We start from the raw sequence: 72,089 nt of genomic DNA, 5'->3' as shown, positions 1-72,089 counted from the left end.
GGGAGAAACATAAAACTGCCTAAGAATTAATTACAAGAAAGTAGTTCTTGGGAGTGACACACGGATAGACTCCAGAGCAGCCACAAGGTATGAGAGAATTTGGAGAGAAAAGGAAAAGGGATTTACACAGTGTTTCAGTGGATAAAATGGACCCTCCCCACCATGTTCCATGAGGAAGTCAAATAAAGAATGATTATGATTTACTTTTTTCATAGTTTTTGCTTTGGATATTTTTGTTACTGGGATGGTGTGTCCATTCATACAAGCTGGACCATCTGAGTCCCTGAAATAATGAGGGTTACAATTGATAATATACTGTATCCTCCACTGTTGACACCTGTAATGTGCCCTGTCAGCTCTCAGGACAAATCACAGCTCTTCCATTCAATTAACTAACCTTTCCTGAACATTTACTGGGTATCAGAGATCTACTGAATCACAATCCCTGAAGGCAGAGGTGCCAGAACACACTGGTGTCCTCACGGAGGCATCCAAACTTCCGTTCCAGGGATCCATAAATTGATGCTGCTGTTTTCAAATAGAGACTTAAAGGCTTTGGGGATCAGGAGAAAGTGTAAGTGTTATTTATTTAGCAGCTGATGTGGCAAAACATCCACTTTCATTCTTTATGACTCAAACTCCTTCCCCTGGACACCTCCCCTTTCCTTGTAAAAAAAGATTCTGAGCGGAGCCTGCAGTGACAGCCCATCACATCGTCTGTACTTAAGCCTTGTCAGATGCCAGAAACAATCAGCACCTGTCACTCAGCGGCTCAGGGACTCACATCCTGAACACCAGCAGGACCCCACACGTCGCTCTTGTCCATTTGTAACCAATGGGGATCAACACTGAGAAACAAGGATTGCATAGAAATAAGTGCCAGAAAAATACTGCATCCGGCTCCCCAGGGTGGCCATCCTGGTTCACGCTCTGCAAAGAGACCCACTGGGACTGCCCAGTGACTCTGATGGGCATGTGAATATCAGAGAAAGCCTTTCACAAGCTCCCAAGTATTAGATATTATGGATAGAGAAGCTAAAGTTGTGCACAGGCACGACTTTGGAAGGAGCAGAATAAAATAAAATCCATGAAATGAATGGGAGGGAAGAGAACAGCTTTGGACTTGGTTCAGCTTAACCCCTACATTTTTCATGATGCTGGCATGTTTAGGGCCCCAGTCCCTCCAAGATATTTGCTACTTTGTCCAAGATGAGGAAGTCATTTGACCAATAGGAGTCTCAGCGATGCTAACTATAAAATGAGAATGTTATCACCTTCGCAAGATTATTTAGAAAATTTTAAATTACATATATATTTTGCCCAAAATAGTGTGTGGTACTAGGATCATATAAATAAGGGTTCTTTTCCCTCTGTAGCATTGCTGAATGTTACCCTGCCTGCCACAGTGGGCATTTACTTTCCTAAAGGAGGCCTGGAGACAAGCACAAGACTGAGTGGCCTTTGGAACTGAGCCTTTGTTTCAACAAGTCATTCAAATTCAAGTGCAGCTCCGTGATCTGGAAAGGCTGGAGCTTAGGAGAGCCGGACTCTGGTTCTCCCTTAGCCACTCACTCATCCTTTTCACCCTAGCATGTCCCTATGATCTCTATGTGACTTAGCTTCCTTATCTGCAAGCCAGAGATCTCATAGCCCATTCTAACGCACGGTGCTACTGTTAGGATCAAAATCAAAGAGCAGAGTAGGTGCGACAGCACCCAGGAAATCCTAAGTTATTAAATGTAGGGTAATTATTATTGTTGTCAGTAAAATGAATCACTGGGACTAGATAATCTTCAAAGTCATTTCAAGCTCTAACAAGTTATGACCTCAGTGCCTTTAGCGCACTCCAGGATCCTGAGCTGGCCTCTTTGCCTTTTTAATTCCAGCCTTCCCTCCTTCCACCTTACCTGGTACATACACACAATAATAAGGATATTTTGAATGTGTGGAACATTATCTCCCAGAACAGTAAAAGCCCATTGTTCTTGAGCCATTCGAGTGTAGGCAGCAACTACATCACACGACAGAACTAAGTCAGAACCCCAAGTGCGCTGCATTAGGTCAGCCTGGCCTGCCTGCCCATGACTGATTCAGCGCAAGTCACAACTTCAGGCCTGGGTAAACTCTTCCAAGGGAAAGCTCCAAATCACATTAGAATCCCGGCTTTACACTCTCTGTAGAGGAATGAGAATCTGAAATTGAGTAGCTGTGAGAGATTAAAGATGTCTGCAATATTATTCAGCATCAAAACAAAGAGGAAATCTGACATGCTACCCACGAATGAACCTTGAAGATACCAGGTTAAGTGAAGTAAGCCAGTCTCAAAAGGACTTTTACCATATGATTTCACTCACCTAAGGTACTTAACATAGTCAGATTTGTAGAGACAGAAAGCAGGATGGTGGCTGGGGGCAGGGAGAAAGGAGAATTATCATTTAATGGGCATGGGGCTTCTGTTTGAGAAGATGACAAATGTTCTGGAGATGGATGTTGGCGATGGTTAGAAAGCAATGTGAATGCGCTTAATGCCACCAACCTGCACACTTCCATGTGACTGAAGCGGTAAGGTTTATTTTAGGTAAACTTCATCAAGTTTTTTTTAAAGTTGCAAATTCTTTGCCGCTCCTCCCATTGTAAAGTGGAGTCTAGTTCCCTTCCCCTTGGCACTGGCCTAGCTTTGGCAACTTCCGTGACCAACAGAAAGTGGCAGAAGTGAGGTTTTGAAACTCCCAAGACTAGGTTGGCAGAGGCTGTGTACCTTTCCTAAGGGCCTCTTTGAACACCTGCTCTGAGGCAGTGGTTCTCAACGTGCGGAGGGCGGAGTTCTCCCACCCCTCCAGCCCTTTGACTTTCCCCTCTGCTCCCTCTTCCTCATCTCACCGCTGAAATGAAGGCATCCCCAAAGCTGCCACCCTCTGCCAGCTCTCATCCCTCTGCCACACTGCCCTGTGTGCTGGAGCCAGGCCTGGGATGACAGACGTCATGAAGATGCCTGGGTGGCAGCAGGGAACGCTCTCACTGGGCGCCGGGCCTTTCCCTGCACCTGTTATTTGCCTTATGCTGTTTGCCCTCGCTCTGCCCCTAAAGAGGTATTAGTATCCCATTTTACAGATGAAGAAACTGGTTCGGGGGGGTCCCTGGCCCACGGCCACACAGCTCATAAACTGCCAGGACTGAAACACAGATCTGCACAACTCCAGAGCCGGTGCTCTCACTAGACTGCAGGTCCCTGAGGTCAGAAACATGTTTTACGATGTCTTCTATCCCCAGGGCACCCCACATAGCTAGCTGGGCACGCAGTAGGTGCTTTGCAACTGCCAAGTGCCTGAAGGAGTCCTACCCTGGCCCACACCTGCCTACAGGGCCCCCGTGAGCCAGGAAGGGTTAACAGCTCCGGCAGAGGGAGCCTGGGTCTGGGCAGCCTGTTCTAAATAATGGGCCTCCAGTATTTCTGCTAATGACATTCTCCTCTCACTGCTTCAGGTTTTACTCACAGGAGTAATGAATTAATTAGTGAATGCGGGTGAGAAGCTCTTTGAAGTTGTAAAAAGCCCCCAGTACAAATGCTAAGAAAAGGGACCAGACAGACTAAATGAGACACCCTGTGAGTGCAGAGCAGCTCCCGGTGGCGGGGCCACCTGCCCTCTGAGGACAGGTGCAGACAGAACAAAGGGAAGGAAGCAGGGACATCCACTGGCACCGTGAACAAACCCAACACCCAGGGCAGCCTTCAGAGGCTCCCCGTCACCTCCTGGGAGTCTGGCGAATGATCCACCTGGTCTGCTCACGCCCATGGATTAGCAGTGGAAGAATCGGAGGCACCCAGAGGCTCAGCGGGAACCAGTGCCATGTCATCAGTGTCCTGGTTTGAGTACCGCTGCAAAACCAATGCCTGACCATCCACCCCAAACCTGGGGGCTCACAGCAGTCATCACTTTCCTAATCTGCAGGTCAGCTGAGGGCAGCTGACAGATGATGGGTTTGGACGGTGTGGTCCAGCCAGGTTCCCCATCCTCTCACTCCTCTCCTGGGACCAGCAGCTGGCTCAGGCATGGTCTCCTCGTGGTGATGGCAGAGGTACAAGGGGACAAACCTACGCACTCAAGCCTCCACTTGTGCCTCAGCTGCTAACATATCACTGAGCCAAAGCAAGTCACGGTAATGTATATTTATTTATTTTTATTTACTTATTTTAAATACAGAAAAATTAAATAACTTGTAGGCCCTACAGCACCAGGCATGGGTCACAGAGCTGGGAGCCTCATCCAGTCCCTGCATTTCCAGAGCTTAAACTCCTTCCTCTGTGCCTTGTTTACTGCTCTGAGGACATCAGCTCTCTGGTTCTACTTAGTGACCCACAGCAAAACCCAAAAGCCCTGCACTTTGTCCGAGTACGGAGCAATAAAGTGCAGGTTGCTATGACCATAGCAGGCTCCTCAGCTGGGCTTGAGAGGAGAAGGTGCCCAGGGACAGGGGGTCTGGTGGATGGGGCAGCTCCTGGAGGAGAGGGAGGCTGATGGTCCCAGGGACCTGAGCCCAGAAAGACAGACATGCCGGGGAGCCCGTCCCTCCTCAGAAGCACACCCGGATTTCATCACAGCTGTTCACAAGCCCTGGTCCTGGCAGGACGGCTCGGGCTCCATCCCTATTCACAGTCCGTGTCAGAGAGAGTGACGCTGGCTGCTGTCGGCAACAGCTGGCCTGTACCACGTAGGGCTCAATCCTCTCGTTGCTGGGACAGGACACCAAGTCTACCTCCTGGGCTTCGCCTCTGGGTGCACACAGTTGAGAGAGAAGAGTGCTTTCCTCAGTGACACCCAAACCATCAACCCCACCAGAATCCAGGTGGTGTGAGGACGCTTGGGCCCAGCATGAAGCCTGATGCTTCCAGCTGGACCTGGAGAGCCTGACCTGAGAGTTCAAATAACGAGGAGCAGCTCCCACAGGCAGCAGGGGAACGGGGCTGGGGGACGTGACTCTGAGGTGAGGGGTGAGGAATGGTCCTGTGAGTCCTGGTCACACCCAGCTCTCTTTCTGCCGAGCCCTCAGCCAGTCCGATCTCAGGTGTCACCTGCACCAGCCATAGTCCTGGGGACCAGCCTTGGGACCTCTGTCATCCCCACACCCTGGAGTGGTCCAGAGGCCCCCAGCCTCTCTTCTGTGACCCTGAACTGAGGCCAACGGTCCTGGGACAGCACAGACCAGTGACTTGAGACTTGAAAAGAGCTGAACCAGATGGCATCCCGGGTCAGCAGGGCTGGGAAGGGGGCCAGAGAGTAGCCAGGACCTACAAAGAGACTCCCTGCAACCAAAAGCTCATATCCAAAGCATCCAAGGGAGGCCAACTTGGGTCTCCCGGAACTGGAAGCAAATGGAGAGCTCTTTGTGATAGTAAAGAACTCAATACCACCACCAACTGGCAGGAAGAAGAACTACAAGCAGCAAAATCTAACGTGAATAGAAGCAATTGAGCAACCCAAATCAGCAGGACCTTCAGAAGTTGTTCTCTAAGCCAAGCCCCATTTTACAAAGGGGGAAACTGAGGCCCTGAGGTGAGAGGAGACTCACACGAGATCAGACTGATGGTGGCAGGGCTGAAGCTTGAACCTGAGAGTCCAAGCTTGTCACTGAAGAAGTTCCACATTAAGGCTGCAGAAACCAAATCCGTTTCTTTACTTTGAAACCAGGAGGAGTTGGGTCGTAAGGTGCCCATGATCACTGTGCAGAGCAGCGTCTAATGTAGATCCCCACTGTCCACACTCCACAAGGGAGGCCCCCGCTCCTGGGCTCAGGGCTCGGAACTCCTGTTCAGGCACGTTGCCCCCGCAGCTGGGTTCTCTGACTGCGACCTTGCACTGCCTCCTGGAGACTCAAAACTGAATCCCGGAAGGTTTCTACTGCAGCCACCTCCTCCCGCCCAATCAAGTCATCAAACTCCTGCTCTCCATCAAGAAGTGAAGGAGGCAGGGGCGCTCCATAAAGAAAGAACACGGGCACCACCATCATCTGCTCACACTTAGCAGTTACAGAGAAAACCAATATTCCCAAAGGCAGGTGTGGAACTTGTTACGTTTCATGGTTCTTCTGAGACTCTTAGAGATGACGTGGGGGAGCTTTCGGACTGTTTAATTAAGAGTCAAGCAGTGTCTGATTTTTCCCACATGAAACCCAGTGCAGGAGTCCACGAGGACCCTCCACGTAGATCCCTGCCCACTGGTTCATTCAGTAATGGGCCAGGTCCTCTCCCCTACACACGGAAATGCCAGGTGGGGACCCCAGAAATCAGAGAACCCCATTCCCAAGAGGACTGCTTTCTAAACTGCCACTAGCCCACAGCCTTATGTACGACCTATGTCGAGCAATGAGTGGCCCCTCTGTAAACAAGCGCTGAATGAATGAGCAGGTTGATCCCCAGAGGGAGGGCATCATGGCACCTACCATGCTACCTGAGACAGACTGCACACCTGGCCTCCTCGGCCGCTTTGTCCCAGGCTGCTGGCTCTGAAAGGTCAGTCATCCCTGGATTCTCCTCACTGGCCACTCTACACAGAACCCCACCCACGACTTCCACACTGATGGCACCCCAACCCCCATCTTCAGCCCTGTCCTCTCTGGAGGACCCGATTTAATGGTGTCATGGCCTTCCTGTATCACTCAGGAGGGCAGTCACTCAATTTATCAGAAAGCCGATGTGCACCCTTCAATTAAACAAACAGGGCTTTATCTTGCTCACATATCAAGTAATCTGGAGGGAAGTGGTGCTGGCATTCATTCAATAGCTCGATAACATCAAACTAGCGTCAAGGCCGCTCTCCTGGCTCCTTGAGGAGGTCCGGTAATAAAACTCTCTTCCCTGCCCAGTTCTGAGTTAACTGAGAAATAAGACAGAAGAGTCAACTTATAGAAAACGAACACATCATTTTTTCCTGATAACTGGGACTGGAGATTGTGTATTACAAATCTGAGCAAATGGGATCCCTCTTCTTCAAGCCCAGGATGGGACAAATTTACCCATTCAGCTTCACGGGACTGAGGCAGGTCCTGGGACAGAGCTGGGCTCCTGCCAGGGGGCTTCTGTCAGGCAGCCTCCTCCAGGTAGAAGGGAACACCAGGCGTGGACAGCAGCGCTCCCCTCCCCCCCCCACAGCTTTACCTCCCCACACCCTCCTCCAGCTGTGCACCCCACCACCACACATCCCATGCATCTGTCTCTGTGGTGTTTCCAGAGGGACCACCCTGATATGACCCTCCCCGCTTTACTCGTCCTCTGCACTGCAATCAGCGTGGTCTTCCTGAAGACCACACCTGATCACGTCACTCCCCTCTCCTCGTCACCTAGAGGAAGTGCCTTCCAGCTTGGCATGGCATGTGGGTCTGACCCCCATCTTGCCCAGCGTGCCTCACCTCCACCCACTCCAGCCCTCAGCTCCTGTGTCCCAGCCGCGCCAGGCTCCCCAGCCTTCCCTAGAAATAGATGCCCTTTCTTGCCTCTTCCTCTTTGCACCTGCTGCTCCCTTAGCCTGAACTAAATGGCCCCATTTTTCTGCTTTCCGCATACAATCCTCTCCATTCTTTAAACCAAGCAAACTTTCTCTCCTCCTTCCCCAGAGCAAGAATTATATATTTGACTCTCCAATAATTATCTGGAATACAAGAGTTGCTCAATAAAAACTAGAGAAATAGAAGCATTATTGAATGAAGATATAACTGGATGAAAAAATGAACTTTTCTACCCAACTAGATTGTAAATTTCTTAGAGACAGAAGCCACGACGTACGCTTTTCCATACCTTGCCATAAACAAAAATGACGACGACCACCACGACGACAATGATGATGATGACAATGATGATGACGATGACAATGATGATGACGATGACAATGACGATGACGATGACAACGATGATGACAACAATGATGATGACGATGATGATGACGGACAATGAGCTTCTAAATCCGCAGCCGCTGTGGCCCTCCCATTTCTCCCAGACAGACAGTACCTCCAGGAAAGCTCTCCAGTCTCACTGATCTGTTGAGAGAAATAAATGATAACACGTCAGAGCTACATCTTGCACACACAAAATGCCCTCCAAATGGCTTCATCCCCAGAGGCAGTCCCTGGCTTTGAAGCGGAGTGGCTGCTTAACCACTTCAGCAAAGATGTGTGTTCTGGAACACACCCAGGGCAGCGCCTTGTCATCGCTAAAAAGTCTCAGAGCAAGAAAACATCCCGGCCAAAAGAAACATGGGTAAGTTCAAAATTGCTGGCAGTGGCTAAGCTCTGAGTGACACTGTCTCCCTGGACACCACGTCTGGCTGAACCTGATTCTCCCTTTTGATCAGAACAGGACGTAAGGACGTGGTTTTGGAAGACACAGAAGTCCTTTGTCTCTGAGACAGGGGGCTGGGCTCTCTGTGGGCCTGTGCCCACCAGGAGGGGATGGTGCAGCGTCCCCTGTGGCAAAGACTAGAGTCTGGCCCCAGGGACCCGGATCCAACGCTGACCGGCTTGACTGTATGATCCTGCAAAAATCACTCACTCCCTTTTCGTCTCCAAGCCTCTAGGAGGCATCTCTGTTCTCTTCATCTTTCAAATCAGTGCAGTAAAACTCCCACCTTCCCCTTGCTTACTCAGCTCTGGCCATACTGGCCTTTGTGCTGTTTCCAGGACATTCCAGACACACACCCACCTCAAGACTTTTATACTTGCCTTCCTTCTCCCAGAAAATGCTTCTCGCGGATAGCAACGTGGCTCTCTCCTCACAGCCTTTCAGTCTCTGCTGATCATCCTATTTATAATCACAACCCCACTCCCACTCGCTGGCACTCCCTGCCTCTTTTTCCTGCTTTACTTTTCTTCACTGTCCTCACCGCCCTCTGACACACTATACGTTCACTTATTCACTTTCTCTATCTCCCCCCTCCTACCCTATGCCCACGGAAGCGCTAAGAGACAGGGATTTCTGGTTTTTTCATTGCTCAGAACAGTGCCTGGCACATAGTAGGGGCTCAAAAACATCTGTTGACTGAGCAAATGACTTCAACTCAAGTTTACTGAGTACCTACTATGCATCAGGTTGGGATATAGCAATATAAGAGACAGTCTTTCGAGATGCTAAGTGTCTAGCAGAGTAGACAAATAAGACATATATATGTGTGTGTGTGTGTGTGTGTGTGTGTGTGTGTGTGTGTGTGTGTGTGTGTGTGTGTGTGTGTGTGTGTTTATCAATCAATAAAACAACGGCAGAAATGGAAAGATGATGGGTTCAGAGGTAACTCGGGAAGAAATAACTCATTCTCTCGGGAGGAGGAGGGAAAACCTCAGAGGCTTCCTTGGGTACCAATTCTTGCTCTGAGCCTAAAAGCTTTTCCAGGGTCAGAGGAGCTGAGAAGGCTGTTTCAAGGTGGAAGGTTTGTTTCAAAAAACACCAAAGGCAAGACTCTGTCATTTGCTAAAAATTTTCTATTATAGGCAAGGATATATACCTCCTAGATTGTTTAGTGGATTTTGAGTGGATGAATAAATAAATGATTTAACAAAAAGAGATCATCTAAGGCATCTTCTGGCTCTACTCCTTTGTATTTTCACGATTCTACGGTATGTTACTAATCCCTCTTCCAGACAAAAGAACTTCCCAACACCCCAGAAGGAAACTCTACCATTATATCCTTCCTTGAGGAAGAAATTCTCCCCAGAAGCCTCAGTTAACACACACATTATAAGAAGCTGATGTCCTGAGCTACAGGAGCAGATTGTTTTATTAAATATTTTGGTGGGCACCTGGATATAATTCTTTTGGTGAAAGAATGAGAGACAGTACAGGTGAATTTTCATGGAAGCAGCAATGGTACACAGCAGGGGTGGCGAACTACAGATTTGTATGGCCTGAGAGCTAAGATGCTTTTCACATGTTTAGATGGTTGAGGGGGGAAAGCAAGGGGGAGGAATCAAAATACTACTACTTCACGACACGTGAAAATTACATAAAATTCAAGTTTCCACTTCCATCAGTAAGGTTTTATTAGAACGGAGCAGGCTAATTTGTTTCCATGTAACCTGAAGCTACTTTCACATCAACGGCGGCGTTGAGTAGTTGCATCACAGACGGTGTGGACTGCAGGGCCTGACACATTTATTATCTGACAGCTTGGAAATGCACAACTGTTAGGTTCTTTGGGGGGAAACAACAGTATCTTAGAGGCTAAAGTTCAGGGTGGATAAGCTTCACAGAGCTTTCAATGGCTAATGTTATATGTTGACTTGGCTAAGCCATGGTACCCAGGTATTTGGTCAAATACCAGTCTGAATGTTGCTATGGAGGTATTTTTTTTTAGATGAGATAAGCATCTAAATTGGTAGACTGAGCAAAGCACATCACCCTCCATAATGTGGGTGAGCCTCATTCAATCAGTTGAAGGCCTTAAGAGACAACAGAACTGGGGTCCCCCAAAGGGGGAAGGAATTCTACCTGCAGATGGCCTTCAGGCTGGAGCCAAAACATCACCTCTTGCCTGTGTACCCAGCCTGCCGGCCTAACCTGCAGACTTGGACTTGCCATCTTGTCTCGCTCTCTCTTCCCATATACTTATCTTACTTACTCGAGTCTTAGATCCTACCCTTGCAAGTGCTGGGATTTTTTTTCTAAAATATTTAAACCAATCCACATACTGTCATTAGCACTAATTTTGTCAGCAAAAGCCCCTTTCAAACGTTCACCATACTAATTAATATTCTGCATATGTAACCAGTGAAACACACTTCTAAAATCACTGTGATAACTAGCAAAGTCGCTGGTATTGATCAAAGGGAAAAGGTAACAAAAGAGACTGTCACAGCCATTTCTGGGCCCAGGGTTTTCCGATTAGACGACTAGCTGTCCGTTCCTCAGAGGCGAATTTCTGATTTATGGAACTGACTGCACCGAGGGTGTGGTTTAAACTAATTAGCACATACATGAAGTTACAATGAGATGCTGAAGTATCTGAAAGTAAATTACAGACATTCTAACAATGGGATATGAGAAATGTCACGTTTTGAAGTCAACTTTTAATCTGCTTTAAGCCACCATCCCACCAAGATGGCAGGAAATTCAATCCCAGCGGGACCTCCACCCACAACCTTCCTCTTAAGTCTCATGAGGGGCTCAGGAATCTTAGACGGTCTCTAGCATCCCAGAAGGACCTTCTGGTCTCTCCTCCATGTGGCTCTTCTGATGTGCTCACCATCCAAGATATTTGCCAAGGTTGGAAGCCCAGGGCCTCAGTCCAATTCTAGATGCCCCACACAGCCATGGCCCCCTAAACGACTGGGGCACAGAGCCCACCTGACATGAAGCCTCCATGCTACCCCAGGCTCTCTCCTCTTTCCATTTGCAGGGAGATGCTCTGCACCTTGAACCTCCATCCATCTTTAGGGTGAGAAGATCCCAAAGGACTACTAGGGTGTGGCAGACATGGAGCAAGAGGAAAACAGGTTGAATCCTTGAGTCTTGGAGCAGGAAAAAGAGAAGGAAAAAGAGGGAAGGTCTGGACCTAAGCAAACATTTAGGGCCACGTGGGATTTCCCAGAAAGTGTGACTCAAAGAAGGCTTCTTCTCAGAAGAGGTAAATCTAGAGTGGGCATGTGCAAACATCTGGAAGGGAAGCAGTAATTTTATGTTGATGAGGGCAGGGATCAGAGACACATCCGGGCGTGGCAGGGGTAGTGGTGAGTGAAGGTGTCCAGGACTTCACCAGCCCCCTGGCCTTCAACATCACCTCCCTCCTCCCTACTTGTGGCCCACTGCACACCAACACTGGGTGGGATGGTCTCAGCCCTCATCATAAGAGTTTACTCAATTAACAGTGAAAAGCCTACTGGCATCTGAAGCTTCAGTGCTCCTTGTCCCTGCCCATCCATGATGTGAAAATGCTGCCCTCACCACAGCCACAAAGAGAGGCAACACTGGCCCCACAGGGAGTCAAGCCAAGGAAAACAGCCGAATCAGGCTGCAGACAGCATCTCACTTTCCCCGACCTCCCAGCCCTCACCCCACTCCACCCAGGGGTCCCTGGGGGTACCCTTGAGCGTCTCTCCCCCTGCATCTCTGCCTCTCACTCCATAAAGCCCACTGTGCACCTGCTCTATGTGAGACTGGCAGGGCCGGAAGCCAGGAATGGCCTGCCCCACACTGCTTCCTTCTGAGATAGCAAAGCTTCTGTGATAGTTAATTTTGTGTGTCAACTTGTCTAGGCCATGGTACCCAGCTATCTGGTCAAACCCAAGTCCAGATGTTGCTGTGAAGGTATTTTTAAGATGGGATTAACATTTAGATCAGTAGACTTTGAGTAAAGCAAACTACCCTCCACGATGGGGCTGAGCCTCACCCGTTCAGTTGACGGTCTTAAGAAAGAAGACTGAGGTCCTGCGGAGGAGGCAGGAGTTCTGTCCCTGCATTGCCTTTGCCTTTGAGCTGCCACAGCATCTCTTCCCTGAGGCTCCACTGCAGCTTCTGGACTCGTCGGCCTCCATAACTGCATGATGCAATTCCTCAAGACAAATGTGTGTATCTCTATAATCCTACACAGGATGTGTATGTGTGTATATACATGAACACACACACACACTCACACACCCCACATCCTATCTATTCTGTTTCTCTAAAGAACACCAATACAGCTTCCAAGAGGAAATTTTTTAGTATACCTCTCTCTTCTCACAAGATCAATTACTCCATTTTATGTTGAGAGGTAGAAGAGGAAGGAGAACAGAGTAAGAAAATGAGGGAAAGGAAAGGGTTTTTCAACAGATAAAGGAAGAAAAGGGAAAGGAAGAAAGTATCTGGTGGCCAGGAAAGGCCCCAGGTCAGTTCGGGTCCCCCAGGAAGCAGACGCCAACACAGTCCACGGTGTGAGAGATTTCTTTTAGAAAAAGATAGTAAACGAGGATATCAGTCTTTTTAAAAAGCAAGCAAATTTAAATCAGCATTTACAGTCAATAATAAGTTGATTATTCAAAAAAGCCCTGGTGATTAATTTGGGATAAAAACAAGGCTGAATGCAAACAACGGACAGTAACATGAGAGATCAAAGGAGGGAAACCAGAGTTACGGGAATCCAAGATCCTTGCATTGCTCAGGAGTCTAGAGACACAATTTAACTTAGACTTGTTTAATGAAGATGCACGTTAAAATTAAGGGTAAGCACTAAAAGATTAGAAATATATAAAACATAATTTACAAATAGGAAGAAGAGAAAGAGGAGACCAAAAAAAAAATCTCAACTAAATTAAAACACAGGAAAGGGCTACAGGGAAGAAGCATAAAAAATGTCAAATAGAAAACACATACTAAAGTGGTTGGACTAAGTCCAAATACATTACTAACCAAAATAAAATGTAACCAAAGTCCTCCAGTAAGTCAAAATGGCTATGAGGTCTGGGGCAGGAAATGTATAAGGTAAGCCTGGAACACCTTGTTACACCAGAGAGCAAAGAAGTTATCAAAGATGACAGGGGTCTTTACAATAGCCAAGACATGGAGACATCCTAAATGTCCATCAACGGGTGACTGGATAAAGAAGAGGTGGCATATTTATAAATGGAATACTACTCAGCCATAAAAACCGACAACATAACGCCATTTGCAGCAACATGGATGCTCCTGGAGAATGTCATTCTAAGTGAAGTAAGCCAGAAAGAGAAAGAAAAATACCATTAAGAGATCGCTCATATGTGGAATCTAAAAAAGAAAAGCAAACAAACAAAGCACAAAACAGAAACAGACTCACAGACATAGAATACAAACTTGTGGTTGCCAAGGGGGCGGAGGGTGGGAAGGGATAGACGGGATTTCAAAATTGTAGAATAGATAAACAAGATTATACCATATAGCACAGGGAAATATACACAAGATCTTCTGGTAGCTCACAGAGAAAAAAATGTGACAATGAATATATATATGTTCATGTATAACTGAAAAATTGTGCTCTACACTGGAATTTGACACAACATTGTGAAATGATTATAAATAAATAAAAAATGTTATATTGTTAGAAAAAAATAAAAAGATGACAGGGGCCACATAAAAAGATTCAGGACCTCACTCCAAGAGGTCCCCGTTGTCCAAAGATGGGACAATTTGAGCAACAGTAAGAAAACTAACTGCAATGGAGGAAAACACAGAAAAATACACACAATATCCAGACACATAAAACATAATAGCAAATACATTAGCAAAGAGCTGCAATACATTACAGTGGTAACTGTTAAATAGTCATAGTTAAGGGAATAAATTCATTTTTTAAAAACTAGTAAATAAAAGGGGGAAATCAAGCATTCATTCTGCCTCTCCTGTATAAAGAATACCTCAAGGCATCAAATAATTGAGTGGAGGAAATTTCTCCTTATAGAAGAATCCCAGCTATTAAATGAAAAATAGTTATAAAATTAGACTTATTTTAAAAGCAATATAGAATGACCATTTTGCAACCCTAAGAAAGTAACGGATCCAGTGCAAAGGCTGGCAAACCATTTTTTAGAAGGCCAACTAAGTCAATATTTCAGGCTTCACAGGTCAGACCATCTTCGTCAGGGTTACTTAACTCTGCTGTCCCAGCTCAAAAGCAGACACAGACAGTATATAAATGAACAGGCATGACTGCATTCTAATAAAACTTTATTTACAAAACCAGGAGTGATCAGGATTCAGCTCACAGTGGCCACTGTAGTTTGCTGATCCCTGTCCTGGCCGTGATCATCAGTTTTTGCTAACATCACAGAGACAGCCATACTGACTATGTTTCCAAGTACAGTGCAACTAACTTGAAAAAAACAATAGCAAAAGAAAATTATAATCAGAAAATATAAAATATACTTCTAAAAACCTCAAAGATCAAAGGAGGAATCAAGATGGAAATTAGAAAATATTCACAACACAATGATAACAAAAACACTAGGCAGCAAACGTGTGGAATTTACCTACCACAGCACTTAGAGAGACACGACAGCCTTACATGCTACATTAGAAAAGAAGAAAGATGGGACATTAATGAGCTAAGCTTGCAAACATTTAGGCAAAGGACAACAGAATAAATCCAGGGCCAAGAGAAGAAAATATTAATAAAGACAAGAGGAAAAGTTAATAAACTGGAAACAAAAATACACAAGGAAAGCCAAAAGCTGATTATTTGAAAAGAACAGTACAACAGACACAGCAGGAAAACCAGTTAACAACTCACATTTCAAGCAGGCTGGATAGAGAAGAACCAAGAAATTTCACATTAAAAATGCTACAAATGACAGATTAGAAAGACCAGAAAGCAAGCCAGTGTTTTGTCAACTAATGACTGCAAACAATTAGGACTTTTTTCTAGAAGTTCTCAATCTTCTACATAGGTATTTATAATTCTTTCTTTTGTTCAGAATCCACTATTTTCTACCCGATTCTTTCTCTTCAATTCTCCCCCTCCAGGGAGCCTACCCAGACTCTCAGTGGAGATCTCACCTCCAATGCCACTGGGGGAACAGAAACCATTGGATGCAGCCCCCTCGCTCACTTCCCTGAATTCACTAACCCACCCGGCCTGTACCTGTTTCATTACAAGCTCAAACCCTTGCAACCATGTTTAAATATGCCTTTTCCTAGCCGCCTTCTTGGTAACTAGCCTTTTCAGTTATTTCTTCCCAATGTTTCTCCCAGCAGGTCTTTTTCACTCCACAACAACTTCATTATCACACAGTTCAACTAGTGCAGCAACCTCTCATCCTGGCTCTTTGACTCATCTTTTTCCCCAATTCACCATGGTAACCATGGACGATTTAATTTCCCTTCAAAAAATTAAAGACAAAAAAAAAAAAAGGCTTACTGTTCTCAAGTTCCAAAGTCATCCACCGCACCCTCCTGCCGGTCAGGTGAAGACCAAGCCTTGGCAGTGGCCATTCAAGCCTTCACCTTCCCACCCACATGCTGCCCCTCTTCTCACTCCTTCCCTTCCAGGCCCTTCTATGGACTCACTCATTATGGAACCTCCTCTTTTGTTCCTTAAGGACTTCCCTCCCAGGAATCCTCTTACACACCCAACTTCTCCCCCAAACTCCCATGAACTTCTCTCCATATAATGGATTTAGCGGCTTCACTTCTAGCATACTTTGAGTGATTTCTCACGCAGCCAATAATTATTATTTCATCAAATATTTACTGAGCATTTTCACCTTAAGACCTATATCCAAATATTTATACCAGCCCCATTTATGATAACCCAAAACTAGAAACAACCTAATGGCTTTCAACACTAGAAGAGACAAATCGTGCTATATTCATAGAATGGAATACTATACAGCAGTGAGAATGAACACTCATGATATAGGCTGTGTATATGATTTCATCCACATAAAGTTCAGAAAAAGGCAAAACTAAGTGACAGTATTAGAATCAGGGTGGTGGTTACCTTTGATGGGGATCAGAGGAGGGGTTGGTAACTGGCAAAGGGCACTAGGGAGGCTTCTGGGATAACAGTAGTTTTGTTTCTTGATCCTGGTCACAGGGTGTGTTCCCTTTGTGATAATTCATCAAGCTATATAGTTATGATTTGTGCACTTTTCCATATATGTTAAACTTCAACAAAAAGTCAACTGAAAAAAAACAACGATCACTTACTATGCGCCAGGCACAGGGTTATAGGCACTGGAAACACAAAGAGATAGTAAGTTCCTTAAGGACTGGAAGCCGAGTGCAGAAGGCAGGTGAGGAGACAGGACAGGCATTAGGACACGGTGAAGGAGCAATGATGGAAGTAAGCACAGAATGCAGCATTCAATTCTGGGAGCCTCAGTTTCCTCAACTGTAAAATGGGGACCATATTTCCTACTTCACTGAATTACATAAGGACCCCAAAAATAACATAGATGGGCATGCTCCCCAGAGTGCCTGGGACATAGTAGGTGCTCATTAAGTGGTTCTCCATTCTGAGTCTGACTCTCAGCGTGAATATTCCAGGAAAGCTCTACAGACAGCAGTTTCTTACTCTCTGCCTCCGTCCCCACTCACACACACTCACACACACACATCAACATCACATGCATGCACACGCACTACCAGTCATGGCTTCCTGGATTAAGGCAGCACTATAGGATATCACCTATACGTGGAATCTGAAAAAACAGTACAAATGAACTTATTTACAAAACATAAACAGACTCGGAGATAAAACAAACTTGTGGTTACCAGGGTGAGAAGGGGAGAATTGAGGGATAAATTGGGAATCGGCAATTTGCAGATACAAAACGCTATATATAAAACAGATAAACAACAAGGTCCTACTGTATAGCACAGGGAACTATATCCAGTACCTTGTAGTAACTTACAGTGAATATACATGTATAACTGAATCACTATGCTGTACACCAGAAACTAACACAACAGTGTAAATCAAATATACTTCAATTAAAAAAAAAACCCAAAAAACAAAAACTTTCTTCTTCATACCAAAAAGAAAAAGAAAAAAGACAGCAGTAGAAAATATGCATCAAACTTCAAAGGTGTCTGTGGTCACTTACTCTTATTTCTAAAAGTGCAGAGGTTCCCATGCACACCCCTCTGCAAAGTCCTGAGCTGCTCCCGGCCAGGTGTCCTCCTCTGCTGGAGCCGGTGGCCCCAGGAAAGCCGGTGAGAGGTCCGCCCTGACGAACCTGGACAAGAAATGCGTGGCGTCATCTCCGGGCACTGTCTTTCTCTCACCGGGATTGAAGAGCTTTCCTGTCTGAATGAAAACAGTTTTTGAAATCTGCCTGTGTTCGGAAATGAACAGGCCCTTCCAGAGGAGGTGAGTATGCGCGAGGCCAGCGCCATCCTTGCCGTAGGATCCCATCCGGCGCCATCCAGGGCCATCCGGCTCCGTCTGATCCCATCCCGCCCCCTCCGTCCCCATCCGGCCCTATCCGGTCCAGTCCCGCCCCCTCCGCAGCCTCCGGGGCCCGCCCTTCGTCGGCGTAGGGCCGTGGCCCCGGCTCTGTGCGCACGCAGCACTCCGCCATCCAGCGCCGGGCCCTGACGCGCCCCGGGCCCGTGGGCCGCAGTCAAGGCGCCCAGTCTGGAAAGCCATGACCTCGAAGCCCCGCTTCGCAAGGACCGGGAGCGGCGCGTGGCCTGTGCACAGGATCCGCAGACGCGAGGCCCCGGGGGCCCAGCGCGCCGCCTCCCCACAGCGCCCTGCATCCCGCCCGCTGCGGCCCGCGGGGAGATGCCCCATGGTGGGTACCACACCAAGGTGTGCGCGCACGCGCGCAGGAGCTTCACCCTGGAGGAGCTGAGGATGGCCAGCATCCACAAAAAGGTGGCCCTGCTGCTTGGGATGTCGCTGGATCCAAAGCGGCGGAACAAGTGTACCGAGTTGCTGCAGGCCAACTTGCAGGGGCTGAAAGAGAACCGCTCCAAGCTCATCCTCTTCCCCCGGGAAGCCCTCGGCCCCCGAGAAGGGAGACAGCTCTGCTGAAGAGCTCAAAGTGGCCATCCAGCTGACTGGACCAGCCGTGCCCGTGCGCATACGGAACGTCTACAAGAAGGAGGAAGCCAGTCATTGCAAAGGAGGAGAACTTAAGGACGTTTACCAGCCTCTGCATGGCGTGTGCCAACGCACGGCTCTTCGGCGTCCAGGCAAAAGGGGCCAAGGAAGCTGCAGAGCAAGATTTTGAAAAGAAAAAATAAAATGCTGTTGGCAACTTATGAAAACAAACAAAAAGGAAGTGAATGGGAAATGTGTCTGGGCTCTGCAGGGTTTGGAGGCTGTGGTCCTGGTTGGTTTCATTTGACAGCAGTCTCATGAGGACTGACAGCTAAAACAGACAGTGACCTCCGTCGGCAGATTGCAGAGTTGCTGCATGATCGTGAACAAGTCCCAAGGGTGTGCTCGGGGCACGGGTCGCTCCTTCCTGATGCCATCTGCCATGTCTCACTGGAGAGGCAAATATGAGCGAGTGAGCCATGGAAGGGGAAGGAAATTCACTACAGCAGGGCCAAGCCCAGGTATCTCTGCCAAGAGCCAGGGAGGCACCTTAATCTCTTTGGTGCCCCTCCAACATCTTTCTCAAACCCCACGCCTTCTTCCCATCTCCCTCCCAAAACCTCAGCCCCCATCTTCTCTCTGCCATACTTATAAAATCACCTCCTCACCCGTCTCCCCAATCCCCTTCCTGCCCTGCCAGCTACTCCTCTTCCCCACACCCCCTCAAGCCCACCATGCTCCCTCCGAATTTGGCAGGTTGCCCTGCCTGGAATATTCCACACCACTCTTCACCTGGCTAAATCCTGCTCATGCTTCAGATCTCCATTTCCGTGTCACCTTCCCAGACCTCTTGCTGACCTCCATGCCAATCTAAGGTGTCCCTACTCCATCATTTTCTCCCCTAGTAGCCATCACAGTGTGTAAGTGTCTATTCATCTGTGTATTTGTGTATCTGTCTCACTCGCAGCTAGAATATAGACTTCCATTCACCGCTCTGTCCTCGGGGCCCAGCACATTGCTTCAGACACAGTAGGTGCTCAGTATTATTTGACTGATTGGATTATTGATGCATTGATGAGTCTCTGGAACGGGAGCATTGCCGAACAACTTTAAGCTGAAAAAAAGAAAAAGGCTTTTTCCTTCGTTAGTGAAAGAGGTTTAAGGAAGCAGTAGGAGAATTATGCTGCTTTGTACAGTGAAAAGTTATGGCAGCTGTGTGAAAAGAGCTCAGAATAAGACAGACCTGTTTCTGCCAGGCATCAGCTGTGTGAGCTTCAGAAAGTGACTTAACCTCTCTGAGCCTTCGTTTCTTTCTGACAATGGGGAAAAAATAATGCATTTTAGGGTTATTGATAGGATCAGATGAAATGAAGAATATGAAACTGTTTTATAAAATCAGAAAGCACTGGAAAATTCATGGGGTCTGAGTTAAGACAGTATCAGGGGAGGCAGAAAGTAAAAGAAGTGTGCAAAGCCTGTCTGAGATGCAATCCACACACATAGACGAACACGGGCACTGCACTCTGTTGAGTAGTGTTCCTCAGAAGTTCACATCCACCTGAAACCTTATTTGGAGACAGGATCTTTGCAGATGTAATCAAGTTAAAATGGATTAGACTGGGCGTAATCCAGTGATTGGAGTATTTATAAAAAGAAGGAAATGTAGACACAGGGACACAGAGGAGACCAGGTGAAGGCGGAGGCAGAGAGTGGAATGGTGCATCTACCAGCCAAAGAATGCCAAGGATTGCTGAAAAGCCACCAGAGCCAGGAAGAGGCAAGGAAGGATCCTCCCCTAGAGCCTTCAGAGGGAGGATGGCCCTGCCTACACCTTAATTTTGGACTTCCAGCCTCCAGAACTGAGAGAATGGGTTTCTCCTGTTTTAGTTTGTGGCGCGTTATTACAACAGCCCTAAGATACTAATACACACACACTTAGGACTTGCCATTTTGAACGCCTGCAGATGGGACAGATACTCCACCTTTGCCTGAGTGAGTGAGTCTTTGTAACCAAGGAAACAGCCCTAGTGCTTAGCCTAAAAAAGCTCTCAGGAAGATTTCTCTTCAAAAGATAAAGAACAGAGATGAATCGTTCCTCTTGAACGGCCTGTTCTTGGATGATCCTTGTCAATCTTAATGCCCCAATTCCCTGCCTGCATTTAATGCCAACCCAGACTGTAACAGCAGCCAACCTGGCTTTCCCTGTTGCTCGAGGTTCAGCAAACATCTAGCTTTTCCCTCCTTGCTTTGAACCACTTGGGGAACAATTCCATCACAGGTTCAAACTGACCGAGGAACAAGTGGCCAGGAACGATTTTTATTTGCAGCCCTAAGCAAGCAGATTCTGTACCAAGGACCATAAACTGGCCAGATGTCTTGGATCAGGTGTGCACACGTCATCTTCCCAGCAGGACACTAGACTGTGGGTTTCCCTTCTTGATTGCACGTCACAGATCAGAGCCTAGAAGTGCACTCAGCACGTAGCCAGGATGGGAAGGAAGCCCCCACTCACCCACTACGCCCACAGCTGGGTGTTAGATTGGAATGCCCCTTCCCTTCACCCGCTGGCCGTGAGGAACACTTCTCCAAACCCTTCAGAAGCCCTTTGCTCCTCGCATCTCCGCTAAGAGGTGGAATGAGTTTCCTGAACTCATTTGTGAACAACAGCCATTGGTCCATATTTCTCACTAGGGAGGAGTTAATCCTTTAAAAGTGTGGGTCCTAGCCTCTTTCTCCTTCCATCTTCACTCAGACCTTTGGGTCGAAGGGACCTGAGCAAGTGTGTCTGCTCTGCAGGTACAGAATTTGCCTTGGGGAGATGAGGGTGTGGATGGGCAATGAGCAAGCCCACTTTGGCTCTCTTTGTAACCTCAACTAATCTTCATCAATAATGACGGTGGCTTTTTAGTTTCCACACCTTAGTCATTTAATGATTTATCAACTGGTTCAGTACATGTGTGGTGAAGACAAGCGCTATTTGGCGGGGCCTTCCGCGACCCTGAGATACAGTTGATTCTCATTATTAGAAATAGTTACGTTCTGTAAAGTCACTGCAAACACTGAATTAGCAAATACTAAACTATTGCTTCTAGGGGGAACACACACACACACACACACACACACACACACACCTCACATAGATTATAACCTTAAATCCTAAAAATAACTCATGTTGGTTTGTTCAGTTTGATTTTTTATTTTACAGAAATGAAAGCAAAGTTCAGAAGTGTTAAGTGACTTGCCCAAGGCCACCCCACTCACAGGGCCCAGAGCTGGGTTCACACCGGTCCGACAGGCCAGTGTCAGAGCGTCTTGCCCAGCCCTGCCCATCCTGGGTTCACCCTCTGCTCTTCTCTACACAAGAGCTGAAACGCAGGCAGAGCGTTGCTTTTCTCCACCTCAGCTGAGCAGGTGCGCATCAGGCAACTACGGGTTGTTTTTTTGCTGCCCTGCACGGGTCAGCAAATAACTGCAAAGTGCCAGGAGGAGGGGTGGATATAGCTCAGTGATGAAGTGTATACTTAGCATGCACGAGGTCCTGGGTTCAATCCCCAGTACCACTACTAAAAAATTAAAAATTAAAAAAATTAACCACTCTCCTAGCAGGAAAAAAGTGCCGGGAGTATTGACTTGAGGGTTACAAATAAATTTTAGCTAATAGGTGAATTCACAAGTACGGAATTTGTGAATAACAAGCATCAACCAGATACTGTCTTATTGCTCCTAATTACTCACTGTTCTCATGATAGAGGGATTCTGCATCCTCACCCCTATCATCTGACTTTGCAGTGCCTCCCTAGGGGGAGGGAGGGCTATATGCCCCTGTCCATTGCCCTCAGGCTTGGCCATGCGACTTGCTTTGGCCAATGAAATGCCTGTGGCAGTGAGCTTCCTTATGGTTTTATTCACTTTTCTTGCACTTTTTCCTCTTCCAAGAGCATGCTGTGTCCCAAATGAGGCTGCTCCTGCCTGGATTCTGGAATGAAGAAGACACATACGTCACAGCCAACATGTAATATAAGTGAGAACAGTCCCTTTGGGCTTGGAACCCATTGAGATTTTGAGGTTTGAAACTTCAGTCTAACCAAGCAAAATCTAAGATAGACCCCTGAAGTGGTGAGTAAACAGTCTTGCTATTACCTTATCCTGTTGGTTAAAGACAATAATTCTCTTCTGTTTAAATAGTGGTTGGTTACAATTTTACTCTTCACTGTCTGAAAATCCATAAAGAGGAAAAGTCAACTCCATGGCCTGGAGGACAGAGGCCAGGACTTACTCCCACAGTAGCCTGGTATACCAGGTCAGGTCCAGCAGGAAGCAGACACCGCGAGGGGATCAGGTGTACAAGAGATTCATCACCAGTGACAGCTAAAGAGGAAGGAAGTGGAGAAGACTAGGAGAGTCTTCCGACAGCGATGCGGGTCTGACAGCTGGGAAAGGAGGCAGCTGAGCAAGGACTGGGGAAGAAGAGCCTCAGACTGCAACCCAGTTCTGGGAAAATGTGAACCAGGATGATGGGGAGCCCCAAAGCCACAGCTGTTCATTAGGGGAACCTAATGGCGGTGAGCAGGTGCTCCGGACAGGCTCGGTCACTGTCAGCCTGGAGGAAGAGGGCCTCGGGGTTCGTGGGTCGGCAGCTGGAGGTGGTCGGTCAACTGTGTTCTGCGAGGCAGCTTCTCTCGAGGGAGATCTGGGCAGTGGGTCTCTGTGGCTTCCATGCCTGGTCCGAAGCAAAGGCCTGCGCTCTGTGGAGCCCAAATACAAACGGTCTCCGACTTATGATGGTTTGACTTAGGATTTTGCAGCTTTATGATGGTGTGAAAGTGGTACTCATTCAGTAGAAACCATACTTTGAGTTTTGTCTTTTGACCTTTTCCGAGGCACGATGGTCTCTCGTGATGCTGGGCGGCAGCTCCCGGCAGCCACGGGGTCGCCAGGGTAAATGGCGGTACACTCACAACCATTCTGTACCCAGACAACCATTCAGTTTCTCACTTTCAGTACAGAGTTAATAAATTACACACGATACTCAATACTTCGTTGTAAAATAGGCTTCGTATTAGATGATTTAGCCCAAGTATAGGCTAATGGAAGTGTTCTGAGCATGTCTAGGGTAGGCTAGGCTAAGCTATGATGTTCAGTATTAAATGCATTTTTGACTTAGGATATTTTCAACCAATGATGGTTTTATCTGGACGTAACCCCATCATAAGTTGATAAAGACCTGTAGATATGGAAAATGGGCCAGATGAGGGATATATCCGAGATTAAGTCCAAATGACATGTCCCCCATAACTCTTCACTGGCCACCCTAACACATGTAGTAAACTCAGCATCTGGAATATATTTCTATTTCTACAAAGCACTCAAGGACTATGTCATTCCATTACCCTCAGAAGCAAATATCAAGGGACTACTGATCCTTCAAAGAGTGGGGAACGCTCTCATTCACAGTGATGCGGCAGATACAGGCAGAACCTGAATTCAGGCGATGCTCATGGCCCTATGCCACCGCCACTTCCTTCCGTGAGGTGTATGCACTCTCCAACCAAAGCCGGGTGAACTTGACTGCCCCGCCCACGCTTACCCATTTCCTCCTGACTTGGAAGATGTATGCACATAGAATCCGTAAAAGGTCACAATATCTCCTTCCACCTCCTTATTTCGCATAGAAGGCAAATGACGCCCAGGCAAGGGGGAGGGGGGAGGGGCGAGGGGGAGCACACCGTCCAGTGGAGATAAGACCCCAGAATTTCGTAGTCTACCCAGGACGACCACGAGGAAACAGAGGCTTGGATTTCGAGACTCTGCGTGGGGTGTGGCGTTCATGTTTATTGAGCATCTGCTGAGTGCCCATCATTGCCGTGGGTCCTGGGAACATGGATGAGAACAGGGGCTGGAGACCCCGATCTCTCGGAATTTATGGCTTCAAAGCTTTCCCAGGTGTGGCTCGAAAGCGCAGCTCCAGGATTCCCTGGTGTGGCTCTAAATCCGCAGAAGTAAGAACACAGCCTTTCCCTGCTGTGTGTGAGCTCCCAATTTTTTTCTTACCTCGGTGAGGTCAATTACTCTCCCGCAGTTCTGCAGGAAAGCTTTTCAAGACTCTCAAGTCACCGCTCCTATTAATTACTGTATCAGCTGTTTTACATACCCTAATCATCTCCCCATGGCACAGACAATGGCCTTTTTTGAGGTTTTTTTTTTTCTTCCTTACTCTTCCTGGTAAAAATAGAAAATATGAATATGAATGTATTTTAAAGCTTTTTCAGACTTTAAACACAATACGAGTGCCATCTGCTGGTGAAAAATGAGAACTCGCCGTATTGACTTCGACAGTTTCAACTTTAAAAATCCTACTAATGAAACTAATGATGATAAAAGTAATGACATATCTCAACATTACGTGTAAGATGCCATTTAAGCACTTAGTGCATTCCTCTGCTAAGTGAGTCAATTCCCATAACGTAATTATTCTAAAATATTCATCACGAATACCATAGCTAACACTTGGTAAGAACTCGTTGCATATATTATCTCATAAAATCTTCACAACAACTATATTTGTTGGGCTCCGTTACTATTCGTATTTTAAAGATTAGGAAATAAAAGCACAGAGAGAGGAAGTGACTTGCCAAGGAAGTAGATGGCATAGCCTGTATTTGAGCTCCCACGGACCTGCCTTCCATTCTGCACCAGGGTTCTACAGTACACTTAGTGAAGGAGACAGAGAAGTATTTGAGGACATAGAATGAGTCGCAGTTTGCGAAGCACACATAGGTGCATCACCTTGGGCAGCCTCCTCAGCCACCTCGTCAGAGAAGCTGTTATCATCCCCCTGTTACAGATGAGGAAACAGAGAGGTTAAGGGTCCCACCCAGATGTCACACTCGGAAGGGAAACAGCACTTGAACCTGGGTCTGCTGACTCTGGATTCCAGGTTATACCCCCCACGTGGTGCTGCTCATCAACCCCTCACCAGTGACGGAGAAGGAAGTCTTCTTAATCAGATTTCATCCTCTCTGGGGTCCAACAGGACCAGGCACCTTCTCAGAGGACAAATATGAAAATGCTTTGCTTTCTGAAGGTTCCCCACAACAGGAGCTCCAACAACAGGACCTGACCTCCTCCAGAAAGAAGATCCCTCCCCGATCTTCCCTGCACCCTCGCCTGCTGGGTAGGAACTGCTCAGACTCTCAGCCTATAGGCAGACCACCCTCTACAGACACACACAGGTACACACAGACACACAAACTCACACACATTCCCTAACGCTGGCTGGTTCAGCAGTTAGCTTTTCCTGTGTCTCCAAGAACAGCAGGTATCACACCGCTAATCCTTGGTGTCTCCCAAGCAGCACTTTACATGCATTGTTGGTGATTCATTGATGGCTAAGGAATGAATAGGATGGAGAAATCCCGATAACCGTGTATGGTGACAGGTGATAATTAGACTTACCGATCATTTATAATGCATAGAAATATCGAACCTCTGTGCTGTGAACCTGGAACTAACATAGAGTTATAGGTCAGTTATATTTCAATTTTTTAAATGTTTTCAACAGTAAACCATTAATAAGCAAAAAAAAAAAAAAAAAAAAGATGGAGGACTCCCAAGACCACAGCCATTTGGAGTCAAGCAGGTAGGGTCAAAGAACACCTTCGCCCTTTACAGAAAGTTTTAAGCCTTCTTATTTTTTTATTGAAGTCTAGTTGATTTAGAATATTGTGTTAATTTCTGGTGTACAGCATAGTGATTCAGATATATAGATATAGATATAGATTCTTTTTCATATTTTTCACTATAGGTTCTTGCAAATTATTGAATATAGTTCTCTGTGCCATACAGTAGGACCTTGTTGTTGATCTATTCTGTATATAGTAGTTTGTATCTGCTAAGCCCAAACCTCATCTCTAAAATAAGGATAATAAACCCAAGCTCTGGAAAATTCAGTGAGGATTAAAGGGACATCACACTTGAAAACGCTTCATCAAGTATTAAACCCTGTGTATGTGCCAAAGAAAGCGGTTCTTGAACGATCCGGCTTTGTGAATTGCAGATTCCTCCATGAACTATAAAGCTAGCTGAAAACTACAGAGACGTGAAGACCCGCTGTGACTGTGTTATAAGAACAGATGTTGTCACCATTAGACCAGAAGAGCTGGGGTTCCACAGTGAGGCATCAGTTCCACAATTTACTGAGTACTTCTGTGTTCCAGGCACCATGCTGGGGGGGGGGGGGGCGGCGGGCAGTCAAAATACCCCCGGCTCTGGGCTTAAGGCTCTCACTGCCCAGCAGGAAGACTGCACGCCTTCCGCTGCTCTCACGCTGACACCAGGAGGACCGATGGGTGTTTGCAGAGAGGCCAGCTCCAGCTCCCGCTCAGTGTGGGAAGCAGCTCAGTGCATCAGCAAGGGGGCCGCATCAAACACCTCTGGGCTCCTCTGACTCTGCCTCTTACATGCTGTATGTCCTTGAACAAGCTACTTATCCTGTCTACTATATGAGTATCGACCCAGATGATGGATTTAAAAATATCTAAACAGTGAAGTGCTGAGCAAATATTGTGGCCAAGACCACGAAGATTCCCTAGTATCATCTTCCCCTTCTTCTGTAGCTGGAAACATGGCTTTTCAGCATGAAACTACATCTCCCAGACATCCTTGCAGTCCAGGGTCGTCCTGTGACTGAGTTCTTGCCATTGTGATGTCACCAAAGTATCACGTGGTAACTTTTGGTAGTTTCCAGGGAGCTTCTTTAGAGATAGCTTGTCCAGCCCCTCTGCCCCTTCTTCCCACCTTCCTCCATGCTGTTTGGAATGTGGCTGTGACTACTGCAACTCACTCCTTCTTGGGCCATTAGGACAGTGGCTCAACCCCAGGAAGAGTGGAGCAGAAGCTAAGAATGGCCACAGTCCCAAGGACTTTGTGGAGACAGCCACCGTGGCTGTCCTGGATCAGACTGCCTGTGGATGTGCACAGGAGACAGAAATAAATACCTATTTAATCCACTGTCATTTTGAGTTTTCTGTTATGCACAGCTGAACTTAATTCTAGTTAATGTAAATACAGTTTGCTATCCTGACTTGCCATGCCAGAATGGCCTAACAACAGACATTGTGCAATAGAGTGGGATGGATGAATAAGAAAGTCAATTTCTACTACAAACAAGACTCAAGGAAGTTCTGTACAAACTTCTGTTAAGGTTATTTTGTTTTCTTACCAGAATTCCTGTGTCTCTGCCCTCTCATGTTCCCACGGCACCTCAAACACCACTTCTGTTATATAGCACAGACCCCACAGCGTTGTCAACATCTGTCTGCCACCTGTGGGCAGGGAGCACGTCTCGGCTCTCTTGCAGCCTTCTGAGCATTGTGGGGGCTTTGGGAATATAATTTACTTGCATTATTCATGATATGGTTGTTTTCTCTCATGAATCCTACTACGTACATGAGTCTCGTGCCCATTGGATTGCTAGTCCTTGGAATCCAGCTGATGGAAGATTCTTTTTTGCTGAAGAGACCGTCTATAGTCCATTGTATATTCTTGCCTCTTTTGTCAAAGATTAGTTGGCCAAAAGTTCGTGGGTTCATTTCTGGGCTCTCTATTCTGTTCCATTGGTCCATATGCCTGTTTTTGTAACAATACCATGCTGTCTTGATGACTGTAGAGGAAAGTTTTCTTAAAGGAGACATTGGAGCTTGGTCTTAATGGATAAGTGGAAGTTATCCAGGAGAAGAGTGGTGAAGGCATCTCAGGCAGAGCACAAAGTGCAGAGGGAAGATGCTGGTGGGAACCCAGGGCAGGCACCCAGCAGGCCCTCCTGCCGCAGACCGCAGAGCAGCTCCTGGGAGGGGAAGCCCCCCCACCCCCGCCAGGTGACCCTCACCAGCCTTCAGAACACGGCTGTACCTCCGGGTTTCACTTTCCAGGGTGACTGAGGATGACGTGGAGCTGCTGTGGGCTCCCCAGTGGTTTTTCCCAGGGACCGCTTCTGCATCTGGGGTCATTGCCGGTGAGTAACAAGACAGACAGGCTTCATAGATGAAAAGTGAAAAGATATCAAAGTGCTCAAAGCAGGAAGAGGGGCATGTGGATAAAGCAAAAGAGAAGTGAGTGTTAGTGATTCCCTTTTTGGAGACAAAAGAAGGGTCGGGCCTGTGGCCTCCTTGCCTGCCCTCCTCAGCAAAAGGAGAATCTCAATCTCACAGCTGTGTCTACCCCAGAAGCCCAGTGGAAGGTCCTTAGAGCTCCCCCCTTGGTGTTCCTGCTCTTTCTTCTGTGTCAGAACTGAAGCATCCCTTTCCACAGAGTGTGGGGACACAGCTTTGCAGGCTCTGAGAGCCACTCCCTGCCCTGATCTGCCTTCCAGAAATCCAGGACCCACTCACATCTTCTCAAGCCTGCCCACACACTCAACCCCTGGCCTGGCTGCAACTCCACTGAGCCCCCAGGTAGAAACGGTCTAAGTAAAAAGAAGGATAATGCTTGGAAGATTAAAACGCGCCTGTCACGTGTATACTCTTTCGTGAGGATTCTCCCAGAAGCCCTTGTGGAAGGCATGTTGATCCACCCTGCTCAGACAAGAAATTGAGGGTTGAACTAATTGTGCTGAGGCTCCTAGCGAGCCCTGGACCACTGCTACTAGGAAGAGGAGGTGTCCATTCCTGACCCAGAAAGTCCCATCTTTGCATGACGTGTACGACTAAAGATACTCGTTGTCAGCCTCCCAGCTGACACCAGCCTGTGCCCGGGGCCAGGGGAGGCACCAAGAAAGAGGAGGCATTGCCTTTGCCCTCGAGGGCGAGGACATCTGAGAACGCCTGCTGTGTGCCAGGCACTGTGCTGGGCACCTAACATGAACTGTCTTAAACAGAGAGTCCCTTACAACAACTACAGTGAGGTCCAGATTATCACACTATTCTGCAGACAAGGAAACAGAGACTCAGGGAACTAAAGTGATTCATCAAAGATCCAAAAACAAGCAAGTAGAAGATTCAGCCCCAAAACCTGTGTTCTTTCAGCTATACAGGCGAGCACCACTGGGAACAGTGCCGATTCCCGGGCCCTGCCCCAGACTGGCTGAATCGGAGTCTCTGAGGCTGGGACCCCAGTCATGGGCTTTTAAAACCATTTCTCTCCATGATTTTTGTGATCGGTGGAGTATGAGAACTCGGACCTTGACAAGGGCCCCCGAGTTAGGGACTCACGGCCTCTGTGCCTCAAAGATCCAGGAATACTAGGACAGTAAGCCAGGATTTGTCACCAGGAGGCTGTGACAGGAGAGGCTGATGGCACAGCTGTTAGAACATAGTCTCGGGGACCAAATGGCTTGAGTCTGAATCCTGGCTCTGCCAACTATGAGCTGTGTCACCTCGGGCAAGCCACATGCCTCACCTTAAAAACTGGGGTCAAAACAGGAAGGTTGTTTGGGGGATTGGATGAGTTAAATGTGTAGAGTTTAGAACAGTGCCTGCGCAGAATGACCATCCAAAATGCTGCCGTCATTGTTACATAATCAGTTGCCCCAAATGGCATAAGAAAGAGGCGAGTATTTGACACCGTGGTTCCTGCAGAAGGAAGTCAAAGGGCAGCGTTCCAAAGGATCTGGACGGATAAATACGGAAGGGATTAAAGAACTGCATTTTCTTTCGTTTCTGGGAGGGTCTGACGTCACTGTGTGTTACTCCTCAGGAAATGTCACCCAGAGCAAGTCACTGCAGTCGAGACAGATCGTGAACCAGTCTGCGGGCCTGAATCACAGCTTCTCCAGAGTCTTCAGGTGAGGAAGATGACGGCTAGTTCTCCTTTAAGATGCAGACGACTGTCCCCAAGAAGGGAGCTGTGTGTGCTCTTGATGGCCACCAGGGGGCGATAAAGGGGGGCTTAATCGACCTTAGAAAATGTGAAATGTATTCTTAGATTCCTTGAAGATTTGGGTTGTTTCCTACTGATTTGTTTTCACTCATGCTATCTTCTCTACTTAGAGTGGCCCCCCCTTGGCCCCTTAACCTGTTGTCAACCTCCCAGCCAGCTTCTTCATATTCAATCTAAGCTCGGAACCGCCACTGTGCTAGGGGCCCTGGGAAACACAAAGAAATATAAGGCATTGCCCTCACCCTTGAGGACAAGGGCATTTAAGGAGTGATTGCTGTGTATTAAACACTCTGTTGGAATCCTTACAACTATAATAAAGTAGATTTTGTATAATCGTTTTCAAGACTTAGTCCAACAGGAATAAGATTCTGGGCACTATTACTAAAGTGCCAGGCACTGTGCTAAGCACTTTATGTGATGATTTAGCTCATCCAATTCCCAGAACTACCCAATAAGTAAGTACGGCTATTATACCCGTCTTACAGCAGAAGAGACTGAGGCTTAATGAAATTAAATAACATCCTTGCCCAAGAACATAGAACTAGTAAGGGGGAGGGAAGTCAGATATGAGCACATGGAATCCAGTTACAGAGACCAAAGCCACACTCTGGCCTCCCCACAAGTCCTTCCACAAAGCCTTTGATTCGTGCCCACACAGTACTCTCTCTTCTCTGAATTCTGATCTTATTTATAGCCAGTCCAACAGGAATTTGTACTTATTTCTTCTCTCACACACACAGGTAAATTCCACTCTCCCATCCTATCCCCACCCCATGCCTGCCAGGTAAAGAGTAAGTTCCTTGAAGCCAATGACCCTGTCTCATCCTTCTTTCTACGTAGCTATCATTTATTGAGCACCTCTGTGTCTGAAATTGTCATGCGCACATTTATTCTTTAGATTTGTGGTTTATTAGTCTCCACATAACCTTGAGAAGTAAGTAGTATTTTCCGCACTTCATAGCTGGAAGATTAAGTTTTGGAAGACACAAGACTCTAGATCACTGTCACCTATGCTGGCAAGCAGAATATGCAGGGCCCCAAAGCCTGTGAGTGACCCTAAGCTGCTTCTGCCCCCGACCCACCCACCATCCCCTCCCCTACCCCCCACCCTTCATAGAGCTGACCCAGGCTGAAGGAAGGCCTCGGAACATGAGCTTGCACACTTCAGTTAAAGTCCCTGGTCAATGGTTGACAAGTTGAGCAGGTTGCTTCACCTCCCTGGGATGCAGATCAAAGGCATCATCCATCAGTTCCTGTCCGGGTACAGTTCCCAGATTCAGGCTCACTTCTGTTCTCAGTCTTGCTCCTTCCTCTTGGGATTCCATGTTGAGATGTCCCTAGTTTAAGAACCATGTCATATTTACCATCAGGTCCCTGGTCCCAGCACAGAGCCTCACACATTGTGAACCCAATATATGCTTAGTGAATAAATGGACAAATCAATAAATTAATACATCTAGTCCCTTGGATACTCTGTACCCAGGTCTTCTCTGTGAACTAGCTTGACCCCTTCCTGTCAATTTGCTGCGTTCAATTCCATTGTGCAAATTTGGACCACAAAAAAATCTCTCTGTCTTACTCTCTTTTCTTCTCAAAACTCAGTCCTGCCTTTTGAGAAGAATTCCACAGAACTAGGACGTCTCACAGTCATTCCCACTTTGGAAGCCTATTAAGAGAAGTAATACCTGATCTATCCCTTGAGTCTAAGACACTGGTAAGGGCCTAAGGGACAGTCTGTCTGTCTACAGCACTGGTTCTAGAACACAGATGCAGGAAGGGTTTAGACAATTTTCCAAAGTGGTGGTGGTGGCAAGAGTCCAACGACAGCATGGAGTCAAAGGGGTTATCTCAGCGGCAACGTTCCGGCAGCACTGCCCAGGGCTGACCTTCGCTATGGTTGCTGCTGCCCAGCCTCCCTGGGTCCCCAGCCTGGTTCTCCAGCCCTCTCCCATCAATTCTGTGAACTACTTACTCAGTGTACTCCAGTGAATTCTAAACTTAGGCAGGGTTTCCATCTGTAGCTTGAAAACCAGGGCAGAAGCTGCCCAGACGCTCACCATCCACATGTCCTGTATATAGCTGTATAACTGAATCACTGTGCTGTACGCCGGAGACTAACACAACATTGTAAATCAATCATACTTCAAATAAAAACCCCACGGACCCAGGTCTGACTCCTGGCCCCACTACTTACAAAGTCACTTCACCTCTGTCATCCTCGGTTTCCATATCTGTAAAATGGGTATATTCCTACTGCACAGTAAGCTCTGAGGATTAGCTACAAATCCAGCACAGGCGTAAACACAGTGGATGTTCCCTAAACAGTAGCTCTCTGTCCTCTCATTTTTGTCCTTGCCCAACTTTGGGCCAAAAGATTGACAGCCCAGTGGAGTTTGTTGTTATTGTCATTTTCGTTATTATTGTTTTTGTTATAATTGTTGTTTTTTCTGAGCCTGGGTAGGGATTGGGGGGTGTAGGCAAGAGGTGTGTCACAGCCTTATGAGACATAGAAACACCTATGTGGAATTTGTTATAAATAGAGAACCTTGGGCTCCACCCATAGAGATCCTGATTCACTAAATCTGGATTTTCCACCAGCCTATAGGCCGTGCTGACCCAAGTGGTCACCAGACTGCCGTCTGAGGAACTCTGCCCTTCGGTCATTCGATTCCAGCATCAGACTGTCCACCATAATCTTGAATCGTCTCAGTATTTTTAACAAGTTTTAATTCATTTTTATTCCCATCAACATGCCTTTGTAGCTTTAAGTAAATCTATTGTTAAAACATATTTTTTATCCGTACCTGCAACACAAATATATCACAAGGAGAAGTGACAGGTGGTTAACAGGTACACGGGCCCCGGAGCCAAAATTGCCTGATTGAAATCCCGTCTCTGCTGCTCACCAGCTGTGTTGGTTTGGACCGGCTCCTTAAAGCCTCTGTATCGATACGCCGTGGGTCCAGAGGGGTAGTAAGAGCAGCTGCATCATGAGACTGTTGTGATGATTGAATGTTTTACTATAAAGCACTTAAAACGGTGCCCACACGAAGTAAGCACTCACAAAATGTGGTTATTCTTATTAGGAGAAATTTAAAAATATAGTATCACTTGCTATAAATAGAAAATAAACACCAAATTCATGCACCACCCAGAAGTTAGTAAAAGGTCATCCATAAACCATCTAAAACCATCTGTGTGTCGCCAGGGGTGCATTCCAGACTTAGGCAAACGCTACCCCCAGGAAGTGCCAAGTAGCATGTCGAGTGGGCTATTATGGGACAGACTGACTTGGGGGCTGTTTGGGTTCTGTTTCAGACCTACGTTTGAGTTTCCAGCTTACCTGAGAGCTGAACATGTCTAGGAAAAACTTCCTTTGGAATCCGCAGTTGTGGTTCATCCGGACGCAGCCGGAAGACAGCCGTCTGCCCCGGGATTAGGAGCTGATCCCTGCTCTGTGGGAAACAAAGCTGCCTCTCAAAGCAGGTTGCCCCACACCGGGCTCATTAGGACGTGGTACTTCGTGAGGCTGGTTTATCTGCAGATCTCGACATGCCTCAAAACATTCATTAACACTCATACCACCACCCTGTCTGCCCAGAAGCGCAGTCCCCATTCTGCAGATGGGAAAACTGATAGAAAGCGCTATTAGGTGACTGCACCCTTAAGTGACTGAGTGATTAAGTGCCGATTGAGCAACCAAGGATCTGTGGCAAGAAGGAAAGTGATGACTGGAAGACCCAGACCGGTGCCTCCCCACAAGCCGGGATGGATGGAGACACACACACCGCACAAAGCTACACGGTTCCTTCTGTTGTTCCCATGACAGGTGGGAATGGGACAGGGAGCACCGCCAGACCTGGCCATGCCGTGGATATTTCCTGAAGTTTTATTGCATTAAAGGGTGGAGGGGGTTTTCCAAAAGGAGTCTCATGTCTCCTTCTCATCTGATTCCCCACCAGAGGAGTGAAGATAAACTCAGCAGGCTGCAGAGAGTAGGATGGATTGGGCTGGGGGATTGAGGACCCAGAGTGATGAAGAGGTGTGTAGATGTAACCAGGAAGGAGACCAAGAGCATGGCAGGCATCAGATCCAGGGAGCGAGATGACGGCTCCAAAAAGGAGCTATACACATGGTTCAAAACTTACCCTGGGAAGATGTGTAAAGAATCTTCAAAATGTTCGCTTCAGGAATTTATCCAAAGCAAGTAATAGGACAATGATATAAAGATTTCTGTAAAGCTATATAAAGATATCTCTAAGGGACATTGTTTGCAACAGTGTAATTTATATTAACAAAACTTATGAATAATCTAAATATTCAAAATTGGGAATCACTGTAAAGACATTAAGGTACACCTATACTAAGCAACCATTAAAAATATACTTAAGGCTATTTAATTATATGAAGAAAAGTTTGTAAATAAGCGAAATTTCAGGAAACAAAATAGTAAACATATTCATAACGATGTTAAAGAAGTCTATGCTTAAGAAAAATTAGAAGGAGATACTATAAAAGTATGTGGCTAATCTGGGTGGTGAAATTTAATGTGATTTGAATTTTGTGTATGCGCTTCTGTATTTACTGAAATTTCAACAATAAGCGTGTATCATTGTAATTTTAAAATGTGGCTAATCTGGGTGGTGAAATTTAATGTGATTTGAATTTTGTGTATGCGCTTCTGTATTTACTGAAATTTCAACAATAAGCGTGTATCACTGTAATTTTAAAATGTGGCTAATCTGGGTGGTGAAATTTAATGTGATTTGAATTTTGTGTATGCGCTTCTGTATTTACTGAAATTTCAACAATAAGCGTGTATCACTGTAATTTTAAAATGTTATTTTTTTTAACTTTTACTGTGAATGTTGGTGGGGCCTTCATTTGGGACTTTCTCCACTGGGAAACAGCCATGCGGTTCTAAAACAGAGCCACAGACTTACAGGAACCTGTACTTGTTGGCTGGGTACTTCGTGGCGTCGAAATGGCCAAGATGCTCCCGGCCCTCTGCATCTATGAAAGGCGTAAGTGAGAAAGAGCCTTGGATCAGGAGTCAAGGGATCCTCCTGGGAGTCCCGGATGAGCTGCTCCCCCACCCCACGCCCTTGAGCAAAGCACTTCACCTCCGATTCCTCATCAAAAATGGGAATAACAGTGCAAGCCCTGACAACCTCCAGGTGGCGTCGTCTGTAAAAAGCTTGCTCAAGTGGCTGTTGTCATCCCAACGGCGATGTGATAAACAGCACCCTAAACCCTGACCCAGAGCATCCCTTCAGAGCTCGCCGTTCACGTGCACCCTCTCCCTCTAGCAGCCAGCTGCGGAGAGCTGGTGTTCACAGTCGTGACCTTGGAGGCACGTTCAGCTCCTGAAGGGCCTTCTGAATGAATCATCCCAGAATGACGAAGTCAGGAGTGGGATCTTCGGGAATTTATAAGCACCCGTGTTCACCATGGTGACTCTCAGTGAGTCAGGATGTCTTAATTTAGCTGAAACATCCCATCCCAGACTCATCTGGACTAATATGAGAGAGCCGTTGGTAGCGGGTCCAGGAGCACACAGGTTATTTGAAGAACATGACCTGCATTCAGCTGTTAACACACATTTGTGCAGAACTAGGAGCGTCATCTTCCTGTGGAGCCCTCCCTCGGAGGAGTTCCATGGTTTCTTCTCAGAAAGTGGCTAGTGCATTTCTAACTTCATAGAATACAAACAAATGTTATCAGTGTTGCCAGATAGCCTTCATGTCCCAATGCCTCTAGGCTAACAGTTCCTTAAAGATAACAGTGGAACAGTAGCTACAAAGAATGATAATTACAAGAAAGTTTGTCCTCAAGTCACTTTTGGAAACATACATTTAACGGGCAATGTACAATTATAAATCTCCTAGAGAGCACTGTGATGACCACAGATCCTTTCTTCACAGCCAATCGTGTAGGACTGTTGGTCCACAGAACACTTGTTAGTCAACGCTGCTTTGAAGCCCTGTGCTGTCTAATAGTACCCAAGTTCACTTTGTCTTTGAAAAATGTCTGTATACTCTAACTGCCTGGTAAATATTCTTCAAAGAGATGGCTTCACAATTGCTCTGCATAAAACATGGATACGGTCAAGCCCTAGAGAACACCCAGGGTGGGTTGGTGGGGGGTTCCCTGTCCACCTTTGTCCCCACAAAGCCTTGCATCTGAAGCATCTTCAGTAATTAATGTGTGGACAACCCACTGTTACTACCATCACCACACATGGGCACAGCATGCTTGTTCATGGACTTATGCTTTTTACCTTTTCTACTTTGTACAATTGTCTTGCTCACAAATGCCTATGCAATAGTGGCTTGTATAGTCTCAGCAAAATCATCAAACCACGAAACAATTGCTCGACAAAAGTCAAGCCCTCAGTGCCACAGTGTTGGGAAAAATGACTTAACTTCTCTGGCCTCAGTTTCCCCATTTACAAAAGGAGGAGGTTGACCTGCTTAACTTTTCCTTAACTCTCTTCAAACTTAAACTCTATTCGGTTTCACCGAGCAGGATAAAACAAATTCTCAGATCTAAAAGGAAAGGAAAGAGGGTGCCTGCCAATACCTAATAGCATGTTATCCAGAAGAGAGGGGTTGAGAATCTTTGGATAAATTTTATAACTTCTCTAGGTCCCAGTTTCTTAACCTGTAAATGGTACAGTTATACCTACCTCACATAATTGTTGTGAGGATTAAATGAGTCAATGCGTGTGTTACTGCCTAAAACTGAACAACTTAACATGCCCCTCATGAATATCCTCCAAACTGCAAGAAAGAAGGAGAGACTGGACGTTGGCAATGGAAAGATAGTAAAACATAACTGGATCAAATCACATGACTCCCTCTCTCAAATGTCACCCATGGCTCCCCATTGCCTGAAATTCATACCCTGAGGCATGACAGTCAGGGCTCCTCACCTTTTAACCCCAAACCACCTTCCACCCTCACTTCCCACAATTGTATATTTTTCCTTTACTCCATTTAGATTAGTGTAGATTCATTTCCTACCTGTTCTTACAACTGGCACCTCTGTCTTCAAGATTCACCATTCATTGCCAACTTTGAAGGACCGGAGTTCAACTTTATCAAAAGAGTTGGAAATTTTCCCAACTGAATCCCAGACCATCTATACTTTCTCTTGTCTCTCCCTAGCCTACCTGCTCCCAGCCTCCTAACTAGGTCTTTAGGTACCAGGATTATTGAGGAGGAAAAGATGATTAGAGCTGTAGAGGACAGTTGGTCTCTGGCCCTGGTTACTGGCCTACTTACAGTTATTTTAAATAAAATAATAGTAATAATAATAATAATAGCAATAATATTGGCGTACTTACAGCTATTGTCAATGCTCTTGAACCTCATCCCTCCTCTCCTGTGATTCTGGAGGTCAAATTTACATGTCACATGTTCCTATGTGATGCTTTTTGCCCATCTTATCTAGTAAGCCCACAGAGTTTGTGTTCTGACTCTCTCTGTCAAGGCACTCACTGTCTTCCTTCTCTGTGGCAAACACGTAAACTTAAAAAGCAGAAGATCTCTGTCTTCAAAGATCAAAAGTGGGCATTGATCAAACTGTTGAACAATACATAGCAGGGAGTGTGGTCCTAAGGCTTATGTTGATTTGCTCATGAGTACGTTTAGGGTAAATGGTTATTCAAGTAACTTAGAATTCATGCAGCTCTTTTATCATTCAGTTCTTATGACCCCAACTTACCCATAAAAGATTCTGTTGAAGGCCGTGGGTGAAACCCAGACACAATGCTCATGAGGATATCAGGAGACAGCTAGTCCAATCACCATATTCAAATTAAGGCTCTTGGCCTTAAATGGTTGGCATATCAGTCAGGATGGAGCAGACTCTGCTGCAATAACAGATAAGTCGGGACATCCCTGTGGATTATCAGAATAATTTATTCTTCAGGCCCAAGAAATCGAGTAGGGGGTCAAATAGTTCTCCATCTGGTTATTTTGCATCTGGGGCATTGGCTTCTGAGGCTGCCACAGCAGAAAAAGAGAAGGCCACCAGAGCCACACCAGCAACTTCCCCTGCTCACCATCCATGAGCCGGAAATAGTCATGTGGCTCCAACCTGAGTCCAGGGGCACCTGGGAAATGCTGGGGAGAAAATGACTGCTTGGTGGCATGAGCCACCTCTGCTACAGCTGGGTATGTTTCTTGTGCCTGATCCCACGATCACGTATTCCCTCTTCTGTGCTGGGAAACCTTGATCATCTGGTTTAGTGTATTTAACAGTTCTAGAATCCTCCACACCAATGTCTTTGGACAGAGTCCATTAGCATCAAGCACCAGAGTCATAAATGCCAGTACAATAACCTAGATGTTCCAAAATATTGCTTAAGAAGTCCCTTTCATGTCACTGAAATAAAAAATAGACACAACCATCTAATCCTCTGGCCCCTGGCGGATAAGAACTCTCAGTTCCGAACAGTGTGTTTGACTAAGTCTGATTAATGAATTTCTAAAGTTATTTTTGTTGATCCTCCCACCCTTGACGCCATCATTTGCCTGTGGTAACATGTGTGTAGATTAATGAGGCTTTCAGCAGCTAGTGGAAAAGTGTTCATTAGCTTAATTATCCACACCTTCAGAGTGAGGGCAACCCGGGGCGGTCAGGACACAGCAAAGCGTCTGTGCTACAGAAGAAGGCCAGCTCTGTGCTGCTCCACCAGGACGGTCCTCACTAGAGAGCGAGGTAAGGAACTAGGGAAATAAGGACGAGAAGGCACAGAAGATGGCAAGACAAGACTCAGCGTGATTTCTCAATCTCATGCTGGATGTGCACGCATGCGTTAAGCACCTCGTGTGGGTAATCCTTTGTACACAGGCACCTCCTATGCTTCTAGCCTGCTTGATCCTCATCTGTAGGATGGGCCCCCAACTCAGACACCAATCTCTCCTAAGTCAACAGGAATGGAAAGTATGGATTCCCGCCAAGATCAAGTGTTAAAACACCAAGTCCTCCTGCTCCTGGACCCATCTGATTTTATTCTCAGTTGTGGTCCACTCCCACCTTGGACCGAGGACTTAATGACTCAGAGCTGGCCCAGTGTACCTGAGTGCCATGTTCTGCCTCCAGAGTTACCCACTCTACCCACCAAGGACCTAGTCCTACTTGGGAGTCCCAGGCCGAGGAGGACATTTCTCCTGCTTCTCATGCTGTCCCTCTCCTGCTGAGATCTCAGCTTATTGCCTCTCCCGGGCTCCCTGTTGCTGTGCTCTGCCTGCTAGGACCCATGTTTTGCTTATCATCCCAGATGTGGAACTTTCACCTTGGCCTTCACACCCAGGGGCTTATAGTGCTCCCTGCTAGCTCCTGGGCAGGACAGAGATGGTCCTATGGGAGTTCATGGCTCTTAGGAGATAAGACTGACGCATGGAGACTGATCATTAAAGGAGAGAACTTCAGCACCTCGTAAATCAGTCTTTCTCAAATTTGGCATGATCATAAAAATCATCTTCTAAAGATTCAACTTCCAAGGCCCCATCCATGAAGATTCTACTTTAGAAGATCTGAGGTGAGACCCAAACATTTTTAACAAGCACCCGGGAGATCCTTACTATGAAGCAGGTTTGGAAAACACTAGTAAACAACTGAATGACAGTAGTAGTGACTACTGATTAAACCTCCACCAGCCAGTCAAGGTGCTAGGGAATTTACAATATTGACTCATTTAAATCATCCCAGGAAACTTTTCCATGTTGGTATTAAATTCCTATTCTGCTAATGAGAAAACCCAGATCCGGATACTAATTGACTGATTGCTCAAAATCGTATATTTAGTAAGTGGCAGCGCTAAGATTCAAAACTTCACCTCCCTGGTCTCTGACCCATATCAACTAAAATAATCTGTTTCTAAAGGCTAAATGCTGGTGTAGACCAGTGGCCTCTGAGCATTTGGGGATCTAGTACCATATCAGTTACAAAATTTTGAGCATATTTCAGATTCTTTTCCATTATATGTTATTACAAGATATGTTATTCCATTATATGTTATTATATAGTTCCCTGTGCTATACAGTTGGTCCTGTTTGTTTATCTATTTTATATATAGTAATGTGTATCTGTTAATCCCAAACTCCTAATTTATTCTTCCTAGCACCTTTCCCCTTTGGTAACCATAGTTTGTTATCTATGACCATGAGTCTAGTTTTGGTTTGTAAATAAAATTCATTCTCCTAACTTTCGGATTAATTTTGATGTTTTTTTTTTTAACCTCACATAAGTGGAATCTATCAGAGGCACCCTTTTGTGCACCTGGCTCCTTTTGCTTAAAATCTCATTTGTGAGATTCATCCACGTGACTGAGGCTGTCTTGGATTATTCATTCTTGTTGCGTGGAGTACTGTCTTGTGTGAATACACAACAATGAGTTTATCCATTTCACTTCTGGTGGGCATTTGGGAACATTGCAGTGTTTGAGTATTAGGAATAGTGCTGTTATGCAATATTTACAATAGCCAAGACATGGAAACAGCCTACATGTCCATCAACAGATGACTGGATAAAGAAGAGGTGGTGTATTTATACAATGGAATACTATTCAGCCATAAAAACTGACAACATAACACCATTTGCAGCAACATGGATGCTCCTGAAGAATGTCATTCTAAGTAAAGTAAGCCAGAAAGAGAAAGAAAGATACTATATGAGATTGCTCATATGTGGAATCTAAAAAATACCCCACAAAACAAACAAAAAAAAAATACAAAACAGAAACAGACTCATAGACATAGAATACAAACTTGTGGTTGCCAAGGGGGTGGGGGGTGGGAAGGGATAGACTGGGATTTCAAAATTGTAGAATAGATAAACAAGATTATACTGTATAGCACAGGGAAATATATACAAGATCTTGTGGTGGCTCACAGCGAAAAAAAATGTGACAATGAATATATGTATGTTCATGTATAACTGAAAAATTGTGCTCTACAGTGGAATTTGACACATTGTAAAATGACTATAACTCAATAAAAAAATGTTTAAAAAAAAAAAAGGCATAGTGCCGTTACATGCATTCACTGCCATCTTTCAGTGAGCAGATGTTTGCACTGCTGTTGGGTACATCCCTAGAGTGGAACTGCTGGGTCACTGGGTTTGCTATGTCCCGCTTTTGTAGATATTGCCAAACAGTGGCCAGAACAGGTTCCATGAATATACACTCCCTCGACTGTGGGAGTTCTGGGTGTTCCACATTCTTGCCTGCCCTTGGGATTGTCTCTTTTTTGCTTTAGCCATTTTGGTGCATGTGTGACGGTATCTTACTGTGGGGTTTTAGTTTTGTTTTGTTTTGTTTTGTTTTTGAAAATCAGTTATTGTCTTGTTCATTGTTAAATCATGACACTTACCTTGAAGGGACTATTTAAGTGCATGCTTGTGTTTTTTTCAAATGTATCTATTATAGCTTACTCCCAACAGTCCCTTGTCATCCTTGAAAAGATCAAACAATTTGGAAACCTTGATTTTTGTTCATTCACTGTTTCAAATATTTTGCTAAAAGAAAATGAGAGAATTCTCTGCTTGAACAAAATATTTTCAGGTGCACTCCCTAATTGTATTATAAAAATTCTGCTATATTTTAAACTTCTTGTATAATGATTCGTATCAGTGCAATTCTTTTGTGCTCTGTGCTTTTGTGGCTTTAACCTCCTGGCTTCACTAACTTGCTGTGGACAATACGGCAGATAAATTTCATATTAGGTACTCAGTTGAAAATTTACCTATTTTTTTCATTCCAGTCAATACAAATACCAAAAACATTGCTTTTGTTAAGAAACTCATTTACTATTGAGAATTTTTTTTTCTGGTACATCTTTCTTTAAGAGCTCACAGGGAAGAGTTCTCCAATGTAATTCATTACAGAAATGAAGAACCTAGAAATAATATAAGCTGAACTATGTTGGAGTCATCTAGACTTTCCAGTAATTGTATGGCAGACCTCTCACACTGAATTATTTAAGTTGTCTTCAACTCTTCAGCAACAAGCTCTGTGCATCTTCCAACAATATTTAACGACGACCAAGGAGTCCATGTTAAGATGTCGCTATGAAGTGTTCAGATATTTCTCCAGCCATTTCAACATAGCAAGAGGAATAAGTGTTTGACCAATAGATTATGACCTTTCACTTTGAAGTAATAAATTTAAAATAATCAAATTTAATCAATATTTGTAAGGGGCTGGGTTAAATATATCATGACTTTAACCAGTTGAAAAAAGTTTCTAAATGTCTTGCTAATTGCCGTGGCTTCACGCTTTCATTAGCTGTGTCAATGTACAGTGATCACTCAAAGAGAGTCATTATTAAGGACAGTGGACGAGAGACCATATTTCAAACATTATTCTTCATAGTATTTCAAGTCTTTTGACCAACTCTGTGATTGATGCAATCGGACTGCCATTATTTTTATCCAGTCATTAGCTGAGAAGCAGCGAGCACTAGGAGTTGGGGAGGGACGGAGTCAGCTATTCTGCTGTGCCCTCAGGCAGCAGCATTAGTCCTTTCTGCAGCTTGCAGTTTCTTCACGGGAATCATTTACATCACTTGGCCATTTTGTGAGGATTAGTTCAATTGAAATGAGACATCCTAAGCTGTAAATCCACTTCCCGGGGCACACAGACACAAACAGGTGGTGCTTATAGGAGGCATACAAATTTCCATGTCAGGAAGTCTCCTCACACTGAAGGGTTGCTTTGAATAAGGAGTGTTCCCCTGCCCTTCATGATGGGAGTTTCCAAGGGCAGTGCTCTCAGGGTTTCTAGAAAGCATCTTGTCAGCCTCCTGACTTGATATACTAGGAACTGGAGGTGCCCAGAGGAAGCTTAGAGACTGTGGAGACTGATGCAAGCCCTGGTAAGAGAAAGCATAGGTTCAAATCCCGTCCGCTGCCTCCTCCTCCTCTCTGTGTACGCTGGAGGCAGGCATTTTACCTCTCTAAGGCTGCTTCCCCAGCTGTATACCAATGCAGGGCAAAGGTTACTGTTTGTAAATTATATATCCATAAGTTCCTCTTTAAAAGGAAGGACAGAAGGAAGGAAGAAAGAAAGGGAAGGGAGGGAAGAAGGGAAGAAAGCATCAATGCAAATGCCTGAAATTAAGTAGAAATTGTCAAATGAGCCTAGAGGTTCTCAGGGAGTTGCAGTTTTGTCTTGATTATCTCTGTATCCCTGGGATGCTTAGCATGTGGTAGATGCTTACAAGTCATCACTGATTGTAGTGGGTTGAATGGTGGTCTCTAAAAAGATATGTTCATGTCCTAACCGCCTGGAACCTCTGAGCATAACCTTATTTGGGTCTTTGCAGATGTAAGTTAAGGATTCTGAGTTGAGGACATCCTGGATTATCCAGGTGGATTCGAAATCCAATGGCAAGTGTCTTTGTAAGAGACAGAAGACATAGAACACAGAGGAGGAGGCCATGTAAAGACGGAAGCAGAGACTGGAGTGATAAAGTCCCAAACCAGGGAAAGCCAAGGATGGCCAGAGCCCCCAGAAGTTTAGGAAGAGGCCAGGAAGGAGTCTCCCCGAGAGCCCATGGACTGTCTACAATTCTGCCGACACTTTGATTTTGAACTTCTGGTCTCCAGAACTATAAAAGAATATATTTCTGTCATTATAAGCCACCAAATTTATGGTAGTTTATTCCTGCTGTTCTAGGAAGCTGACACACCAGTTCACGTTGTCATGCAAAGTCTGGTATCACCTGATCCAGTGATTTCCAGTCTTGAGCTCTGCAGAGTCCTTCACGGCCCCCATGATACCATTTTGGACATATCTGGAGTTTTTGGAGGTACTTCTAAGATTCCTTATAATTTAAATATTCTGCAGCTTAAAAAACACTAAATTCAAAAATCTAATCAACCAGCCCTAAGTCTTGTCCAACTCGACATCAACACTGAAGCTCGGACAAGTTACGTAACCTGGCCAAGTTCCCCTGCAAGCAAGAGGCAGAGCCACTGTCAGCACCACCGTCCTCTTCCTCCTCCTGCAGGGCTCTGCCTATTCCCCCAAGGAGCCAGGAGTACATCACCAACGTCCTTGGAAAACAGTGTGAATGACAAGACAAAGATGCCTTTGGTCATCAGCACCACCATCCAACATTCAACTACAGGTTCCAAACCAACTGTGAGAAGTGGGGATAAAGAAAGAAAATGAAAAAGAGAAAGAAGGAGAATTCGAGTCGTGGGAGCTCCTGACCATCCACAGGAGCTGTGAGGGAAGAGCCCTTGGTGTCGACGCCTCTCAAGGTAGAACATCGTTCCTCCGTGGGCGGAGCAGTTAGCTCAGCCTACTGTCCCTTTGGCGTCAGACAAAAGCAAATGCCCACTGCAGCCCTGCCACCTAAGTCTGTGTGACCTTGAGCAAAGTTAACATCTTGGAGCCGCGGTGTCCTCTGAGGAAATGGGAGTAAGAGCTACCTTGCGGGTGGTTGCAGACCTAAATGAAGGTTGCAGGACTTAAACTGAGATAACACAGCCTCAGGATCTGACCCAGATTCTGGAGCCAAGCTAGGAGACGCTCGCCTCTGTGATACTAGCTGTGGGCCTTGGACAATTGCCACTCTGCGCCTCGGTTTTTCTTACCTATAAAATGGGATAATGCTACCTGCCTCAAAGAGTCATCTTGAAGGTTAGAATCAGCTAATTGTTATGAAGTCCTGCAACTGCCTGCAGACTAGTGCTGCATGAGCATTTGTTAAATTAAAACTTAATATGATATTTTTGTACACTTTATTTTTTCCAAAAAATTGCTAATGCCGAAGCTTTGTATTAAAATAAATAAATACTAAAATTTTTTTAAAACTTAATATGCAAATGTCCGAAGGGAAGGGTTTTTCTCACCTCCTCACAAGAAGGGACTCCTAAGCGACTTAGAATGTGGTAAAAAGAGAATTTCGATTGCCTAAAATGGGTCAGTGTCAGTTTTAGCAAGAGAAAAATTTGCTCTTCTGACAGATGCTCCCCTCCGAAGATTCTGAAAGCTTCCTCTCTGCCCGACTCAGTGTGGACAGAAGGAGACTTTGATGAGAGAAATAAAATTCTGAGGCTTCAGTGATTGGCAGACCGTGAGAATGTTTTCTTCCCGGTGGTGAGTTGTCACCTGCCCATCTCTCCAACATCATGGGCCTAAGGGAGGGGCGCGCACACGCCCAGCCCCAGGCACAGCGCAGGCGGTGAGTAACTTGAGTAATTCTGCCCCACTGACACGATGAGGGTTGCTCCTGGCCTGGGACCTGGCATTCCTCGACCATGGCTGCAGGTCTTGCTGACCGGAGTCCAATTCCTGTAACACTGGTCTGCAGGTGTCCAGCTCCTGTTCACTAACCACCGAGCTCTCTCATTCCTCCTGACAAAAACAATGATAATAATAAACACCAAGTATGTATCCAGCTCTCTGCTGCTAGGCACCCAGAACACAGATGAGCTCATGGGGAAATGAGATTAACAGAGAACATTGCAAGCCCCATTAGGTGGGAGCACAAAGGAGACATTTCAGCTCATTGGGGAAGGAGTGTAGAGCTGTTTCAGAGCCCTTGCAAGATGCTGAATGTGACTCCAAGCATTTATTAATTCATTCCTCCCTTACTGTCACTCAAGGGGGTAGATGGTATGGCCTTACAGTCAAGGAAAATTAAAAACAGAGAGGTTAAACCACTTGCCTAAAGTCACACAGCTAGTAAAGGTAGAATCAATGTGCATCCAGGCAGCGGGGCCCCTGTGTTCTCTGCCTCTCGGATGGGGCTAAGGTGTCCCTGGTTGGTGGCCCATTGCATTTCACCTTTGGGTCCCCAATTCTCTCAGCACTAGAAAAGAGAGTAGGACCCAGCTGGAAAGCCAATAGTGGTCTCCTGTCAGGAGAGAGGAACTCTTCTCTCCCTCAGCGGCCCCGTTGCTCAAGGTTATTGCAATGCGTAGGGTGAAATTTCAAGGACGAGGATTTGATGGTGTACCCACGACTCACATTCTAACAAGCTCAGCCCATTTCAGCCTATTCAGGCCCGGAATGATCAGGCCTGACATCACAGCCTGCATTCTCCGCAACTCTGGGGATGAGTGTTCATGTCCCCATTTCACAGATAAGGAACACAGAGGATGAGAGAGGCCAAGTGCTCTGCTTAAATCACACAACAAACAAGAGAACTCCAAGTCTCACGCCATTTTCACTGTGCCACAGTGGCCTCATAATCCAACAGAGAAAAATCCGAGAGCCAGAAAATTCAGAGCTTCTGTTGCATAAAGGGTCCAAAAGACTGAGGATGAGGAATAATAAGTAACAATGACAATAGTGGCAGGTAACATTTACTGAGCTCTTAACATGTTGCAAGCACTAGTGCTAAACACGTTATTTCATTTAATCTTCCTAACCGTGACATCAGTTCTTGTTTTACAAATAAGGAAAATGAAGCTCAGATGATAAATGACTTGCCCAGCTTGTACGAGGTGCTGCAGGAATCAAGTCCCACACAAGCCTGAATCCAGAGCCCATACTTTCAGTTCCTCTTGCCTTTGCAGCAGCCTCAGCCTCCGCGTGGCGGTGCCCTTGGACGCCATGCTTAACCTCTCCGAGATTTGGCTTCTTCAGTTGCAGATGTAGGACCAGTAAAACCTACCTTCCGGGTAGCAGTGAGGAGCCATTGAATCAGGATCCCTGAGGCCTGGGGGGCTGCACATTTCCGCTGTAAAAACTCCCCCGGTGATTCTGATACGCAGTCAAAGTGAGGCCCCATCCACTGGGCCCTTGTAGGTCGTGGGGGTGTCTCAGGCTTTAATGAGATATGGATGCTGCTTCTGATTCAGCGTGTCTGGAGTGGGACCTGAGACTCCGTCTCTAACAAGGCCCCCTGCCCTACCCCCCACCCCTAGGCTGGTGGAGAGCACTTTGGCTGATAGTCATGGTGATGATATGAATTTTATCTCACATGCCAGCGAAGCCCCTGTAGAGTTTTAAACAGGGGGGTGTTGGGATCTGTCCTACCATGGGGAAGGATCACTCCGGCTGCTGTGTGGAAGAACACAGCTGTGGATGACAGGGAGGTGGTGAGCTCCGACCTGGAAATGGGAGGGAGACCCAGTGTTTGTTGTGGTCCAGAAATGCCATCAAAGGACTCCCCAGCTCTCTTCCAAGCCGGGCAGGATGGGGAACCAAGCACAGCACCCACGCCCGGCCTGGGAGGCCAACAGCATATAGGGGTGATGTCATCAGGCCTGGGAGGGGGCAGACTGGGCATGCGCCAATGGCCCCCCTCCTGCTTCTCGCCTTGCCTGCCTCCGGAGGAGGATGCTTCTGTGGGTACTGAGCGGAGAGCTTTCTCTCCTCGGCTACTGAAGGGCCCAGTCCAACACTGTGGAGAATGACAGACTCTCTGGGAAGACCCAGAGGTAGGTCGGGGAGTGGGAGCGAGAATTTCCCAGAATCCCATGAGGCTGCTAGACCCACCCCAGAGCCGGGCACCCTGACCAGCAGCCCTTCTGAAAGATCCAAAAACCTCCTCGGACTTGCTTGTCCCTTCATTCCGGTGCTCAGATGAGAATTCAAAGGGAAAGGATTTCATTTCCAAAGGAGTGGCTGTGAGGGCTGGATAACAGACTCACCTCTCCAGGCTCTCCGGTTCCCTCTGGGCCGGGTGAGTCATGCTGCTCGAAAATGACAAACACGAGTAAATAAGATAATAGGAACAACACAGGTGACTCAGCCGACACGGACACCCATCCGGCAGGGCTCAGAGGCCCCGCAGAGGGCAGGAGGCTGCATTCCGGAAAGGAGGACAATTGTGAATAAGAGATCCACTCAAGACATTTTTTTTTCGTCCTGATTACAGACAGCATTTCACAATGTGTTTTTTATCCGCTAGGAGCTGCCCGAGTCTGGAAGGCCCTGGCATCACTCACAAGGGAGGGAGGCCACAGCCCGGAATCAAGGACCAGAGCTGGATAGGTGTGTGCAGACCTTCCCTTGACATTGCAGAGAACAGCAGCCCCCTTCCCCCAGAGGGCTGATCGAGGCTTCATTTTCTCCCCCAAATCCTCCAACAAAATGAATTCGGACCCTGGGGTGTTTATGGGTAAAATAATAGGATTCTGGGATTTATTTTAAAAATTCTATTCTCTACTCTGAAATCATTGGGAGGTGACAGATGAAATGAGATTAGCAAATGTCTATCATTGTTAAACTGAGTGAAGGTTGCATGGGTCCTTTCTACTTTGGGGTATGTTTTAAAATTTCCATAATTAAACAATTTTTGGAAGTTATCATTTTTAAAGAGCTTTGGTCCGATCACCTCTCCCTAGCCTTTTACCTTCTGGAGCCCCAAGATCTTTCTGGGAGAGTTTGACCTCCCTTCCCCTTGTGGGCCTCAGTCTTCCCAGGAGTCTGGCCATCTCCTACAAAGGAGGGGGCATTGGTTCTGGTGCTGTCTGAGCCCTCTTCCAGCTCTGCTTCCCTGGGAGCTGATGATTTCTGTGGATTCCAAACTCTCACCGCCCCCTGGCATCTCAAGTCTGTTTCCATAGCAAGCTTGTGTGACATGCATAGTGTAGTGGTCAGAGCAAGTATTCTGGAAACCCAATGCCCAGATTTGAATCTTGGATCAGCCACACCCTAATTATGCGACCTCAGACAACTCACTGAATGTCTTTAGATGTGAATTTTCTGATCTGAAAGTGGAGATGATATGATCCACCTCATGGGGTTATCCTAGGAGCCGATGACCTTATATTTGCAGAACATTTAAAACAGCGCTTGGCATATAGTGTTACAGAAGTCAGTTTAAATGAAGAAAAGGAAGAGACGTCAGAAGCCAGCTGGTTCTCTATGTCAGGGTTAGCAAACTTTCTGCAAAGGGCCGAATAGTAAGTGTTTTTGGTCTCACTGGTCATATATCTTCGGCACATCCAGACTGAGGCAACTTGAAGTGGCCATACCTCTCCCATCTCTCTCTCCCCCTGGCAGTAGCTGCCCACGGGCCATATATTCCAGATGGTGTCACAGCTATTTACAAAATTAAAGAGAATGCACAATCTGCCTTGCGCTTCAGCAGTGTGAGAGAGAAACCAACACCGTATTAAGCCGCTGTGGTCTCTGTGGCTGGTTTTGTTACTGCAGCACAGCCTGGCCCAGCCTGATGCACAGTGTGCTGCTCTTGGGGCCATAAAGAATATACCTGTTGTTCTTTCCTAAGCCCAGGTCTCCAGACTGTCTTAGTTTTATTTCTTTTCATTTTGATAAACCATTTCAAATCTCCCTATGACAGCTGCCATCTTCTAAAGACTTTCCAGTCTGTGCATGCTCTCCCCTAAGCCAATGCCCAGAATTGACCATGATCCCCCAGATGGGCCTGACTTTCAACAGAACGGGACCACTCGCAGGAATATAGCCTAGGGTCACATCAGGTGTGCGCAGAGTGGGGACGTCAGATCGTACTGTTGATGCATATGCAGTTTCCGGTGAATCAAAACCCTAAGTAGAGAGCATCGTGCTTCTGGGAAGCCCATCTTCTTGTACAGTTTGTGTAAAATTGGCATTTAATGGAGACCAAGAGGCCCTGTCACCTTTCCTCCCAGGCTGCCACACCAGCCTCGTGACAGCTCTCACCCAGCTGAGGAGAACAGGATGAACTGGCAGGAAGAGTCAGAAAGTGTTACAAAGTGTCCACAGTTCTGTGTTGCTTACACTCAATCGTCCCAGGTTCTTGGAGGAATTCTGAGAAATGAGTTCCGTGGGAGCTATAGTTACAGGGACTTTTTTCCCAGCCGAAAATTAGGATACAGATCAGATGGAAAATGTTATGCCACTACTTTGAGGCACAGGCTGAGGGATGCTGGTGGTGGGGAATTCTAGGAATCTTGGGTGGTCCTTTGGGTTAAGAGGAAAGGACCCTCGGGCACTAGGGTTGCCAGGGAAATCCGGAGGGTTCGATTACAACAGAGCCTGTCGTCCAGAGGCCTGGGAGAAGAAAGGGCTCCAAACTGCCCCCACGGGGGCTGTAAGAGGGCTGAAGGGGCCCCAGGGTGTGGTCCGCAGGTAGGTGCTAGAGTACTCCTCTCACTAAGTACGAGGTACTTCTCTTAATAGGTGCTTGTTTCCACTAGATAATAGATAGAAAGAACTCTCAGTAGAGAGGGAAGAAAATCACTTTATTTAAATGTAATAATCTTTTGAAATGGAGGCTGCCTGGGAGCAGAGGTTCATATTGCATATTAGAATATGGACATGCCATCCATATCCACATTCTAGGTAGGAGGAGATTCGGTTTTAAATTCCCCATGGCTGGGCCATCTCCAGGGGATTCTGACTCAAGCGGCCAGGATGACTGTGATGTGCAGTTTGAGAACCCCGCCCCAGAGCCTCCTACCTCCCACCAAACCGAGCCCACCCACATGGTGCTCACAGGTCAGGCAGCAAAGTCTCTCCAGCAGACAGCGGAGAAGGCGGTGCAGGTAACACCTAATATATCCCAATATTATCTTGAGTAGAAAATAGAAAGGGTCTAGATGAAAAAATCCATCTGCTGATGTATGTCTCCTAGAATTCTAAACCTTTCATACCCTACCTGATTGAAGTGTTTTTTTTTTTAATTAATTAAGAGGCTGACAAAAAAAAAAAAAAAATCATCTCTGTTCTTTGGCCAAAATTTTTCCTAAAATACCTGCAGGGAGAGGGAGGGTAGTTTAAAGCATGAAGAGTAAAATGCAAGGAACGTGTCAGAACCCAGGCAGGTCCAGAAGGAAGAAAGAGACGGGAAGACTCAAATATTAACCCTGCTCCGCAGACAAACGCGACCCAGTGAACATCAGCCTTTCCCAGTATCCTCAAAATGACAGCATGTCTGCTCTTCCCATGAGGACATAAGAGTAAAGCAGCAGAGGGAGAAGGCCTGTCTCGGGCACTTTCCTCGGTGACAGGCGATGGCTGTGCTCATGGGATCTGACATGTCTGTGAGCCAGGCAGGAAGGTCAGAAGCACCTGTGGAACATTCCAGAAATCACACCAGCCCCATAAACCCTTATCTCCTTTTTAGTCTTCATGGGCTCCTTCAGTCTTTATTCAAACAGCCAGCACTTATAGGTCCCAGGCACACAGTGAGTTTTCCAAGTGCCAAAAGGAGGTAGAAAAAGGAACTGGCTTCCACTGGTGCTTAAAAAAATTCCTCAGACACCATAGTGACATTATATCGGCAGGGCTGGCAACTGAGAAACAAGGCTGTCTTCTCTTTCAAACAACCTTCTTCAGGCTTTAGACCACCTGAGACTCGACCCCAGCCCTGCATGTCCGCCACTCCTCTCCCAGCTCACGCTGTGACTTGGGCAAGTCACCCGACTTCTCTGCACTGGGATTTCTCGCCAATCACAATTATGGAAGCTGTTCTACCTGCCTCACAGGGTTGCTGTAAGAATCAAGCTTGTACGAACGCAGCACAAGGACTTAGGAGATTCTGCATGCAGACGGTGCCTGTAGAGAACAGCATGGAGGGTGAGGAGGTGGGGGTCTTCCCTGCCCCCCATCCAGGCAGTGATGAGGGGGAAGGGGAGGAGGCTGCTGCCGGTGACAGAAATGTCAAGACAGCCACAGCCATGACAATGACCCTTATCACCCCAGAGTACAGATTCTATACACAGGCTGAGCAGTGCCCAGGTAGAAAAGGGCAAAACTCATAGACAGACCGCTGTGTCTCCTCTCCCTGGGAGCCCACCTTGGTTTAGGGCATAATCCCAGACAAAGAGACTCACATGATTTAATTTGTTTTCACAATTCCTTTCCAGCATTTTCTTTTTGTTTATACTAAGGACAAGTGTTCCATGGATGATGTCAAAAAAAAAAAAATCAGATTAGAGTGGGTGGCGTCGACGAACACTGATAACTAAGACTCCACACAATGATGTTGATGTCTTGCCCTTCTGCACAGGTGCTGAGCAAACCGGTGCAGATGGGATCTCGCATGTGCACCCAACACTTCCTCTGGACCCACGGGAAAAGTGAGGCCCGGCTCCCTCAGGGATGCTCTCCCAAGATGTTGCAGCAATCTTTATGAGCCAGAGAGCAGAGGAGGGAGGGGGGCAACTAATGTTTATTGAGTGTTAACCAGGTACTTAATCCTCACAATTATCCTATGCCATAAAAATCATTATCCCCATTTTATAGATGAGACAACTCAAGGTCTTAGAGATAAAGTGACTTGTCCAGGATCACGTTGCTAATAAGCAGAGGAACAAGAGCTTGAGAAAGTCCTGGCTTAAAGCATTGTAAGCTAAGTGCTGTGGGAAATGCAGATGTGAATATTCTAGGGTTAAGACACCCTTTAAGGAACTCCCAGTCCAGTGCAGGAGATGAACATTTGCAACTGACATAAAATATAAAGTGGAATACAATAAAAGGTAGCATACAAGTAATGGACTCCAGGTGCTCAGAGGAAGGAACAGTGAATTCTGACCCCAGGTCCAGATAGCATTTGAAGGGGACCATGACAGATGGATAGAACCCCAGCAGGAGGAAAATGCGCAGAGCAGGGGAAGGAGGCAGGGGCAGTGGGGGGTGGAAGGGGGTGGGTGGCCTGGGAGTCTGAGAGGACCTCCCAGGTTGCCCAGACAGGAGGGTGGAGACCACACGACCTTCCTGCTTCTGGTTCCTTTTCTTCCAGGATAAGGTCCAGGCATCTGAACAAGGCTCACCAGGGCCTTCAGAAACTGGGCTTCTTCCCAAGCCATGAATTGCCGTGTGAGTCTCCCCAATTTTCTGCACCCTCTTTCGTGTTAAAATCATCTTGATGGGACACGTTTTCCACTCCCCCTACTCACCCCGGCTCTTTGTCAGGCTGCATCCTATTCATCCTTGAGTGCCCTGGGCATCATACCCTTGCCCCAGGCAGACTCAGACCCCCTCCGATGGGCTCTTGTCCACCCTCCATCCCCCATGTTATGGCACTTATGGAACTTCACAGCACTCACCAGTGTACGTGTCTGTATCTCCCATGAGGCTGTGAGCTTCGTGAGAACAGAGGTCTTATTTTGGTCCCTAGGGTGTAACGCAGCACCTGTCACACAGTGGGTGATAAGCCAATAAAGTAGAATGGCTGACTGAATCCATGAACCAACCATGGGAAGAGATGAAGAATGAGGAAAGAGGGGAAAGGTGGGGCCAGATTTTGAGTTAGAGCAAGGCTTTAAATGCCAAGTTAATTTGTTCCATTTTTATGGTGTGGCCCATAGGGAAGCACTGATGGGTTTTAAGGAGAAACGCAGCACGTCGTGTGTATCAGGTCACAGTGAGGCGGACAGAGACAGAGCTCGGGGCTGGGGGCACGGAGAGTCTTTAGGACGTGTTTGTGATGGTCCAGACAAGAAATGAGAAGGTGGACATACTCCTCACATGAAGAAGCCTTTTAAAAACTGGAACCAGAGGGCACAGAGCACATCCAAGCTCTGGCTAAAGTGTCCTGGAGCTGTCCTTGAGGGTTGGCAGCCTTCCATGATGCCAGAACTGACTGCTGTGGACAGGTCTGGGGAGGGGTGAGAAATTGCTGTGTGCGCTTCAGAGCTCTTAAGAAACACTACATGAATAAGTGGATGCATTGGCAAGAGTTTCCCTGGGAAACCGCCTATTACATGACTAAGGCTCTGAGAAATCTCTGCTGATGGCCTGGCAAGACGTCCGCCAGCCGAATCTCTGGTTGAGAACCTCAGAGGGCTTCTGGAAGCATGTGGATTATGGGCTGTGGGAATCTCGGGTCATAAAACTTTCGCCCAGCTGCTCGAGTGCCTGGCCGGGCAATTAAGGAGGATTCTTTCAAGCAGATCAAAAGGCTCTGGGGAGGTGATCTCAGGAAGCTTCCTGCCCTCCCTGCGAGAAAGGCAGGAGTCAGGTCTCATTATCCTCATTTTACAGATGAGAAAAGTAGGTTCCCTGGTGACTAAGTCCCTTGCCTGAAGTCAAACAGCCAGCCAAGGGTGGAACCCAAAGTAAGCATCTCAATCACCCGACTCCCAGGACACCATTGCTCCAGAGCCTCCCGCTCCTGGGAAGTCTGGACCCACATGTGGAACGTTAGGGCAGGAAGTGGTCCACTGGGCAGGCGCTACTCCAACCACTTAGCACAGGCGGCACTTCGAAACCCAGGACCCCAACCGTACAGTAACAACTCAGTTACTCTGGCCCACCTGTACGCAAACCACTTTAGAGGGCATACTTGAGCTTGGTGGTCCCCTTACAGAACTTCTTCTCAAGTTCATGAGGTCGTACCTGACTGCAGATCCCAGGTCTGCCCTTGCTGTTCCCAGGACCGAGGCAGGTTACTTAACCTGAGTCTCTCTTCCCGCACATATGAATTGGGGGCATTCAGAATACCTCTCCGACTGGGTTATTCTGAGGAGTCGGTGCGGTCAGACATGTAAAGAGCACAACCCAGCCCAGCATGTAGTAACCGCTCAGTAAATGCTAGCAATTAGTAATAGCATGGCTCATAGGAGTGCTCTGAGTTCGAAAAGTAACTCTCCATTCTCTGTCTGTCCACAGCCTGGCTGTGAAGGAATTAAGTGTGAATTTTAGTATTTGACCAACTCCCTTCCTTCCAGGACAAGGCAGTTTGTTTGTTTTTTTTTTTTTTACTCTTAATAATCTCAGCTACTTACCATGTTTTAAATAAGGGGTGATTCATTACTCTTAATGCAAAGAATACCTGTTATAGCAAGAATACGCTCAGAGATGCCTCTGGCTTGTCATGGCCTTAGAATCCTCTCCGGGGTCCTTCCTTGTACCTCTCTAGTTTTTCCATCGCTACCTGGACATCACCAAGTCCTGGGTCCAACTAATGAAAGGCAGCCAGCAAAGAGAGGCTAGAGGCTGGTATTCTGATGCAAGGTGGCATGGGTACCTGTGGTCACTGACGCCAAGAGCAATGCTGTTTGGGTCAGTTTTATGGTGTCCCCTGTCCTGGATGGCTGTCTGTCCAAATGAGCCCTAGTTATTCAATCCGCCTTAGGCGGCATGCCCTGTTGTAGGCTGTTAGTCTTTTGGGGTTTTATGGATGCACTTCATACCAGCCAATGTCCTACCCCACCCCATCAGCCCATCCCACAGGTCACCTGCAGTTTGGTGACAGTTCCCAGACACTCCTTTTTCTCTGCACTTGGCCCTCTATTGGGGCAGGCCAGGGAGCTAACACTTCCACAGGTGATCTGTAAGTAATACAGGACAAGAATTAGTAGGCAAATACCCCGGTTACCTCATCCCTCAGGGGCAATTTTGAGATAAGCTGATCCTGCCTCTTACAGGGTCCCTAGTACACTGGACCCAGGCGCCCACAGTGACAACTGGCTCACTCACACACCTTCAGTGACCCGGGTTCGCCTTCCCCTGGCTCCCTTCCCCGCTCCCTGAATGAAGCTTCCTCCAATCTCACTGCTGGCATCCAAGTCTCTGCCTGGGGTCTGCTTTGGGGGGAACCCAAAGACAAATTCTTCGATGGAAAACAGCTGTTATACTAAAAGATCACAAATCATTTAACTATTTCCATTACCTCAGGCAGACATTGGCACTGAAATATGATACGGAGAAAATCTAAAAACAATAAAACCCCTGGTTACAATGTCTGTCTCCACAGACTCCCCTAACACCAACGCCAGCTAACTCAAGGGCAGGGCCTCACTCACCGGCCATACTCATCCCAACCATGAATATGAGCCTGAGTCCTTCCAGAGCCTGTGGCCAGGCTTGCTGAGCGCCCAGAAATAAATTAATTAGACTCTCCAGATCCAAGAGACAGCTGCTCTTTGGCTCACTCAATGCCAACTTCCTGTCATTCTCTTTCATCTTTTTTTCCCCATATCACAGACTTAAAAGGAAAAAAAAAAAATCAAGGCACTCTCTCATCCTTTTCCTTTATGATTTTCAGAAATCTCCTTTTAGCTGAGGAAAGGCATCTTCTAAGGGCTTAATTCAGTTAGCGTCCTCCTCCTGGTCACATCCCTTATCTGCATCAAATAGATGCCCTTTACTCAATTCAGCAAGTGCAGCTAAGTTGTCTCTGACCGACCAATTTTCCACCACGACTGGTTTAAATTGACCTTGAGGGTTTTGTCCTTCTGAGGCTTTCAAAAATATTTGGAACCTAAGAATCATGGTTGAACAAAATTACATTGTCAGGTTTGCAGTGCCTTGAAATGATAGATAATTAACACATCCCTTACCAGTGTTTGTGCCCAATACTTTAGTGAACATCATCCCGAAGGAACAGTGTTGGGGCACTGTTCTAATGGGACAGGAGGAATAATGTGGAAGATAAAGGGACAGCTTGAGTGCAATGGCTCAGAAATCTCTCAGTTCGCTTCTTTATGCCTTGGCGCTTGGGCCAGAACTGTATGCATAGAGGCTGAAACAGAAGAAAACAAAACTTGAAATTATTCCATTAACATCATCTTGTGTATTGAGAAGCAAGGTGGTCTCGCCTTGCAAACAGGATGTAAAAAGAGACAGGTGTTCTCCTCAGATCAGCGGGGAAGACAGTGTGACCCTGGATGGAGACAGTGGGCCCGACACAGACACCAGCCTTGGCAGGAGCTTCCAAAGCTTGTCTGTAGACATCAGAGCAGAAAGCTGGGGCTGTGGAAGGAAGAGCAAACATGGTGTGGGAGCCAGAAGGACCGAGCTTCCCTGGACACATGGGCCACCCCCTGGGACTTCCAGAAATAACTGAGGTGAGATCCTTGGCAGGGACTCCCTGACAGTGGAGTAAGAGAATAGCACAATGTGAGCACGGGTGAACACAAATATTTATTAATGACAAAGTGATGGATGTGATGGATGGGATGACTCTGATCCTTCTCGAAACCTGTGATCCTTGGGGACTTAGGACTAGAAAATAATTTTCTTCTCAAAGGTCCTGTAAGTGCCTCTAATACAGAGATCTACCTTGCCTTCTAGTGTCATGTGAAACACTAGACTGGATGAAGAATACGAACGGAGAGAAAGACACAGTGGTCTTTCCTATGTAATGAGTTTAATATGAATACGTTTAGGCTTCATCCTCTTGCCCTTGCCCCTTGGTTAGAGGCAGAAGCCTGGGTGTTCCATGCTACCCAGGGCAAACATCAGCCAGGCCCCTCATCACACCACAGCCAGACCCCATTTCAAATTGTTGGAAAGTACAACTTCAGAGCCCTCCCAGGCTGAACCCACTCATCAAGTTCTGAGTGAACAATCAAGCCAGAAAACGTGGGATGGAGAAAGCCTCAATGCATGCATGGACCACCTCCATGATGCTCTCTTACATCACAAAGTGCAGGAGTAACCCACTATACAGCAGTAGATAACTAACACACCATCGACTGATGGCTTATGCCCCCCACTTAAGAAAACGCCATCCTGAATGACCAGCATTAAGTCACCATTCCAGTGGGGTAAGTGGGATAATGATGAAAAGTAAAGGGACAGAAAGCTAGATGAGACATCAAAAGCCTTGGGTTCTGGTTTCAACTCTATATCAGCTGTGTGAGCTCAGTGAGATCATTTCCTCTTCTGTGAAGTGGAATTAATGATAAATGCCTTTCTCACGTCACACTGTTATTATGAGACTCAGATTACAGAACCCTGAGTGAAAGCTTTGTACTGTGTGAGGTTACACACCAAGTAAGGGGTTATAATCATCCACATTAGTACCATCATCATCTTCATTGCTGGCTGTTATAAGGTAAAGCCAACAAAAGTTTGAATGCCTCTGTCAAAGTCCAACCAAGTGAACAGAAATGAAGCATTTGGAACAGGTGAAAATTAACATGGAAAATGGGTGACGTGAGTGACGAAAGGTGGAGAGCCCACCAGGAAATCATGGAGCGACCTGGAGATTAACAATAGCAGGAGATCCCTTAGCTAGAGGGACAGGGGGCAGCAGGATCATAGGAACCCAAGGCCTGGCATCACCCTCAAAGAAGCTGGGACCATGGTAGGAGCCAGAGCCGAGGAAGAAATACAACCTCTGCCAGACACGACTGAAAGCAGAGGGGAAGAGAAACACCCCGGTTTCTCCCTTCCTGATGCCCTTCAGCAGTGGTCCAGGGCCTCCCTGGGCACAGAGGAGAGACAGACGGATCTGGAGCCCACAAGCCCTGGGCCGAAGAAGCTGTCTGTTTAGTGAGAAATGCGGACGTATGCCAGAAATGAAAGTAGCACAACAAAGAGGCTCAGAAGTCCTGAAGTCTCAGACTCCAAAGGAGCGTGGCAATCCATCCAGCCCAGCTCCTCATCCTACAGGCGAGGTCGCAAAGGGGAAAATGACATGACTTGCCCAAAATCAGCTGGCGAGGGGCAGCCTGGAAGCCAGGCATCAGAATTCCCAGCCCATAGCTTTTTTCACAGGGGCGCTTCAACTTAACAAAGGGACATGTTCCAACAGTCGATTTCTAAGACAGTTGTTTGGACCTGAGAACTCATTTTCCCATAGAAGCAAGGTTATCTTGGCCGATTGTGGTCCCAGACTGACCACTTAGCCCACAACACGGAAAGCAAGGAACCTTCTGACTCCAAATCAATGTGAAATCAAGAGGCTGATCCACATCTTTCTCCCAGGGCAGAATGGAAAAGAGTCTCTCCCCCATCTCCTTGCTCTGCCATTAAAGGGGTGCTGGAGGGTGCCTCCCCGTCTCCCTCACTCATCCTTCATCACTACCATCCTTCCCCACAGTGGTCATTCCTGTGGCTGCAGGACCAGCAGCAGAGTAAGGGCTCCTTGGTCCAGGAGCAGGTCTTTTTGTCCTTTACATCTTTGCATCCTGGGCATCCTTCCAGTAACTGGCCCAATGCAGTCCTGCGGTTGTCACCGTGCCCTCCCTGGAGGGGTCTGAATTAGCATCTTCAAAGTATAATCATTATTAATGAAACAATTTTATATTTGGAAAATGAAAAAAGTGCCTCTTGTTTTTTCTACTATAAGTTAAACAAAATGAAATTTGCACATACACAGACAAAATGCTCTTAGAGGTGATGAGAGGGAGGGGAAGTGCAGAGAGATGGGGTGCTGTTGCCTATGGGATGAACGCTCCATTCTCTGGGGTGGCAGTGAGTTCATTCTCCCATGGTTTTGGCAAAGAAGTCCTTAAACGGCTGCAAGGGTGCCCACACTTGATCTTCTGGTTTTAGACATGCTACTGCAATCGGGGAGGTCCAATTTCAGCAATCCACCACCCCAAGAGAGACAAACTATCCATCCACCCCAAAATGAGAATGAGAGTAAATTTCCTGGGAACTGAAAACAAAACACAACTTGGGAGCTAATGCAGAAATGGAAACCAAAGTATACTGTCTGCTCTGCAGGTCAAAACGCAGAGACGTATTCCCTCAAAACTTGACCCTACCTCCCAGGCTAAGAGAACAGGAAATCAAAGTCTGTACAGCTCTGGCAGCCTTCACACTCCAGTGCCCTCTGCCATGAAGCTGCCTACCCTGCAGAGGTGGAAATGATTGCTCCCCACCCCTCACCCCCTTGTCCCTGCCCCTCCTTCCCATCCCACTGGCTCAGGGCCACCATATACGGTCCCACAGGCAGCACACTACTCAAATCAGGAGGTTCTGCTTCCATCAGCTGTGGTGTGAATGGCGCCCCCTGGAGTTGTGCAGCGCTTCTTTGGGAACATCTTGCCCATTACTGTGTCTTAAGACTGCCATCTCCAAGGCCACAGGCTTCTAGCTGAGTTATAGTCACTTCAGTGTCCTTGGCACCTAGCATAGTGCCTGGGGCAGGGTGGAACTTCAGTATAAACTCCTAGAGATTTCAGAAGCAATGAATTTGGGAAGAGTCAGCACCACACTTATACAGGAAGTAAGTAATTGTTTTAAATGGGAGCAACGTCCTAATTAGAGTACAGCTTCCTCTTGTACTAACCGTAGATACTTTAAAGAGTAAATAAGACATAATGATTAAGATCTCTGGCTCTGAGGTCAGAAGGATCCGGGTCTGAATCCCCACTCCACGAGTACTGAACCACACTGGGCGCGTTCCCAAACCTCTCTAAGCCTCCGCTTCCTCATCTGTGAGGACCCGCTGAGATAATGCCTTCAGCCTAGCGCCTGATGCACACTAACGTGCAATGTGTCTTCGTTGTAATGATGAAGTATGTTGTTAATGGCAATTAATCAGTAATTAAACAGTGACCCTAAAAGGCAAATTTTCGCTGTCAATATTTATATCCCACAAGAAGGAATATGCCCAAGGCATATTGAGTGCTCAGTGAATGCCTACCAAATGAAAGAGAGACAGCAAGAAAGAAGAGAGACAAAGGGACAGACTAAGAGCGAAAGGGGAGAGGGAAAGAAGGAGGGTGAGTGGGAGGGAAGAGGGTACTGAACTGGGAGTCAGAAGAAATACAGCTTCAAATCTGATATCACTAACATGTGACTTTGAGTAAGTTCCTGTTCTTGTCTCAATTTGCTTTTTTTTTTTTTTTTTTTTTAAGATCATAGGTCATTAGATGATGTCTCAGGTCCCTTCTCAGAATCCCCTCCAGCAGAGACCTCTCGCCCCTGAGCATTTTTGCAGTGTTCCCTCATATCCTGCAGATGGTGCTGCTGAGTTAAGAAGAAAACCTATTTTTCTGCAGCCTTTTTCCGAGCGACCACAACTCGCTATTAACAGCAGACTGGGAATTAGGGAAATCACTTACTTGTTGCTGAAAATGCCTGGGGCAGTGAATGAATCATTCCGTTCCTTTCTTGCCTACTTGGCCTCTCCCGGTACCATGAAAGCATCAAGGGCGTGGGGAGGCAGCCGGCCCTGAATTCCAAGTCCAGTTCCACCACTTCCTGGCCAGTGACCTTGGGCAAAGGCATTTGCCCTCTTGGAGCCTCTCTAGTAGTCTTCCATATGAGGAAAATAATACGGACACCCCTGGAGCATTGGGGAAATTAATTAAATAGCTTTCGTCAACTGAAGAGCCCAGTGCCTGGCATATAGCAGGTATTCAAGAAATGTTAGTTTCCCTTTTCCCTTCCTCATTTTATTCACTAAGGACCATGGCTGGTGCTTGAAAAGAAATGAACAAGGTGCAGTGATAGTGATGAGGATGTGGGCTTTCCGAGGGGGATTCACTGAGGAGCGGATGCATCATCTGAGGCAGGAAGGATGAGAAGGAAAGATGTCCCAGGCAAAAGGGCCAGCTTGCGCAAAGGCACAGCCTGTTTCATCCAGCCCCCTCCCCCGTCCTTTACAAACTTAACCCTCAGTCCAGTGGCTCTGTCCCCTGAGCCTGGAGTCCACTTTATCCATGCCTCTAGGACAGCAGTCATCTGCCTGTGTTGTAAGTTTTATGTACCCAGTCATGTCCCTTCGAGGACCAGGAGTACATTTTATTCACCTCTGTCTCCCCGGAGCCTGGCACAACAAATGCCTTAATGGACAGGTGAAAGTACCATATTGGCATCATCCTGTCTCTTATTGGCTATCTCTATACAAAGGCATCCTGATCTTTAGCTGCCACTCATCTTTGCATACCTAGCCCTTGGTACCTGATGGGTCCTTGACAAATGCTCACTTCGTTGAAATTGAGTTGCATTTTTATTTATTGAGCACCTGCTGTGTGCCAGGCACTAGAGATGCAAAGACACAGGGTTCATTCTAGAAGAATAAGAGTAGAGGAGCAGGTAGGCAGCCCCTGCACTGTTCACATCTCATGGCTGAGTGCTCCATGCATGCTCTTCCACTTAATGGGCACAAAGCCCTGTGAAGTAGGTACCCTGATTGGCACCATTTACAGATGGGGAAAGTGAGGCTCAGGCCGGGAGACTTGTACAGGGTGGCAGAGCCAGACAGAAAGAATCTGGCACGAAAGGCCTTGCCATTCACCACTTTGTGGGGATCACACAGACATGTGAATACAAATCATTTAGACGTGTGCTGAGTGTGGGAGCGCTAAGGAAGAGCACAGCCAGTGGGAAAGCTTTCCCAGGGGAGAGTCTGTGTGAATTGGACCTCGAGGAATAGGAAGAGTTTTCCAGATGGATCACGGTGTCAGTGGGGAAGGCGCAGGTAAGAGGGAAAGGAAGGAACATTCCAGGCAGAGGGAAGAGGTCTGCAGCCTGCAGGGCGGGTGGCGGTAGGGCAGAAACACAGGCCTGTCTGGGAGACACAGACTGCTCCTCTGCTCCGGAAGGTCGAGTGCTGAGTCTAGAGCAGGCCGGCTCAGGAAAAACACACAGGACGGGAGACTCTAGAAAAACATTTTCTAGAGATAAGTTTAGCAAATAGAAACTTTCACCCTGTTTAGTAGCTGATCTTTGTGGCTTGCTTGCCTTTAGTCTGGGCCATCAAACATACAAAGACTCCAAACATTTATTCAACATTCACTGAACACCTACTCGGTGCCAGGCACTCACAGCGAACACCCAGTCTGGGCTGCTAATGTCACATTGTGAGAGCAGTGGGACAACTGAGGTTTGAATCTGTTTGGGTTTGAATCTCAGCTCAAGTACGTCACCTTGCATGGGTTATTTCTCTCCTCTGTGCCTTGGTTTCCTCATGTGTTCAATTAGAATACGGATAAACAGCAATCACATAGGACTACTGTATTAAATGAGTTAATTTATGTAAAGGGCTTAGAACACAGCCTAGAAGATAGTAAGCACTCGGTAGATGTTGGCTACGATACACGTGTGCTATTATTGAATACATACTCTTTATTGAACACCTACTAAGTGCCCCAGGCACTGGGCCAGAAGCAAAAGGTTTAGAGATATTTAAAGAGAAAACAGCAGGTCCAAAATGGCCTCGCTTGTGCTAAATCCAACGATACCAAATCTGGATTTAAAACCTGATCTAATTGCAGTTTCGACCTTCTCCAGAAATGTAATCTTAATCGGCCAGTCTGGAATTTTCCAGGCAGCACCCATGAGCTAATCTATCCCATGGGTCCTCTCCGTGTTCCCTCCAAAAGGAAGAAGAGACAACGTGCGTGGTAAAGACCCTCGCTGGTCCCTTTCTCCAAAAGAAGACATTGGGGTCTGAAGCAGTCTTTTCTTTTGCAAATTCCTCTGGCCTATAAAAGCCTTCCATTGTGCCCAACCCCTTGGAGCACCTGTCTATTTACTGGATGGGACGAGCCTAATTCATGAGTCGCTAAATAAGGCCAATTAGATCTTCACTTTGTTTTTTGACAGAGATGAGCAAAACTGTGGCCCATGTACTCCAGTAGGGCAGAGTCTAGTAAGAGCAAGGCTTATGATGGAAGTGATTACAACTGAGAGAAATAGCACTATATTAATAACAACAACAACAACAACAACAACAATAATAATGAGGAGATGTCATTTGTCGTGTGAAGCACTGTGTCAAGCTGTGTATTTATCCTCCCCACAGAGCTTTAGGGAGACCCTAAAGCATCACTGTCTTTGGTTTCACTTGAGGAAACACAAGATTTATCAGCAAGGGATGCAGCTGGTGTCTGAGCTCAGACCGGAGGCCCCGCTGCTAAGTAGGATGTGCAGAGCTCTGGGGGCACAAGAAAGAAGCAAGTTCCACTCTCTAGTGGGTGAGGGGGGAAGCCATGCAGAGGAGGTGACAACTGAGTTGTCCCTTAAAGGATGCTGAGAAAGAGAAGGGATTCCAGGCAGGGGGGAGGGCACATGACGCAGAGGCCTGGAGGTGGGAGCCGCACACAGAACAGTGAGACGTCGTCGTGCCTGAAGCCCAGGGCTGGTGTGGGAGCTGCGTCTGGAAGGAGGCCTTGCCCACTGGTCTACGGAGTTCAGGCTCCTCCTGGGGAGGAGGTGGGGTGGTATACACTGCAGGTTTCTAATCAGGGGATGCTGAGGGAAAGTAAACAGCCTCCCTCCCCTCCTCTCCACTCACCCTGCAGCCCCCAGGAATCTGCGCCAAGGCTGGATCTTCAGCTTCTAATTAACGCACCCGTCAAGGAGCCAGTCCAGCCTCCATATGGCGCGTAAATAATTTACAGTGATGGAGCGTGTTTATGTGGGCCGGCAGCCAGCCGCCTCACTCCTTCAGCCTCAGTGCTTCCTCTCGCTCCGCTGGCCCACAAGGTCCCCGGGGACCCACGGGGAGGAGTGAGGGGCCCGGGATCACCCAAGGACTCCCTCCTGCGCGGCACGTCCCGTGGGAGGCAGGGGTCTCAAGGTCCTTGAAGGCCACCGAGCCCCGGGGCCCTGGTTCCCAGGGAAATCGCGTCCACTTCCAACTCCGTGAAGGCCTGAAGGGTCCTTTCCTGGTCTCACCGCATTTCTCCGAAACGAGTTAGGAAGGGCTGACGTGGCCTAGGGGCCAGGGCGGAGGGCTAGGCCCGGAAGTAAAGAGCCGGGTGGGGAAGGCTTGGGAAGCAGACTTCCTGCCTTAGCCTGGAGGGATGTGGGGGAAGCGGGGGAGGCTTGGGGAGTCACTGCTCCGCAGTTTCCCTGCCCACAAATCAGACCCCAAGGAAATCTCAAGCCCATGTACCATCTGTCCCTCCATGGCAAAAACTGTCAGTCTACCAAGTGCAGGAATTAAGTCGTACAGATGTGACAGTGATTTATAAGAAGAAATGTAGTTTTGGTCTTCATCCTAGTTCCTTACATGGAATTCCTAAAACTCTTGGAATTTCCTAAGTGAAGAGTGCGATCAAGGTGTCTTGTTATTTAAGTGAGGTAACTTTTGGGAAAGCCCCTACTGCACCAGAGGATGAGGCCTGGTTGCCAGGGGAACCAGCCCCGGGTGATTAGAGGGTGGGAAATTTCAGCCCCACCCTCCAGCATCCGGGGAGGGGAGGAGGGCTGGAGATTGAGTTCAACGGCCTAAGGCAATGATTTAATCAATCCTGCTGATGTAAGGAAAGCTCCATAAACATCCAAAAGGATGGGCTTGATGAGAGTTTCCAGGTCGATGAACCAGGACACATCCCCGTGCCATGGTGCTGGCCCCCAAACTCCACAAGGACAGAACCTCCCGCACTGGGGACCTCACCCTGTGTGTCTCTCCATCTGACTGTTGATCCTTTAATATCCTTTGTAATAATAAACGGGTAATCAAGTGAGCAAACTGATTTCCTGGGTTCTGTGAGCCACTCTGGCAAATTAATCAAACGCAAGGAGAGAGTCATGGGAACGTTTGATTCATTGCCTGTCAGTCAGAAGCACAGGTAACAACCTGGGCTTGCAATAAACATCTGAAGTGGGGGCAGTCTTGTGGGACTGAGCCCTTAGCCTGTGAGATCTGGTGCTACCTCCCATAGCAGTAGACCGTGTCAGAGTTTAGTTAAATTTTAGTTAAATCTCCCAGCTTGCGTCTCGGAGAATTGCTTAGTGATGCAGGAAAAAACACACATCGGAACTGGTGTCAGAATCACAGGGGTAAAACCAAAATCATAACCAATTTTAAATGGTCTGATGATCTACACTAAAGTCACATTCAGCTACATTGTGACACCAAGATCTGTTCGATGTAAACTTGTATCTAAACCAAGTTGGTGAGATGTTGTGAATTCAGCTGGGTATGAAAGCTGACGAAGAGTTCGGGATGAATAAAAAGAAGTCTTTTGCTCAAACCCAGGCAGAAGAGGAGATGGCTAAACTGGGTAACGATTGCTACCAGTTAGGGTTAGTAAGAATGCTTCCAAAATTTACCTGGATGTCTGGATTTTATTAAATTCTTGCTGCAACCCTGAATTATCTTGTTAAATATACTAACTTGTAATATTGAGCAAAAGAAATATTTAGCAGTGGCTTCATCACACACACACACACACACAAATTCTCATTATTCATGGTAGTTATGTTTTATAAAGTTGCCATGAACACTGATTTAGTTATTGCTGCACCACTGTTCCCAGGAGAAATAGAAGGTTAGGTCCTTGGAGCCTCTGGTCACAACATTTTCATCAACCCATCAATATATAACCTTACTTTGTATGTGTTTCTGTTTAAAGACAGTTTAATATGTATTGTTGGTTCGTTCACATTGAACTCATGACCAACAACACTATAACCCATGCCTGAAAGAAGCTTAGCCAATACACCTAATTCCCCCATAAGGCATCTCTTGGCCTCTGTGCTTGGGGACACTAGACAGCGCCAAGGCACCATGCTTGGGGGCAGTTTTAAACAGCAAAATCACCCACCAACAACACAAAAATGCTCAAAAGATGGCACTAAATAGACCTCAAAAAGACCCATGTTTACAGTAAAGGAGCTGAGACAAGAGGGCAGAGCACCGTTCAGGTGGGAACATGAGAGCTGGGTAAGCCAGATGTGTCCATTGCCCTGTATGTGTCCCTGAACGACTGTGAAAGAGCCATGAGTGTAGGTTTGGGGGTTACAAGCAAACATCAGCAAGTAAGCAAATCAACAAACACAGAATTCACAAATAATGAGGATCAACTGTCAGTGTGTTTTATATATATATATATATATATATATATATATATATATATATATATATATATATATATATATATATATATACACACACACACATACCTGACTGTGGTCCCCAGGGATGCTGACCCATCAGGAGCCTCCTCCTCTGGTTTCCCCAGACCCTCCAGGCAGGTGGAGAATAGCTGAAGCTGTGCTTGGCAGCTCCTGAAGGGCAGAACTAACATGCAAAGACCATTTACCCAAAGCTTTCTCTGTGGACTATTTAAAAAAGCCTCACTGCTCTCCACCCAGGAGTCATCCCCTAACATGTCCTCCCAGTTAGTGACAACTTCAGCCCAAAGGCTCACCCAGCACGCTCCGCCTCGGAGCCCTACCTGCCTCCCACATGGGCAGCTGACCACGCCCATCTCTGCATGTGCCCCACAGACCTTGCGTGATGTCCTTGCCTAGAGGGCTAGACCCAGAGGACAGAAACCATGCCTGGTTTGTGTCTTTATGTCCAGCACCTGGTACAGCTCTCCGTGACCAGGAGTTGTTGAGGGTTTTGAATCACTGAACAGCAGAAATGACAAGGACATTCAAGATCATCCAGCCCCAGGATGCTCCAAGTGGGGACCATGACCAATCAGCCGTCCCACCAGGGAGCTTGCTAGCAATGCAGATACCCTGGTCCCTCCCCAGACCTTCAGAATCAGAATCTCAGGAGAAGAATCCAGCAATCTGTACTGTAACAATGTTTCAGAACATTCTTATGCCTAACTAGATTTTAGAAGCTCTGAGTCTGTTCAATTCCCTCCCACCCACCAACCCCCATGCCTTTAAAGACAGGAAGTGGAGACTCAGTAAAGGGACAGGTTTCCCCAAAGTCACACATTTGATTAAGGGCAGAGGCAGGCAGGGGCCCATCTCCTGACTTTTGGTCCTGTGCTCTCCTGAGCATCCCACAGTCAGAGGACAACAGGTGCCCTCGCTGAAACCAGCCCTTCACAGTGTTTCTCTACAAAACAAGCATGATTCTCATTCTGGTTCTTATTCATGGGTCTCCTCCTCCTCTCTCAACCCCCCTTCCCCCATCCCTCATCTTGAGTAAAGAGCTTAAAATCTCTGGGCACCTACTTCGTTTGTATGTCAAATGGGAACAACCTCGCCTCCCCTGGTCAGCTCAGGTCAATCCAAAGAACACAAGTTACCTCCAAGGAGATGCTTTGGTGATGACTGGAATGACGCAATTTAGGGAAAAGGCCTTGGGAAATTAAAACAGTCCACTCAGAGGGCAGGAGTTATCTTGAAACTCTTCCTCCATCAAAATGTCACCCTGATTCCCACCGCCAACCCTCCCTGCCCTCCAAACCCCCTTCAGCTGTGACAACAGGATTTGTTTTTCTCTGCAGTGGGCTTTGGGTTATACATACAGGCAACTAGGTGAATGTTCTGTGAGGCCATTAGGGTTTCTCAGAATGAGTCATTTTTTCAAAAATAACAAAACCTCTCGACATCACTTGATTTCAGCATTCTGGCCAGGCTCTTGTAACCTCTTTTGCAATTGCATTCCAAGCATGCCTGGCTTTTTTTCTCAGGCCTGATGGCAAGTCCCCCCTCCCAGCAGAAGGACTGATAGACAAAGAAGCCAAGCCCAGGGTCTGCCAGCCCTGATTCAGAGTATGTTTAGGTCTCAGGTGATGGGAGGGAACCATCTGGAGGCTCTAGAGGGCGGTGGATGAGAGGGGCGCAGGATCAGAGAGGCTGCCCTGGCTTCCAGCCCGCGGTTACTCACCGGACTCTGACAAACCACCCTGCTATATCGCCTTCTCCGTCCTAATTAGGACTTGCTAAGGATCCAAAGAGTGATAACTCACTGTTGCTTAACATGTCACAGTTTCACAAAGCAGATTTCACTCCCATCACCTCACATGCAGATGAGAACACTCGAAGCTCCTGGAGATGTGGAGAAGTTGGGTGTCTTGGCCAAGTTCTGACAGCTGATGGTGACGCACTGAACCAGGCACTTCGCAGTCGTGTCTTAGTGGTGTGCTTTTCATCCATCAATGCCCACAGGTAGGTTGTTACTCTCCCCATTTTCTAGAGAAACTGAGGCTCAGAGACGTTAAGTAACTTTCCCAAAGCCCCACAGTGAGTGGCAGAGCTAGAACTGAAACCCAGGTGTGCCTGACTTCAAAGCCTGTGTCTTTTCCAAACTTCACATGCAAGTACTGCTCTCAAAACACTTTGAACATTATTCCACTGATACTTACAACCTCTGGCCCTCAGAGAGCAGACCTGGGCACGTCCCCTGCACGCACCGCCTCTCCCCGTCCAGAGGCCTGGGAACCTGTGGTTCCAGAGGAAGCCCCAGACCTAAACCTGCCTCCTGTACTTGCCAGCCTTGGTAAAGACACCTCGCCTCCCGAGCTCCCAGCTTTCTCATCTGTGCAAACATGTTATTGGACTTGAGACACTCAGAGGGCCCTCTGGGCTCCCACAGGAGATGCTTCTGAAAGTGTTGATTTTTCTCGAGGGGACCAGGCCTCCCACATTTGTGGGTTGAATAATATTTGTTTGCAAAAAGGGTGCAGCAGACCTCATTAACAGAGTCCATAACATTGACCCAACAGTACACTCTGCATTTACTTTTGTCTCTACAAGATCCTTGCACAAAAGGGGAAGTGGAACCTCAGAAGACTTAGCTCTGTGGGATTAAAATCCTGTGTGAATGAAACACATGTACCCAGTATCACTATTGCGTTCGCTTCCGCTTTAAGCCTCAGGCTAGATGTCACTTTCCTACCGCCCCCACCTTCTCCTGCCACCCCGTCACCAGGCTGGGTGAGATGACCCTCCACCATGCTTACGTCAGCACACACATCACTTTTGCATTAAAACTCCTGCCTATTTATCCCTCTCCCAGGAGGCCGGACGCCCGAGTTTGTCTGTTTCTTACTGCACCTTGTGCTCAATGGCTCTTTGCGTCTCCACGACTTAGCTAGAGTGCAGCCCAGAGCTAGCGCTTAAGAAATGTGTGATGACTGCACGACTTTCCCAGTCCCGTGCTCCTGCAGAATGCTTCGTGTAGTAAGCTGGAAATTAAGTGGTGGTTCTCTCCTTGTGCCCATTTTAGAGACAAAGGCGGTCAGACTCAGAAAGTTGACTGACTCATCCAACACCACACAGCCAGGAAGGGGTAGCGCCCGCCCACGCTCTAATTACAAAATCACAGAGGATGAGATCTGGGGGAGCCTGGAAGGCTGTGCGAAACTGAGCTCTTCACACCTGGTTTTAGCAAAGGAATCCTTTTTTCTTCTTTCCCTAATGAAATCTTACTCAAAATCACAATATAAAAAGTTTATGGGGGAGGGCCTGCCCTTGACAAAGAAAAAGTAGAAAAACTGAATACCCATCATTTCAGCCCCTCAACTGGCCCTGGGGAGGAGGGGAGAGGGTTCATGAACACCACTGGAAAGCCACCGATCCAAACGGAACCCCAACGTTCAAGTTCTAACCCCGTGTTCCTTCAACTGTGGGGCCCCATTTCCCTGAGGTTGCCTTCCTCATTCAAAAACTCCCTTGTGGCCACCATTGTGTCAACTCCTGTGCTAAATGCTATCAAAGATGCCAAGTCTGTTGGCCCTGGGGTCCAAGGGTCCGCGTTGGTCCCCAGTCCTACCATTTCCTGATTGAGAACCTTGGGAAAGTCACTTAATCTCTCCATGAACCTTGGCTGCTTCACCTGTAAAGTGGCCCCAAGGCTTGGATTGAATCCGAGTCCGTTGCCTTATGTGTGTAAACACACTGAGCACGGATTCTGACACCTGCATGTGGTCTCGAAGTGTTGACGGTGTGTCACGGCTCTCCAAGCTGCAGAGCAGAAACCACGGGAAGGACCTGAGATCACTTTTGCTAGGATGCCCACACTTTTAACAATCATGCCTCATCTCATGAGGGAGTGGGGTTTACATTAATAGTCATGTTTCTGGTAGACATTGATTTAAGAATGCAAAAGTGGTGGGGTGGGTATAGCTCAGTAGTGGAGTACGTGCCTAGCATGCCTGAGGTCCTGGGTTCAATTCCCAGCACCTCCACTAAACAAAAAATAAACTTAATATCCTTTGCTTCCTCTGCCAAAAAAAGGGTAGGGAAAGGGTATAGTTGGGTGGCAGAGTGTATGCCTAGTAGGCATGAAGTCCTGGGTTCAATCCCCAGTACCTCCACTTAAAAATAAAAAAATAAAATAAAATAAATGTCTCCCCCTCCCAAAAAAAGAACGAAAAAGTGGGTTGACTTCATCTCAAATACCAAGTTAGCAATATTACAGATTGGAAACAGGTGTGGACCAGAACTGGGGCTCAGAAGGGGAAGAGGAGACAAGGAGATCTTAAGAAAGACGCCTCCGGGAGCGGCCTTTCCTCTCTGCCCCCTGTATCTGCATCTCAATCTGAAAGGCGGCAGCTGGCTGGCAGTGGCTGGGTTCTGCTGGAGCCTCCGGGTTCCAACTTCGAAGCTGTTTGTTATTTTTAACAGTAATAATAGTAATCCTCTAACATGTGTCTCGTGAACCCGGTCCTTTCACCGCATTGCGTCACCGCCCTTGGAATCCTCGTGTCTTGTGGCAGAAGCAGGCTGGACAGAGGCCATCAGCCCTCTTTTACAGCTGAGGCCACTGAGTTGCTGGGGGTCACGGAGCACCGAGGGGGCAGCACTTGGACTGCAACCTGAGGGTCTTCACTCCAACTCCAGTCCGCCTTCTAAAGCCCTTTCCTTCCAGTAACATCCAGGGATCATAAGGGGGTGGGGGAGGGGAAGACCAGAGCCCCTGGCCTCGCAGCCTCCCCTGGTCAGCCAAGAGGCTCCATCAGGCGGACAGCTCCCTGCATGACGGCATTGCCCAGGGTGTCAGAACAGCCAGGCCCAGCCAGCAGCATCCTTGTAAACTCCTGGCCCTGTACTCTGGGGCCCTCGCCAGTACAGCCAGGTCACTTGCCTTCTTTCTGTGGTTGGGTCACAGAAGTCAGGTTTCCCTGGGGCATCCACTGCCTTGCCCTTTCTCTCAGTCCTGGAGCCCATGGACAGACAAGGTTCAGAGGTCTCGGGGCCAGAATGGGAGGGTCCCGGTGCAGGGGTTTCAGAGAGGTGGAGGCTGCGGTTCAGCGGGACCCGGGGAGCTTGTTGAAAATGCACGTGCCCACCATGCTTTTCTGCAGGTATGTCACAGCTGCTGGGTGAGCCGGGCAGGTGTATTTTCAGCCAGCTCTCCAGCTGACTCGCACTTGCTTCATCGACAAACCCAGAGCCAAAGAAGATAGTCCATTTTACAGACAGGGAAACTGAGTCCCAGAGAGAAGTTTCTAGTCAAGGATGCCTGTGTATATGTTTCA

At 47.0% G+C, this 72,089-nt stretch overlaps 1 long non-coding RNA gene and 1 pseudogene across 6 annotated transcripts; one reads left to right on the top strand and one right to left on the bottom strand.

Moving 5' to 3' along the window:
* The first annotated feature begins 17,775 nt into the window (after positions 1–17,775).
* On the top strand, positions 17,776–18,679 carry LOC105082980 (large ribosomal subunit protein eL13 pseudogene; annotated as a pseudogene).
* A 23,467-nt stretch (positions 18,680–42,146) lies between these two features.
* LOC123613542 (uncharacterized) lies at positions 42,147–67,120 on the bottom strand. Of its 6 annotated transcripts, none has more exons than XR_012502260.1 (4): positions 66,820–67,115; positions 55,455–56,740; positions 47,973–48,014; positions 42,147–47,429 (listed from the first exon to the last, which is right to left on the bottom strand). It is a non-coding gene; the product is annotated as an uncharacterized LOC123613542 (long non-coding RNA). The 6 variants fall into 6 exon arrangements; XR_012502257.1 differs by having other exon boundaries at positions 42,147–48,014; positions 55,455–55,547; positions 56,559–56,740; positions 66,820–67,076; XR_012502256.1 differs by having other exon boundaries at positions 42,147–48,014.
* Between the last annotated feature and the right edge of the window lie 4,969 nt (positions 67,121–72,089).

This window comes from Camelus bactrianus, chromosome 25 (genome assembly GCF_048773025.1).
Source record: "Camelus bactrianus isolate YW-2024 breed Bactrian camel chromosome 25, ASM4877302v1, whole genome shotgun sequence".
In the NCBI taxonomy this organism is placed as follows: Eukaryota; Metazoa; Chordata; class Mammalia; order Artiodactyla; family Camelidae; genus Camelus; species Camelus bactrianus.
This window is presented reverse-complemented; position numbering and strand designations above follow the sequence as displayed.